Source organism: Notothenia rossii (genome assembly GCF_949606895.1).
Source record: "Notothenia rossii genome assembly, chromosome: 4".
In the NCBI taxonomy this organism is placed as follows: domain Eukaryota; kingdom Metazoa; phylum Chordata; class Actinopteri; order Perciformes; family Nototheniidae; genus Notothenia; species Notothenia rossii.
In genome coordinates, this window is record NC_136902.1 from 63,347,142 (window position 1) to 63,419,230 (window position 72,089).

A 72,089-nucleotide genomic window follows, 5' to 3' on the forward strand; every position below is an offset into this window, starting at 1 on the left:
TGCAGTCCCGCACAGTGCGGGACACCTGGTCACCCTACACACACAGTTCTGCCCCTCACACACACACGCTTCAAATCAAGTTGCATAAATGCTTGAGCTACGTTTTTATTATAATCACTGTGAAATCTGCCTATTATGTTTTCGTCATTATTAAAACAAACACACACTTGCAACTGATAACACTGGCAATGATTTTAGATGTATTAGACTATTAAAAAAATAAATCATGCTTCAAATAAGTGGGGGTACGGCGTACCCCCGCGTCCAAAGCCCACTACACCACTAACTGCAACTACAAAAAGCTAAGGTTTGTTTTCTCATCAGGAAATGCAGACCGGCTCAAACAAAAGATTTTTAAATCATCATCCTCACGATCATTTAATGTATCATATGTTCGCCGAATTGACATGAAAGCACTAATAAATGTAGTTTCATCCACTTGAGTTTACAACTACAAAAATAATCGATTTGTTTTTATATCACATCCGACGGGAGGAAATTCAGCAGCTCTCACTACCGATTTTTAATCCTAATTTAATTATCATCTTCACCACGATCATTTATGTTTATGTTACCCGAATTGACATGAAAGCACTGACAAATATGAATATACTGTAGTCAACTTCATTAAAACGTTATTAACGTGCCTAAACTCAGTAATTCACCATTTCTACGCATGACAACACACTTTGTCCGTGTTTGGCTCTCTCGCCGCACAGTGAAGCGTTCCCGCATTGACGTCACTTCCGGCTTTTCCCCCAAAACCTCAAAATGAGTCGAAGGAATTTTCCCGCGATGTTCGAAATTATTGATATTTATCGGAACGGTATCGCTTTTTTTTTTTTAAACTAACGGTTCGAGATTACTAGTAGCCCACTATTTCATTGCACAATAGTTGTTGGGTTCGTGTCACAGGCTCTTTAAATCTTACTTGCAGCTTCAGAGGGAGCGCACGGCACCAGAGTATGAGTTTTAAAAGACAGGCGCCACCAGCTCCTAATGGTCCTCCATTCACCAGATGACCTGACATTTAGAGATGTTATTTAAAGGAGAAACATATCTGCCATAAGTGAAAATTCCTGAATTGAACTGCAAACCATTAATGAAATGACTTCCGTTTTTAAAATCGTTAAAGGAGGGAGTAATTATCACATGCTTGGGCACCCAAGGTTCCACACACTGTTAAAGGGGTTAACATAGTTTTTTAAGTAGACCATAATTGAAAATAAATTAGTATAATGCATTATTGATATTCCACCGGTTCTCACACCATTTCAGGGACTTTATCACTGCATTAGAACAGACCACCCAAAGGTACTTAGTAGGAACTTTTAAGTGATGAAATTCTACAACTGTTGTAACTGACCAAAATCTTCTCCCAGAAATGACTTTCTAGAATGCCGTACCCCAGAGTAGAACGTACCGATTGATCACGACGGCCCCTTCTAGAGAACATATTACTTTCATACCTTAAATGGTATGAAAGGAGGGAGGGTACATTTCTCATGAGACAGTTACAAATGCAAGCAGAACAAGACGAGCCACCCCCGTATACAGATGTTGATGAAAATGATGAGTTAGTTTGAATGATGTAGATGTTCGGAGATGAGATTGATCAATGAATGTCCAGCAGATGTGATTCTTTAAATGATGAAATCATGTGAAGAAGTGAGCAAAATAAAATGCTAAAATGGAGTGAATCCATTTAAATTTACTTTTCCAAGATAGTTTATTTGTATTTTTCTATTTACTTTGCCAATCCAAGATATTTTATTTTATTCTTTATTACTTTATACTATTCTAATATGGTGGATCTCATGTTTTATAAATCATTGCTATTCTAAAAGGGTTTGTTTCTTTTCACTTTGTAAAAAACAAGTGCCTTAACACTGGTATGGGAACGGTTTCTGTGAAAGGAGGGAGGAAGAAATGAAATGTTCTAGTACCAAGCCATTGCTGCAATATTTGAAGAATGTAAACACTAGAAGTTATGCTTTTATGTTTGAGCAGTCAAATTATTTTTTTTGTATTTTTGTAAAGTTAAGGCTATTGAACCATTCCATTTTGATTGTATGTTTGTAATATGAGTTATGTACTATGCAAAATTCAGATGAAGAACTCATTGATTTCAGTATTAGATACACACCTTTTAGGTGTGTAAGGAGGGACTGTTAGAAATTAAAATCAATGTTTTGATGGTATAATGTAGCTTAAACATACCGTCAGTTTAAATGCTGTTTTATACTTAAAAAAACAGAAATTCTCGTGCACAACCAGTTGTTAAGCTTTTATTTTGAAAATCCTTCATCTCCGGTTAGCATTTAGCTAATATACTATTTTCTAAAGAGGTGAATTTAGTAGCGAAATTAAATGGAGTGATGCACACCAAAACCTACTGATTTAACACTACAACTATAGATGTCGAGATACTACCATGCTGAATATTAAATGAAGGTACAGTTTATTTGAATACATTATTGTCTACAGACGTGGGTAGCATGTGACAACATCCGGAACTCCACCGGAAACCAAAATGCCGTGAAGTATTTCCAGTATTTTTAAAGTATGAATTACAGCGTTTAGAATGTGTTAAATGAAAAGTGATGAAAGAGAATATGAGGAGAAAAGGCATGTGGAAGTAAGCAATTAATGTAAAATGTCGGAATCCTCCGTATAACGCAATATCGGACTCAGAAGAACGAGGGGGGAGTCCCCTACGTCACTACAGCTCCCAGAGAGGAGGAGCGAACAGCCAGCAAGCGGGAAGAACGAAGACTTGTGTGCTCTCTTCTTCACGGCCGTCATTGCGAGAGGGAGCTGCAGCTTTTCTCTCCTCACCTGAACAATATTCTGCTTGTAACACTACCGCGCCTTTTTTAATTAAAGTATCCCATTTGAATCTTCTCAGAGACTCCATTTAGTCTCATTTTTTAAAGCTTCTCTCCTGGACGCGAGAAGAACGAACATAGTTAACAACAGTCACCCAATCTCCCTTCTGCTCGGGAGTTACCAGGGGACGGCTAAGAGGAGCTACCTTTTGCCGGTCCGCACCAGCTAACATGGGCTTTACTGTAGCTGAGTTACTTTCTAAGATGCGGAGCCGGGCTTCTATGGCTATGATTCCCGCCTCCAACCTAACAACTATACTCCATTTAACACATGTATCGGTACCAGTAAAGGAGGTAGGGAAGTAACCAAAAATGAGACAGTTAGAGCAGGAAATAGCACCCGAGGGTGGGGAAAGAGCCATGGCTAGCTATCAAGCTAAAGTAGCTACCGTTAGCAAACCCGAAAAGAGTGTAGGCAACTGTGGAGTTACAGTCGCTAAGAGAAGGAGAGTTGTGAGTGCTTAAGCTGTAGTAACGTGGGATTACAACGTCAGGCAGTTGCCGTGATCAAGAGTTTTAAAACGATCGATTAAGTTTAAGATAATAAGCTATCAGCAACAGAACAGGCACACGGGATACGCGGAGATGACAACAACAACCAAAAGTTACAACATGCTTACCGCAATAGTGGTCTGTGTAGAAACGGCAGTAACTCACCTTTCCCAGAGGTATAGACGGAGGAGATCAACTACCTCAACTCCAGCAGTCTTCAACAGGAAGGAGTAACCCTTCACTGAAAACGAAAAGCCTTTTGTGAATATCCCGGCCTGTATACGTGCATTGCAGGTGTTATTTGCTTGTGTGGACCGCAGTGGTTACCCACCAGAAGAGATGGTGATGTAATAGCTGTGATAAAGTGGTCGATCAGCCAGTAGCACGATTTTGGGGGGTGGTGGAGGAGGGGTTGACATTGTAGGTTAGACAAGCACAGCCACACAGAGGGTTGCATGCTGTTCAGTAGATAATGAACTTGTACTTGTCTCTTGCTTGTATTAAACTCCAGTGCAGGGGAAAATGCAGGGAGACAGAAAAAAGGTGGGAGAAAACAGCGGGAGTACAGATGACAGAGGGAGAAAAGGTGAGAAAGGAAGTGAAGAGGAAAAGAGGGATACTAGAGTGTGAGGTAAAGTGGGAGAGAGGCAGAGAGCTGTGTGTTTCTGTTGTGTAGGAGCTGTCACTGTGAATACTTTTAACTGATGGGATCCCAGATCTGAGGCTCACCAATCATTATCCCTTGTCACAACTGGAAAGCGTAAGCGCAGACATACGGGGGCAAAGAGATAGAGAGACAAGGCTCTCCTCAGATGATATACTGTGTGTTGGTCACTGGGAACATTATCACCCTGCAGACGCATATCAGCAGCTATTTATCATCTTTTCATCTCAGATGCTGTTGGACGAATAAAGAAATACATAGTGTTTTCATCCGAGAGGATCTCTGGTGAGATCTCTCTTTTAGTATGTGGCATAACAGATGGCAGAGAGGGTTAACTTTTAAAAGGAACTGTGGACTTGAATGGTGAATACAGTTTATGTATTCATGTACTGATACTGTTCATGCCCGGCACCGTGGGAGGGCCAGGCCCTCCCATTTGACATTCCTGCCCTCCCCCAATAAACACGTTTTTTATTATTTATAACGTTTAAAAATAAAAATAAATGTTTTAATTATAAATAAAAGGTGAACTTTTATGCTACGATGTATGTGATGTCAGATAGTAACTAAAAAGAAATCGCAAATAACGTATCTTTAGATGCAGATTTTGTTAAACTAATACGTTGGCGCTGTGGACCAACACTATACATTGAGGGGGAAGGGGGTAGCAATAAAGATAACACCATTAAACAGTTACACAACATAACAGAAATAATATCGATAGCAGCATCCCTAGCAACCACCTTAGTAACAATGAAAACGTTCTATGGACGCAATTTCCTGAAGTAATCTTCGTAATAACTAGCAAACTAAAGATCATGTACATCCACTTCACACATAATCTGAAATAACAACTCATATTTCTCGCATCAAATGACATGAAAACGCATTTTAATGGCCAAACTAACTAACTAACTAAAAATAGGCATTTTCCACCGAGAATAAAACGAAGTTCGGCCATGTTTTTTTTTTCTGCAGGGAGAAATGTGAAGATCACGTGACATAGACGCCAGCCATTGGAATGAATGGTGAACAAAAACGGGGTTTGTCAAACAGAGCACAAGGTGTAGTCCTAAACGATAGCTGGGGATTCTGGGTAGTGTAGTCTTCTGCCATCCTTTACTCCGAAAAAATATTTGTTTCTCCGAATCGAAGGGGGAAAATACAAAAGCATTGCACACAATTTAAACCAATCAATGTTGTGTAATTAACAAGGATAATCTGGTGTTTTTTAGTCGATGAGTAGTGCAGATATCACTGTACAATCAATCGACAGTAAGGGGAATACTTACTTCCGGGTGTACAATTCTCCGTTATCCAATGGGAATGGACGCTCACATTGCCTTTAAGGGCAGCCGACACAAACGAATGCCGTGCTTCCATGAGCGTCAAATCCCGCCGCAGATGGGAATACATTGCAATATTTTGAAAGCTATTTGCGTTCCTTTATGAAGCTGAAGGAGCCTAGGAGCATCACAACTGCACGCCACGGGACCCTGACCAGACGTCGCTCCTGGACGATTATGGAGTGAGAGTATGTTGGTCGTTGATATTACAGCTTTTTTAGCTGTCAACCAACTCCCTCTCAGAGGTGACCACGATTCACTCCACAGCATGTCCGAGTCAGGCAGTGGGCTCTTCCTATTGCTGTTAGAGTATACGCTGCACAAAGATGCAGAGTTGGACAAAATAATGTTTTCAGTTAGCTCGCCTCATACTTGCCAACCTTGAGACCTCAGAAATAGGGAGCATTTCAAAATGCAAAATGGGGGGGGGCGGGGTGCTAGTTTATCGCCGGAGCTGTTAGATTAACATTAAAGGTGACATGTCATGCTTTTCCGGTTATTACCCCTCCCCTTGTGTGTTATGAAGGTTTTTCTGCATGTAAACGGTGTGCAGAGTCAAAACCCTCAAAGTACACCCTGTAGCGAGTAAAACTCTAAAACAGAAAATACCTCCCCAAAACGGCTCGTTGTTGAAACGTCATCATGACGTCATCATCCATTTGATTCTTCCGGGTACGTGCTTACGAAAGCGCGTACCCGGAACTAAATGGGCCAATCCGTGGAGCCGTTACGTTACGTCCGCCGAGCCGTTACGTTAAGCCCCCGCTGATTGGTCCAAATTGACCAATCCACACACACACTCAGTGCAGGCAGCCCTGCTGATTTCTGCTCGTGCTGCAGGCTGATAACAGACAGTTGGGATCGCGCGAAATTCTCTCTGCAGACCCATTCTCACAGCGTTTATCAATCTATAAACCTTTTTCTTACTCAATATCAAGCCACACTTATTGTTTTTATTTCGGCTGTGACTTTGTGTGTGTTCAGGTTGAGTTTGGCTGTGTGAGCAGAGAGTAGAGTAGTTGTCGATTCTTGCTCTGTTTTCTGTGACTATCTGCCTCACCCTGTCAGACTTTCAGTTGCGCGCGCTACTAAAGAGACGCGTTACCATGGAAACCAAACAATGGTGTAGCTGTATTAAAGTCCGAGTGGAAACAGTCCTGAGCTATCTGATTTTGTCAGAAATCGGGAGAAATATGACCCCGGGAGGAAACCGGGAGAGGGCAATGAAATCGGCAGTCACCCGCGAAAATCGGGAGGGTTGACAAGTATGGGCTCGGCTGAGCGAAAGGATGCGCCTGCAGTGCATAGAAATAAACCTTGCCCAAGGAGGGCTAAAAAGTTCATCGTCTCCGTCTCTACTATTTCTCTCCGAGTGCAACGATGAGGAAGCTGCCATCCTTACCCAGTGTGTGCCTTGCTCGTGATTTACCAGTGTTTGTGTTGCCACGCAAACAATGTTTCAAAAGTGGTTTCTATGTTGCCCTTTATTTGTGTATGTATTTGCGATAAGTGTGTGTCTTTACGCAATGCTGTTGGCCTTGCTGTTCTGTTTGATATATATTGTGCCGCAGGCCCGGAGCACGTGACGGTTTTGTGTGCCCTCCCATGAAAATCATATGCCCTCCCTTTAGATTCGTTCTGGCGCCGGGTCACAGTACCTGCACTTCAAAGTGAACTTTATTGAAACCCTAACCCTTACCCAGGGTTAGCAGACTGCTGATTTGTTTACTTCTCTTTATATCTTTGAGAGGATATATTATGCTCATTTTCAGGTTCATATTTGTATTTTGTGACAAATGAGCTGGCTTGAACACACATACTGTAAATACTATGTCATATTTTCTACAAAAAAAACATCAAAATTATTTGAAATATTCCATCATAGCATAATATTTGTACACATCTTTACTTACTGTTTTGAGTGTTTTCCCGCCAGTTTGATTGCTCTGCCCCGATTGGTTTACCTGTCCTTTCATCCTCCTCATCCCTACTGTGTGTGTGTGTGTGTGTGTGTGTGTGTGTGTGTGTGTGTGTGTGTGTGTGTGTGTGTGTGTGTGTGTGTGTGTGTGTGTGTGTGTGTGTGTGTGTGTGTGTGTGTGTGTGTGTGTGTGTGTGTGTGTGTGTGTGTGTGTGTGTGTGTGTGTGTGTGTGTGTGTGTGTGTGTGTGTGTGTGTGTGAGTTGATGGTGCAGGCAGACAGGCGGGTCTCAGTAGCTTAAGGTAGTCTGTGACGTAAATGGTCAAAAATTGTACATTCTCCATGAGCTTACGATCTCCATGTTCAAGCAATCGACTATTCCTTCGCAATGTAGCATCACAAGTGGATATGCGCTTAAGATGCCCTAGATTGGAATTTTTCCGATCATTCCCCTAGGAGCAGTTCGCCAGAATGTGCTTAAAATGGCTGAAAAACGCACACATGTGTGTGTATTTTCTTCACTCCGTGCAACCTCCTCCTTTCACAGTGTCAAAGAGCTCCCGCCTTTTTACCTAAGACATCATCAAATGTCTCCTGCTGCCTCCCTTATCTGCATTTGGGACCTTTTCCCGCTCCGTACACTTCAAACTGTTACAATTTATATATCGATATATTTTATAGTAAAACCAACACATTTATAATGCAGCATTCTCTGTATAGTTGTTCAACATTTTAAATGTATTTTGTGTGGGTGAACAAGTTCATGCTCAGGAATGTTCTATATATTAGTTTACATTCACTGCATAATATTCGTATTCTTACTATAGACCGTCTTTGAATTGTTGACTGGTAAAAGGAGGTTAGCATTAAAAATATAATATTTAACAATTCAAATCTTCACACACAACTTATTTTACACTATAGTATCACATCCTCCTCGATCTATGTTTTTTTCTCAAATTACACATTTTATTATTTGTCTTACTTCTCTGGTTTACAACCCCTTCACCCATGCCCACGTTCACTGCCCCTCTCTTCACCCCCAACACTGTTCAGATTCCTATTCTCCACCATATTCCCCAACATGATTGTGTTGCTAATCCTGACTGGTATCGCTCCGGTACACCCGCTATCACTTCAGGTAACAGAATGGAGACGATCAGCCTGAAATCTGCTCTCTGTGGTGCAGGATTTAGTGTGTGTTTGAGAGAGTGTGTGTGTGTGTGTGTGTGTGTGTGTGTGTGTGTGTGTGTGTGTGTGTGTGTGTGTGTGTGTGTGTGTGTGTGTGTGTGTGTGTGTGTGTGTGTGTGTGTGTGTGTGTGTGTGTGTGTGTGTGTGTGTGTGTGTGTGTGTGTGTGTGTGTGTGTGTGTGTGTGTGTGTGTGTGTGTGGTAGGCGGGGGTGTATGGGAGCATGTGTTAACAAGCCTATTTGCCCATCCGACTGTTAATGTGTGAGAGTGGGACAGGGTGGATGCTACCTGCTCTCTGTAGAGACTCTGTGCCGGAGCACAGGTGGCGCTCAGCGTGCGTCCGCACCCCCACCTCCCTGTGTTTGTCAGAGATCAGACTGTGTGTGGCTATCTGTGCCTGAGTGTGTGTGTTAGCCTCAACTTTGTGACAAAGACGACCCCCCTCCCTTGTTTTGTTTTTTCAATTCTGTGTCATGCAGATATTTGCCCTATATTAAAGGAATCAATCGTCTTTTTTTGTAGCATTTTCTCAAGCGATTATTGTGAAATGTGTTACTCGCATTTAAGAACCAATTTAGAATTTGTTAAGCTTTTAAGCCCATTGTGGTGCATTCGGACAACTTGGAATTGGAACATTTCCAAGATTTCTACAGAAAAGGTGCAATTAAACGTAAATTTGGGGCCTGACATGAAGAAGCGGTCTGACATCACAAAACAATGGAAGTGTATTGTAAACCATAAACCATCAACCAAAATCCGACGTATTATTGACTGTATTTATTTAATGCTAGTTTATACCACATAGTTAAACTTGTTGTAAACTTGAAAAACTAAAGCTTAGCCCTGGCAAAGTGACTGCATGCTACATGCTTCAGACGGAGCCACATTTTCCCAGAGAAATGGATGGGGTTAGGTTAGGGAAGAGCGTAGGGCTCCGGAGGGTGTTTAAAAAAAACATTAAAAAAACTAAATAACAAAAGCCCAACTAAGACCATGTAAAAACCCTTTAAAAGCATTGTAAAAGCTCTGTTAAAACAAGACTGTGGTAAAAGACTGGTTAACCAATTGAGCCCCTAGCCTGTTTTTCAGGCCTCAGGCTCGAAAATGACTTTCCCAGAACAATTGACTATATCTTCACTTCTAAAAGGGTAAATTAATCATCTTTTTTCTCAAAGTAATGATAAACCTGTGAGTTGGATGTAGAAAACTCAGAATCAATAAATAATTTTTTTATTTTAAAGTAAATTCCGATTGAACATAGTAAAACAATTTAAATTAAAACTGCGGTCAAAGACGTGCACGCAGTTGTGGGCGAGCCTTCGCGTCCGTGCGCCTGTCAGGGAGGTTTGCCGGTCGTCCCTGTGTCAAGCAGAGTTGCGAGAGTCCTCCGAAATGAGCCGTTTGACATTTCTATGATTTTCGCGTCCCAGACTCCCAGGTCCTCCGGCAGCGACCCGGAGACGGATGTTGGCGCGCCGTCTCGAAGGATAACAAATTTCTCTAAAGGCTCGTCGAGGATCGATTATCGAGGAGGCTGTCTGGAGGAGCCGTAACCGAGGATACACTGATTTAGAGGAGAGAGGAGTCTCTCTGGAGGAGCTATAACCGACGGTACACTGATGTAGAGGAGAGAGGAGAGAGGAGTCTCTCTGGAGGAGCTATAACCGAGGGATGTATCCTCCGGAGTCGATTTCCGGCAACAGTGATGTTTAAAAGAGGCGTGACGCATGGCTGGACTTATGTCAACGAAGCACAGCTCTGCAAACTGTTCCCGTTGTGATTATAAGTTGTTTAAGATGATCAAATGTGCATCAGACTTTCTGCCCTTTACTGTTTGTTTACTCACTAATCACATCTCCCCTGGATGTTAGGCTACTTTTTTTTTTAATACAACTGCTTTCATTCAGATGCGATGTTTACAGTGACAACAGCAATAATATACTGTAAGTAACAAGCCTACATTACACACTTTATTTGTATGCTTTAGTAGATATATAAAAGTAAACAGTAGAGATTTTTCATGAAACCATATAATGCTTCACATAATAAAATATACAAGGACTGTAGCCTTATATTTATTATATGTTTTAGGAGCTGTATGTGTGTGTTGTACAGTGAGTAGGTGTGTGTTGTGGAGTGTATATGTGTATGTTATAATTGAATTTGCCGCCAGCAGAGGCGGTGTGTGCGTGTGTGTGTGTGCGAGAGAGTTGATGTGCCAGGCAGACAGGCAGGTATCAGTAGCTTATCTGACATATAAATGGTCAACATTTTTACTTTTTAGCCTACGAGCTCCCCGTTCGAGCGACTATTCCTTTGCAAAGTAGCATCACATTGGATATGCGCTGAAGTTGTCCTGGATTGGAATTTTTTTTCATTTTCGTTTGAGGAAATAGCAAAGATGTGCTTAATATGCATGAAAAAACGTAGGCCACTACCACATTCGTCATTTGTTGCGACACTTTACCTATACGTTCATACTCACCCCCAGAGTATGTCTAAAAAAATAAAATTAATTTCGTCCATCCTTTCTTGAGTTATACATTTGTCGTGTTTTTGGCGCCCCCTATAGTCCAAAAGGAAAATACCTTTGTGTGCCTATTCCCCCATACAGATTGAACCTATCCACCAGAATGTGTGTTATTTGGATATATGTGACCTGCTCTATCATTTTCAGTCACATTGACCCTGAAACACATTTTGAGTTTGATACACTGTTGGAAAGATGAGATTCTTAGCTTTCTAATGATATCAATATTGTTTTTGTCCTCCAAATATTAAGCAAAATACGTCACTTTACATAATGAATGTCATCGAACCATGATTTTGAGAAAAAGGCCTTCAAAGTTTGCAGTACTTTCTTAGGTATTTATTCAAATGAACCATACCATAAAACGAATTCATCTAGAGCTGTTTGCACAAAACACACACACACACACACACACACACACACACACACACACACACACACACACACACACACACACACACACACACACACACACACACACACACACACACACACAATATACTGTTCTCTTGTTGTCACTTTCATACATCAATACATGGAACAAAGGCACTCACATACACATGCACGCCGTACCAACGTGCACTCCCGTACACTCCCGAACTCACGTGCACGTTCATCAATTTATGTATGTATTTTGGTCATGTTTGAGCACATGCTTATGCGCACACATCTATTCCCATGTACATGGCCATGTGCACACCCAGACCACATGCACACCCGTACTCACGTGCACGCCCGTACTCACGTGCACACCCATACCCACGTGCAGAATCATCAATATACAATTTTTATGAAAAACACTATGAATAAATACTTAAATGAACTGATTGCATGTTAACCTCTAACAACATTAGAATCATTTGGCACAAAAGCTAATTTAGAGAAAGAAGCAAGCAACAGAACAGATAAATATACTACACAATATAAAAATAGCAAACAATCAACAGAGTAGCTAACAGTACTTAAAACCAATTTGAAATATATATTTACAGCATTTATAGAAGAATTACATAGTGTTGATGTATTATGCACTCTCACTCATTAAGGATGAGGTGTTAAGGGTTTGGGGCAGGTGATGTCTTTGGTTTCCTCAGTGCAGAACTCTCTGATCTTCTCAAAAAGATACCACTGCCGTTTTTCATCAAGCCCAGGGGGAGTCAGTTCAGTGGGACGTGCCTCCTGGTCAGTAAAGCACCCTGTGCGTAGCAGCATGAAGGATTCTTCTTCTTTACCTTCAAACTCCTTGGCGTAGACCACTCCAGGCTCGGCACTGGTGAAGCGTAGGTGATGGTACCTCTTGATACCTGGAAGCGGTCTGAAGCTGGGGGCAAGGAAGTTGTGCCAGTCGTCTGTTTTGACGAAGGTCTCCCCTGACTCATTGCCAACCAGCTGGGGGATGTTGACTCCAGTGACGGTACTGGACCTGACAGCCTGGCTGATGTCCTTCAGGCAGGACACTGGTGTGCGGCGGAACTGCTGCTTAAACAGGCCAAAGCACCAGTCAGGTGCAAATTTGGTGTGGCCAGCAATAAGAAAGTTGAGGGAGATATCTTCATGGAGTCCCACCATGCACCGCCAAGCAAGGTACCAGAGGAGGTATCTGTTTTTGTTCTGACCAGAGCAGTTGTCACAGTGCAGGTGAACATGTTTCTCCCCAAGCCCATACTGAGAGAAGAAGTGGTGGAGGTAGGCAATGACAGCATTGGAACCCTTGCTGCTGCAATGAGCCTCATCTATGAGGTAGTTTACCTGCTGAGGAACACCTTCACAGCAGACACCAAACAGTCCACACTTCCTGGGAACCATAAAGTAAATGGGCCCGGGCTGGAGAGGGTCACTGGGGTAGTGAACCTGTAACACCAGACCAACAGATGAATTAACTAATGAGTGATCTATACTCTAATTCTAAAAATGTGTGAATATTCATATTGTTACATTCCAAACATTCTGGATTATCACAGCATTCATCACATTCACACACCTCACCTGCTGTGCATAGTCAAAGCTGTAGTGGATGGTGATGTCTCTGCTACAGGGTTGGTTGGGTCCTAATTTGACACCCAGCTCTCTAGCTGTTTCTTTACAGCTGGCGACCATCTCCTGGTAAGCCTGACGCTCCACCCCCACGGTGCGGAGGTGTTCTTCCTGCTTCCTGAGCTTCGCTGACTTGACACAGTCGGGAAAGTTGGAGCTGCGGTAGATGGCAATGTTGTTTTTCTGACAGAACCAACATAGGTCTGTCATCGGCCTCCCAATAATGACACTGGGAGTCAGCTCCTTCCACAGCTTCCTAAATGTGCTGTTGCCAGCAGCACGGTGACCTGGAAAGGTGATTAAAGACAAAGATAGCATTGTTAGATTACTCATCATTAGTTTTCCATTGAGGTTTCCTCGTGTAAAAAAACCCCAAAAAAACAAGATTAAAATATAAGAAAATACCCACCCTTCTCCTGCATCTGAACCTTGTATTTCCGCCACACAGAGGACTTGGTCTCAGTTGTTGGTAGAACACTGATGTCCGTCCTCTTAAACCCTGGAATCCGTCCAGGAAGTGGCATGGCAAAGACATCTGCAAAGTTGGTAATGAACCGTACAATTCGCTGGATGTCTTCAAAGGACAACACCCTTTTGGTCACCACACGACCACCACGTCTTATCCTTGGGGCCAAGCCATGTTCCTTGTAGAACTTGATGATGCCTGTCAGCTTGTCTTGAGAAATTCTGGAATGGTTTAAAACATCAGTCTTTGATTGTTTTTTATGGCTTTATTTAATGTATGCATTGTAGTATATACATTGTCGTTGTATTTTTTCATTATGTAAAAGCATGTATATATATATATATTTATTTATTTATGTATTACTATTGCTGTAAATTCTGCTTCTATTCAGTTATTGTCAAACTCAGTTCAACTCATGCATGGCTTATTACCACTTCATTTGAAAATAGTAACACTACCAAAAGTGAAGTAGCCTTTTCAAAATCAAACTCACCCATGTAGAAACTTGAAAGTCTCCCGGCAGATTTTGTGCCCATCTAAGAAATAGGACGTTCTCTGCTGTTTCCGCTCCTTTTGGTGTCCTCTCTTTGCACAAGCGGTCTCTTTGGAGAGGTTTATGTTGGAGCTTATCTTTCCAAGTAGCACCAAATGCTTTTCACCTGGAAAATCATATAACATTACATAATGTGTTGTGTCAATCACTCATCACACACAACTTAAATCTTTAACGTGTAACAGAACACACAGGCCCACCCCCCACACATTGCCTATAGTATTATGTTAAACACACTCCCATACACACATATTATATCTATTATAAAGGGTAATAATAAGTACAGGCTAGTCTGGCAGTGACTCCAGAGTAAACTGCTCTCACATGAGATAATACATTTGTAGCTGCCTATCTCTGCACATCTTTAGATAATTAGGCTGGGGCCACATGTGATTTAAGGGGTAGCCAAAAAAATATGTCTCCCCATGTGGATAAAATGTAGGGTTGAAACATTTATGAAAATGTTCACCACAATAATTTTTCAATGAGTATTAGCCAACTTTAAGTTGTAGGTGGTCATGTGAGCATTATTTTAATTGTTGTTATGTTTTTAACACTAACCCATACTCACACACACATCGTTACCACAGTCAAAGGTATTTAAATAATATAACGTTATAACGTTACTTACCATTAGTCATTTCATTCATTTGGTCTCGTCTCTTGACCATCTCCTCAGGGGTGTAACGGGTGTAACAGGGAACTCCATCATTAAATGTACAGCTACACCTGTAGTCATGGGCCCTCTCAATCTCTTGAGCGCTGTCCTCGCTCACATAATGCCGTACGGACTGAAGTGTCTCAGCCACCGGGTCGTTCAGCAGTGGTTGTTCCTCTGTGGTGTCCTCATCCTCTTCAGCATCCGTGGTCTGAGGGCTGCTGTCAGTGTCAGGGCTGTCTGACTCTAAATCGGAGCCGGATAACGGGGAAACTTCAACCGGTGCCGTCAAAAAGTAATCAGTGATCAGCTGAACCCATTGCTCATCAGAGGCTGTCCCTCTCACAATGTTGGAGTTCAACAGTCTTGCGATTTGATCTTCTCTGGAATCCATCGATCTGATTAGCGGCTAATAAATTGTCAAAGTACGGAGGAAAAATATTTTCGTTTTACTGGGTGAAGGTCGCGAGGAATAATGTTGGTTTATATAGTGTGTGTGTGTGTGTGTTTGTGTATTTTGCGTTTGTGTGTATTGTGTTGGTTTCCCGGGGAAAACCCTCACAAGAAACACCGGCTGTTGTTATGCCAGCTGTGACGTTACGTTACTCCGTTCTCCGCTCGTAATGATGCCTTTACAAGCTTCAAAGTTGTATTTATCATCTGAATTTGGCAAAACAAGTTTAATATTCTGAAAGCCAAGACTTTGTTTATTTCAAATCAGATGAAAATAAACTATCACGGACTCTGCCGTGTTATTTATGATTACTATACGCTTTTCATTCATAATGTCAGCCGGAGGGAGGGGGGGCAGCGCTGCGGAAGAGCAGCGTGAGAGCTGTCATCTTCCCATTACAAGCTTCAAACATGTATTTATCGTTTGATTTTGGAAATAAAAGTTTCAGATTCTGAAAGCCAAGACGTTGTTTATTTGAAATCAAACAAAACACCAAAACCCCGAAAAACTAGTTTTTTACTCAAATCCACGTTTATTTTGAAATGAGCCGTTGCGACTTCCGACTGATTTCGATAGAGCGGGTCACATATTGTTGATGAGTTATGAGCATTTCTTTCTAAGCTCCGCCTTTTTGCAAACACGTTTAGAATAATGACGGCCATATTTATCAATTGAACATGGCCATTTCCTTCGGTAATGTGTTTGACACTCCACCGATGCTGTATACTAAGTTTGGAGTTGAAACACAACAATTTTTAATTTAAGTTAATATTTCACGTTTTTATATTATGCTAATTACAAATAAATCAAGTAGGCGACGCCTCTGGGTTCAAGGACATAATATGTAGAGTAGGTTCACCCGAGTAAGTGTGCAAAATGTCAGGTCATTCAGAGTTACGGTGCGACTTTGTAAATGTTTTCCAAAATGGAAATGAAGTAGTTTGGATTAATTTGTGACATGTAAATCGTCAAAAATTGTACTTTCTCTGTTAGCTAACGAGCTCCCCGTTTGAGCTAGCAACTATTTTCTTCGCAATTTAGCATCATATTGCATAGGGGCTGAACTTGTTCTGGATTGGAATTTTTCCGATCATGTCCCTAGGAGGAGTAGGCAAAGATGTGCTTAAAATGCATGAAAAACGCACATTTGTGAAGACGGCCGACTTTCTGGGGGGCCGGGCCAATCAAAGGCAATTTGAAATATGTCCAGATTCCTAAGAGCAATGTGTATACAGCGTTTCGTGAATATCGGAGAAACTGTATGCGAGTAGTTTGGATTAATTTGTGACATGTAAATCGTCAAAAACTGGGTATTCGCTGTAAGCTTACGACCGCCACAATTGAGCTATCAAAAATGTGCTTCTCAATTAAGCATCATATTGGATCGGGGCTGAACTTGTCCTGGATTGGAATTGTTCCGATCATTCCCCTAGGAGGAGTACGGAAATATGTCCTTAAAATGCATGAAAAACGCACATTTTTCAAAATGGCCGACTTTGTCGGGGGCGGGGCTAATGGAAGCAAATTCAAAATATGTCCGCTATTCCATCACGATTGTCTGTGCCAAAATTCGCGAAGATCTGAGAAACTATATGTGACTACCACACAATAGGGAGCACTAGTGAGCAGTTTTTTTTTTAAATTACGTTTTTCTTTTATATTCGTGAAAAAGTTGTGCGCTTTGACGTGTGTCCAAAGTTTTGCGTCCGAAGCTCATTTTATGCTATCGCAATGTAAAAAAAAAGTATAGGCCACGCCCACATTCTGCATTTGTTTCAACACTTTAAATCTCAGTTCATAGTCACCCTCAGAGTATGTCTAAAAAAAGTTTGTTTTATTTCGGCCATCCGTTCTTGATTTATAAATTGGTGGTGTTTTTGGCATTCCCTATAGTCCAAAATGAAAATGCTTTGGTGTGCTTATTCCCCAACACAAATTTAAAGTATCCACCAAAATCTGTGGTGAATGGATACATTTTTGATGAGTTATGAGCATTTCTTTCTAAGTCACACCTTTTTGCTAATAAGTTTTGATTAATGGCGGCCATATTTATTACCTGAACATGCTAATTTCATATGTTAATGTGTGTGACCCTCCACCGATGCTGTATACTAAGATTGGTGTTGATAAAACCGAAATTGAAATTTAGGATAATATTTCACTGTTTTTAACATTATGCTAATTTAAAAAAAATCAAAGGAGGCGGAGCTTAGGGGTTCAAGAGGACTTTATGTAGAGCAGGTCCACCCGGATAAGTGTGCAAAATTTCAGGTCCATCCGACTAACGGTGCGACTTTGTACATTTTTCAAAAATGTTTTACATATAGGTGGCGCTAGCGAGCATGTTGGAATTTTTTAACCCATCGACTCCAAAATGTCGAATTTTTCACTGGTCCTGCCGTCCGTGCAAAATTTCGCTGCATGAATGGCGTCGTAAAGCCCTCAAATTCAGGATTTACCAGCAGAGGAATAATAATTAAAACTGCGGTCGCACTTGTGCGCGCAGTGATTAGCGGGCCCTCGCGTCCGTGCGCCTGACGGGGAGGGCGGCTGGTCGTACCGGCGTCAAGCAGACGCGCACGAGTCCTCGGAAATGAGCCGTTTGTCATTTCTCTAATTTCGCGTCCCAGACTCCCAGGTCCTCCGGCAGCAACCCGGAAACGGATGTCAGCGCGCGGTCTGGAAGGAAAACTAATTTCTCTGAAGGCTCGTCGAGGATCGACTATCGAGAGGCTGTCTTGAGGAGCCGTGACCGAGGATACACTTATTTAGAGGAGAGAGGAGTGTCTCTGGAGGAGCTATAACCGAGGGTACACTGAAGTATTCTCCGGAGACGATTTCAGCCAACAGTGATGTTTAAAAGAGGCGTGACGCATGGCTGGATGTCAACGAAGCACAGCTCTGCAAACTGTTCCCGTTCTGATAAGTTATTCAAGATGATCAAATGTGCATCAAACTTTCTGCCCTTTACCGTTTGTTTGTTTGTTTACTCACTAATCACATCTCCCCTGGATGTTAGGTTATGCTTTCATTGTGAGGCGATGTTTACAGTGAGAACAGCTGCTGAGGTCAGTGCAGAAAGCAGAACAGTGTGTATAATATATATCGCTCAATAATATATGTAACAGGCCTACATTTCACACTTTATTTGTAGGCTTTAGGAGATATCTACAAATAAACAGTAGATATTTTTCATGAAACCATATAGTGCTTCACATAATAAAATATACAAAGGCTGTAGCCTGATATTTAGTTATGCTTTAGGAGCTGTGTTTGTTGTACAATGTGTGTGTGTGTGTGTGTGTGTGTGTGTGTGTGTGTGTGTGTGTGTGTGTGTGTGTGTGTGTGTGTGTGTGTGTGTGTGTGTGTGTGTGTGTGTGTGTGTGTGTGTGTGTGTGTGTGTGTGTGTGTGTGTGTGTGTGTGTGTGTGTGTGTGTGTGTGTGTGTGTGTGTGTGTGTGTGTTGATTGTGCAGGCAGACAGGCGGGTCTCAGTAGCTTAAGGTAGTCTGTGACGTAAATGGTCAAAAATGGTACATTCTCCATTAGCTTACGAGCTCCATGTTCAAGCAATCGACTATTCCTTCGCAATGTAGCATCACAAGTGGATATGCGCTTAAGTTGCCCTAGATTGGAATTTTTCCGATCATTCCCCTAGGAGCAGTTTGCAAGAATGTGCTTAAAATGGCTGAAAAACGCACATTTTTCCAAATGGCCGACTTCCTGGGGGGCAGGGCTTATGGAAGGCAATTTGAAATATGTGTGCAATCATAATAGTAATGTGTATACAGTGTTTCGTGAATATCGGAAAAACTATATGCGAGCAGTTTGGAGCAATTTGCGCCATGTAAATCGTCAAAAATGGTGTATTCGCTGTTAGCTTACGACCTCCACGAGTGATTTTTCAAAAATGTGCTCCACAATTAAGTATCATATTGGATAGGGGCTGAACTTGTCCAGCATTGGATTTTTTCCAATCATTCCCCTAGGAGGAGTTCGCAAGAATGTGCTGAAAATGGCTGAAAAACGCACATTTTTCAAAATGGCCGACTTTCAGTGAGGCGGGGCTAATAAAAGCCAATTTGAAATATGTCCACAATCATAAGAGCAATGTGTATACAGTGTTTCGTGAATATCGGAATAACTATATCCGAGTAGTTTGGAGTAGTTTGGAGTCATTTGCTACATGTAAATCGTCAAAAATGGTGTATTCGCTGTTAGCTTACGACCTCCACGATTGAGCTTTCAAAAATATTCTTCTCAATTTAGCATGATATTGGATAGATGCTGAACGTGTCCTGGATTGGAATTTTTCCGATCATTCCCCTAGGGAGGAGTTTGCAAGAATGTGCTTAAAATGCATGAGAAACGCACATCTTTCAAAATGGCTGACTTCCTGGGGGGCGGGGCTAATGGAATCTATTTACAAATATGTCCTCAATTCCATGAGGAATGTCTGTGCCAAAATTCGTGAAGTTCTGAGAAACTATATGTGACTACCACACAATAGGGAGCACTAGTGAGCAGTCTTTTTGAAAAATTACATATTTTTTTTTACATTCTCGAAAAGGTCGTGGACTCTGACGTGTGTCCCAAGTTTTGCGTTCGAAGCTCATTTTTTGCTATTGCAATAAAAAAAAAAAGTTTAGGCCACGCCCACATTCGGAATTTGTTGCGACACTTTAAATCTGAGTTCGTAGTCACCCCGAGAGTGTGTGTAAAAAGATATATATATTAGTCCATCCGCTCTTGAGTTATAAATTGGTGGTGTTTTTGGTGCCCCCTATAGTCCAAAATGAAAATGCTTTGGTGTGCCTATTCCCCAAGACAGTTTGAACCTATCTACCAAAATCTGTGATGTTTGGATACATATTTGATGAGTTACGAGCATTTATTTCTAAGCCCCGCCTTTTTGCGAGAACGTTTTGATTGACGGCGGCAATATTTATCGTCCTAACATGCTCATTTTCTACGGTAATGTGTCTGACCCTCCACCGATGCTGTATACGAAGTTTGGTGTTGAAAAACTGAAAATTAAAATGTAAGTGAATATTTAACTGTTTTGAACATTATGCTAATTTAGAAGAAACAAAATGTAGGCGGAGCTTAGGGTTCCAAGACGATTATTTGTAGAGCAGGTCCACCCGGATATGTGTGCAAAATTTCAGGTCATTTGGAGTTACGGTGCGACTTTGTAAATTTATTCCGAAATGGGATTTTGATAGGTGGCGCTAATGAGCAGGTTGGAATATTTAACCCATTGACTCCAGAATATTGCATTTTTTACCTGTCCTGGCGTCCGTGCAAAATTATACAACTTTTTAAGCATCCTAAAGACCTCAAAAAGAGGAAACGCCAGCACGATAATAATAATACCACCAATAAAAATAGGTTCCTCGCACTTCGTGCTAGGACGCCGTTGGGTCCTAGCGCTCCGTGCTCGGGCCCTAATAATAATTCCACCAATAACAATAGGTTTCCTCGCACTTCGTGCTAGGACGCCGTCGGGTCCTACCACATCGTGCTCGGGCCCTATTAATAAAAATACTTTAAGCTCTACTTGTTGTGGATTCATCAAGTTAAGAGTTAGTTATTGCTATTCAACAGGTTTTAGATGTGTTTAGAAGGAATATATTTCAGCAGATTTGTATCACCCAGATTCCACCTTTTCTGTAGACTGAATATATGAGACTACAAAGGTCTTTTATTTTGAAACTTTACATCAGATTGTCCAGATTCTCTCTGAGTGACTAGATAGGGTGTCCTGCTATCACCCTGAAGTGAAATAAGTATTTGATACTGGAGAGTTTTTGTTTCATTCTTATCTAAAAACAGAGGAATGATAGCTCATATAGGAGACTTCAAAGGTCTTTTATTTTGAAACTCTACATCAGATTGTCCGGATTTTCGCTGATTGACTAGATAGGGTCTCCTGCTATCACCCTGAAGTGAAATAAGTATTTGATTGACTTTGAATGACTATTTGATTATGGACGGTTCCATTAAATAATAATCAAAATATAGATGGACAATAAATCTAATTTGAGATTTTAAACAGCATACATTTTAAATTGTGCTTCAGAAAGTAATGTTATTTTAGGAGTGTTGTGAGATGGTGTCAACATCAATTGAAATTAGTCACCCAGTGGAAATGTCAGATATGTCTTCATAACTGTATATTACATTTTACATTCACTCAGTTATAATGTGGTAGTTATACGTAGTTTGTTTTAAATTATTATTGATCACATTTTATAGTACATATTTCTTAATTTAAGCTCCAGTATATATGAATATGTTTGGTGTCTTTTTTAGGTATATTTGTCATTGACCGAGTAAACGCTTTTATTTTGAAGGCAGTTTTTACAGGCCTATCTATCTATTCGCGCACCACAATACAACGTGCGGGCTGGCTTGACTGTGTTTTCTGAAGTGGGGGCTGCCTTGACCACAGTCTGTGTTTACCCAGTGTTTCCTGACATGAAATGTTTTATTTCACCTTGCTATGTGTTTTTAACGTATATAAAAAACGGGGACATTTCCGGGGACAGTTTCAACCGGGGACAGGCCAATACAAACGGGGACTGTCCCCGGTGTTAGAAATTAAAATCAATGTTGATATAGCGTAATTTGAATTAAATACACTATTTGATTTAAATCAGTTTTATTCTGAAAAACCGGAAGTTCTCACTATTAGCTTAACACTTTTATTCAGAAAATTCGTCACTTCCGGTTAGCATTTAGCATCTGGCGGAATCATACGATTTCAAACCTTGAACCAAGATGAAATGACATGTGATGTTGTACACTGAGCACACTGGGCTTAGCACTCATTTATTGACGCTGAATAATGTGTAGCAGGGAATGTTTAAATAACCACAGACGCCAGAATGATGCAATTTAGCTACAGAAAAAGGCAGGAATTGCATTGGACCCGCCCCCCGACAACGCCGGCCAATAGGAGAAGACCTCAGATGACAACAGGAAGAGCAAGCCAAGAATTGATCTCTTCGACCCCCTGACCTGAACTGACCGGTCGGATGTGGAGAGCGCCTCCACTCGCACATTTCATTTTGTACACCACCGCATATTTTGTGTAATTAAATGCTGTTAACTTTTATAAGCTTCCCTTGACTCTTTTCAGTCTCTCTTGCCTTCAGGGTTCTAGAATTGCTTTCAATTTGGCGTCCCTGGGTGGACCTGAAGCAGGATAGAGCTGAGTAGAGGGGAAGGCTGCAAGCTAACTAGCATCACACCAGGCTGCACAAAGGGACGACAGGCTACAGACTCACTGCTGGAGTTTTTGGCTGGGCCTAAACGAAAGGTGAGACAGTTACCTGTTCAATTCAAAAACTGTATAGTTAAATAACTTACATTAGGTGCAAGCGTTGGTAGTAGGGTGGCCATTTCCATAACACCAAAAAGGAGGACACTTTGGGATTATCTTTTAGTTTTTATCCTGGCTTCACTGAATCCTTCACACTCAAAACACAATAAGACTCTAGTGTACTAACCACAAGTTGAATGTCTATTTACGATACTTTTGCCTTTTCCTGGCTGCTTCCAAGAGTTTTTTGTTTGTAAGGAGTCTCTGGTAGGCCTACATGTCTGTGCACTCAAATGTGAAGTTGACACAAATTTGCAGCTCTGCCTTGACACTGTCCACATCCAGACGATTTCTCTCATTTCTCCATGCTGAGGTCATCATTGAGAACACACGTTCTGTATGTGCATTGCTACATGGGATGGAGAAGATGTAGGCGCTGATCTTCCTCAGATTCACAAGTGGGACTTCTGCTTTGGAAAACAGTTTCAGATACCGCTCCTCACTGTGGCATCCTTCCATTTCTGAAGAGCTGAGAATAGCTTCCACCATGCCATATTCCTCATAGACAAATCGTTCGCTCTGAATGATCTCTTCACATCTAAGGACTTGGACTTTCTGTTCATCACGGAGACGTGGCAGAAGACCGAGGAATTTGCTGCTCTCAACGAACTATGTCCCCCGGACTGCTCTTACTCCTGTGTCCCGCGAACAACAGGCCGAGGCGGGGGCCTTGCCATAATAAACAGGGACGGCTTCTCTACACGTTCAGTGAGCTGCGGAACTTTCTCCACTTTTGAGGTCTCAGTCTCCAAAGTTGGTCGCGCCAACCCTTTCTACTGCATTTTGATCTATCGCCCTCCGGGCAGAAACGCAAATGTTATTACGGATTTCGGACATTTTTTAGCTTCCATCATCCGCTTTGATAGAGTTTTGATGGTTGGGGATTTTAACGTTCACGTCAACGATAGCTCGGACTCCTTTGCTGTAAACTTTTTGAATGTCACAGAATCATTTAACTTTACGCAACATGTTTCTGGTCCCACCCATGCAAAAGGTAATACGCTTGATCTTGTATTTACTACTGGTTTAAAGATTAATTCGATTTGCACTGAAGAGTTGACTGTCTCTGATCATTATTGTGTCCTGTTTAACACACTGTTTGATAATGACGTTGTTCTGGGGAAGCGAGTTAAATGCTCGCGCGTTATCAACAGCCTGACAGCGAATAAATTCGCCTCTAAATTTGACAGCAACATAGTAAACCCCTCACATGTTGACATAGATCTCATGGTTAACTCCTTTAACACCCACTGCTCTAGTATTCTAGACGAGGTCGCCCCCATGGTTACTAGAAAGCTGTTGGCAGTTAACCACTCCCCCTGGTTAAATGAAAACATCTACAATTTTAGACGAAAATGCCGTAAAGTAGAGCGTCTCTGGAAATCTACCCATCTCCAGGTGCACCGCCTTTACCTAAAGGACCTTATGTCTGAATACAACAACATGGTTAGAGATGCCAGGGCAGCCTACTTCTCTGATATCATTACATCCAGTAAGCACAATCCTAGCATCCTGTTTAAGACCATCAACAACATTGTTAGTTCTCCTCTCCCCCCCATCCCTGTTTTCTCAAATGAGGATTGTAATGACTTTCTCTTGTTCTTTGTAAACAAGGTTGCGGATGTGAGAGCCAGCATTTCCCCCTCCCTCTCCCCCCTCCCCACCTGCCCAGCCAGGCATTCAACTTTGAACTGTTTTGCCCCTATTTCCCTTCAAGATCTCATTGACTTAGTTAATTCCATGAAACGCTCTTCCAGTCCACTAGATGTCATCCCCACCTCCATCCTGAAAGAAGCAATCAACTCTGTTGGCCCCGGTTTGTTTTCCATCATTAACTTTTCTCTTGAATCTGGCTCTGTCCCTTCATATTTTAAGCAGGCGGTTGTCGAGCCCCTCCTTAAGAAACCTAACCTGGACCCCTCTCTCCCAAAAAACTATAGACCTATTTCTAAGCTGCCTTTCACCTCCAAAGTGCTTGAAAAGGTTGTTGCGAACCAGCTTAACGCTTTTCTGGCCAACACTAACACCCTAGATAAATTTCAATCTGGTTTCCGCACGAAGCATTCCACTGAGACTGCACTCCTCAGGGTCTCTAACGACATCCTGATGGCTGCAGACTCGGGTGAATGCGCTGTGCTGATCATGTTAGACCTCAGCGCAGCATTTGATACTGTGGACCACAGCATCATGCTGGATAGGCTTAGAGAGTGGGTGGGCATTTCAGGGAGAGCCCTAGATTGGTTTTCCTCATATCTCGGAGGAAGGTCATTCTCAGTGGCCGTTGGTCCGTTCACTTCTGACCCTGCTCCCCTACCCTGTGGGGTACCACAGGGTTCCATCTTGGCCCCGCTCCTCTGGGCCTTATATTTGCTCCCCCTTGGCTCTATCATCAGCAGCTTTAAGGGTGTGTCCTACCACTGCTACGCTGATGATATCCAGCTGTATGTGTCCTTCACTCCGCAAAACATGCAGAAAATTAACATCCTACTGGACTGTCTAGCTGCCATTGAGGGCTGGATGGGGAGAAATGTCCTCCAGCTAAATGCGGCGAAGACAGAGGTACTTATAATTGCCTCAGACTCCCTAGCAGCCAAGGTAAAAAACCTAATGGGGCCCCTCACCACCAACGTTCACCCCCACATCAGAAATCTTGGGGTGTTCTTCGACCAGGCTATGAACATGGACAAACATGTTTCCTCACTGACCCGCAACTGTTTTTTCCACATCCGCAACATCGCTAAACTCAGGTCCATTGTGTCTCATGCAGAGCTTGAAATGGCTGTCCACGCATTCATATCATCCCGGTTAGACTACTGTAATTCACTTTTCACCTGTCTCAGCAAAGCCTCTGTTCACCGTCTGCAGCTGGTTCAAAACGCTGCCGCCCGCTTAATCACCAGGTCTAAAAAATCCTGCCATATCACCCCCATTCTAGCCTCCCTGCACTGGCTACCAGTTCATTTCAGGATCCAGTACAAGATCCTGATTATCTCATACAAAGCTCTAAACGGCCAAGCCCCAGCCTACATCAGCGAGCTCATTCCACCACACCAAAACACTCGTTCGCTGAGGTCCTCTGACCAGGGGCTTCTGGCAGTGCCCAGGACCCGACTAAAGACCAGGGGGGACCGGGCGTTTGGGGCGGCCGCCCCTAGACTCTGGAACGCACTTACCCCGGTCCTGAGATCGGCTCCCTCCCTCAACCTGTTCAAGGGACACCTAAAGACGCACTTATTTAAGCAGGCGTTTGAGCAGTCTTAGGCCGTTCATCACGTCACTGTCCTGTCACTGTCGATCACTGGTCCTCTTGCACTTGGTTTCATGTTTGTATATTGTTTTTAAGTTTTTATTCTATTTTCCTGTCATGTTATGCTTTGTTATTATTATGCCTTAGTGCCATATTGGCCTAATTGTTTTGACTGCTATATTTTGTACAGCACTCTGTGCATTCGTGCTGGGAGGGGTGCTTTAGAAATAAACTTTTACTTACTTACTTACTTATAGAGTCCATCCATGTCAATGTCTTTCAGGCTGCAGGCTTGGACTGCATCACTGTATTCTCCATAGGACACAGCAGTTGTGAGGCCAAGCTTTGACACTTTACTATGAAAGCTGTTCTCAGAGAAGTCATACCTTTCACTCACGTATTTCTTGGCTCTTTCATAGAAAACAAGAAAATCAGCCTCACATTTCTTAGCCAGATCAGGGGTTAGATGCTTGAGTTTGTTGTTCACAGCAAAGCCAAAAAATGTGTCCTTTAACCTTCTCTCAAGTTTCCCTTTCAGTTCAGTCATTACCTTAAACACAGAGGTTATGCTGAATGATTTGGCCTCGAGTGCTTCAATGCAGTCTGAAAACACTTTCAGAATGTGACTGAGGAAGAGAAAATACATCTCAGATACTTCGTTACCATCCTCTCCAAAGCATTTCCACAAAATCTTGGAGCATTCCTCCTCACCTAGACTCTGAAAGTAGCTGGTCAGGGGTCTCCAACACTTCAGGATTCTGTCAATAGATGGCAGCAGAGACAACCATCGCGTGACAACGTGCCGCAGCAGATTGCATTCCTCCACTTCCACAAACTCGCAGAATTCCTTCAACTGCGCCGTTCTGCTAGCTGAGATGCTAAAATGGCTATACACCTTAAGCACAACATTTTCAATGTCAATATCCAAGTTGCTTGCTGCATATCTTGTTGCATTGTGCAGAATATGGGCTAAACAGTTTGCAGCGAGCACGTCTTTTTGAGCCTGTTTCAGTTTCTGATAAACACTGTTGTGTTTTCCATAGTTAACGCTGGCGTTGTCTGCTGCATATGCTGACATTTTTTTCACATCTAGTCCAGACATCTCCAGTTTAGATAGCAGCTGATTTGTTATAGCTTCCGACTTTTCGTTGCTATCACTGTAAAAATCCAACAGTGCATGTTGCACGCCCTCCTCAAAGTGAAAATATCTCAGTACAATGGGGAAACACTTGATCGTACCTTTGTTTGATGCATCACTTGCCACTGAATAATGCAGTTCATTTTCTTTTATGTAATCCAAATGCGTCTGGACAGAGTAGGGTGCTAGGATATTTTCGAACAAAGCTTTGGCTTTTGTTTTTCCACAGGTCATCCCTTTTGCTATTGATGAGTCGTTGTAGATTGTGCGATCAACTTTTATTCCACAGTCTACACTCCTGTATGACTGGTGATGCTTGACGGCATGATAAACTTTACAAAGTTCTGCTGCGGAGATTTTGTCATCTTGAGGCGATGAAGCTTCACGGAAAAACGATAAAAGTGAAGAGGCACCTGCGCTTTGATCGTTGCTTTTGTGCTTATCTGTGTTAGCATGTCTGTCGACAGCACCTTTTCCTTTGCTACTTACGTCCACATCGCAACGACACAACGTGCAAAAAGCATGGAAGTCGTCCTTTCGGCTTTTTGTGAGGAATCCATGCTCTTTCGACCATTCAGGATTAAATGAAGTCTTTCGTTTCGGCATTTCTGCGGTTTAACCTACCGCTAACTAGGCGGAGTTGGCTCATGAGCTAGTCTGCTAGCGCTAACGTCACTCTGTGCCACAGTGCCATGCTGTGAACGTGACGTCAAGAAGCACATGGCTAATTGTTTACGTTTATTAACCAATGAAATACAAGATATTTATTTGACATCACATTCAGCCAATAATTTGTAAGACCACAAGTCTTACAGGGATATATACTTACACATAACTTATTTTTTGTATTTCTTTGTATAATTGTCTATTTTTTTTTTATACCCTAAAAGTATAAAATGGGGATCACCTCAAAAGGAGGACAAATGAGCGTCCGGCTCAAGGCTGCGCCGGCAGACGGACACAGACATTGAAAACCGGACTGTCCGACCTAAAACCGGACGGATGGCCACCCTAGTTGGTAGTGATCTGTAGATTGATCTGTGGTGATAATGTGGTGATTGCGAGTGGTGTGGAGATTGTATATATTGTTTCTATGCATCTCTGTTGTATCCTCGGCGCCGCCCGATTAATGTGAATATTACATAGTATTAAGACCTTCTGGGGAGGTACCAGACTTGATCTGGTTTACACTGGACTGGGTCCATTCATGTTAGTCTATATGTTTGATGTGTTAAACCGGCATAGTCTGGTTTAATAAAGTATATTGTGTGGAGTTTTTAAGCCGAAAAGTATATTTTTGTGCAATGTTCTAAGCCGAAACGATTGTGTACAAGATTGGTATGAGATCAGCTTTTAAGGTCAGCATCGAAAGAATTTAGAGCTAAGATAAATGAAGATTGTGTTGTTTTGTATTGTCAAGCAGTGTGGTTTTAATCTGCACATGTTGAGTGTTCCCCTTCCCCCAGTCACATGAGGTTTATGCTATACTGCTAAGCTAGTTAGCTAGCCAGTTGGCATTACTAGATGATGAAGTAGTTTGAGTGAAGATACAACTGGTAATTACTGATTAAATACACAGGGCTGGTGTAGATGAACGTTGAGAGTAGATTGAGTTGTTTTGTTTTTCATGCTTTTCAAAGAAAGTCATTTGAACTTTATTATTTTGGGGAAATAAACAGGAAGTAGGTTTATGAACCGGAAGTACTAGTTGATACATTTGAGAGGAGTTCAAAAATAAAACAGCTCCCCTAGCGGACATAATAAGTATTACAGTTAATACATTCTTCACCACACAGATAAAGATTACAGGAGGTTTCTTTGAATTGAAGTATTGTAGTTGACTCATTTTATAACATGTGCATAATTTCATAAACTTGAGTATACACTGTACACGGTTTATTTGGATTTGCACCATATTCCTATTGTCATATTACTAAGTCAACTCCTGTTCATTTTTATTTCTTTATTCAGATTTTAAAATTTGCATAATTTCAAAATGTTAATTTAATTTGTCTAATTTTGATTTTGATTTTCCAACATTTTAATTTATTTGAAGAAAAAAAAAAAACAACAACCAGATTTTAAAGTTAAGTCCAGGTGACATAGGATATCTTTATAAAGAATACAAAGGTACTATTCAGAGGATTAGTTTTTCATCTTTGATAACTTAATAATATTATCCAAGTACTTAAACATGTCGCCAAAAGACACCAAGTTGAGACCAGTCGCAGAGCCAGGCTCAACTGCAGATATCAAGGAAAGGGTACAAATCAGATCAGATGCTTTAACAGTTTCAAGTAAAAGACAGAGGATATGGAACCAAATGGAGAAACTGTTAGAACAGTGGCAAACGAGAGGATTGATTCCAGCAGATGATCAGCCTGGACCAACGGAAGCCCATAGAAAAGCTGTAGTTGAACATGAGAATGCTGAATACCTACAACAGGAAAAAGCATGGATCAAAGCCGGACAACCCTCTTGGTATGGACCTGAAAACATTGCTCTGAACAGAGCTGAAAAAAGAAAAGCTATGGTTGCAAGTCTGGTATTCCATCTGGAAGATGCCAGCCAAGGATTGACAAACAGCTTACATGTGGTAGAACTCAGCAGAAGAATGGAAGAGGAGACCAACAGAAGAATGGAAGAACTCAGCAGAAGAATGGAAGCAGAACTCTGCAGAAGAGGGGAAGAATCCAACAGAAGAATGGAAGAACTCGGCAGAAGAATGGAAGCAAAACTCTGCAGAAGAGAGGAAGAATCCAACAGAAGAATGGAAGCAGAACTCTGCAGAAGAGAGGAAGAATCCAACAGAAGAATGGAAGCAGAACTCTGCAGAAGAGAGGAAGAGCAGCTCAACAGAGGAATGGAAGAGAGACGAAAAGCAGATGAAGCACATAATGACATTATTGAAGAGAGACGAAAGGCAGTTGAAGCCCATAATGACATTATTGCCGAAAAACAAAGGGAGGAAGATAAATACCAACAACTTCTGGTGGAAAGACGACAAGAAGATGTAAGATTTCAGGACATGAAGGCAGATAGACAACAGAGAGAAAGGAGAGAACAAGAAGAACGAAGAACTCAAAGAAAACGCAGAACAAACTACTCTCCTGACTATTCCGAAGGACAGGGAGGTGAAGATGACGACGGCGGTACACAGTCTGAAACCAGTAGACACTCCCCATACCATGAACAGTCACAGCAACAGCGGTTTTGCATCTCCTCCTGAGAATAATAGTAGCAACGAAAATGAGCAACATTACCCTGGGAAATGCCCCAAAACGAGAAGAACCAAGAAAACTAAAAGATCCAAGACCGGTGCACATACCTCCATGCCATTGATAGCGGCTGGAAAAGGAGGATTTCAATACCAACCATGGATTCACAGGGACATGGAAGCATTAGTGGCAAAACTACCTCCACTCACGAAAGGAGATCAGAAGTGGGTGACTGATCTGGAGAGATACACAGCCCAAGACCACCTGTGCTTGGGAGACATGAGGGCCCTGCTCGGACGGATTGAAGGACGACTGGAAGCAAGAGCAGTAGATTCCGAGGCCAATTGCACGCACGACCCAGATGACACTTCATTCAACTACATCAGGTCGAATTATTGGGCTGCTATTCGTCACATCTACCCGACAACACGCAGTTTACATGCCCTCACCGGCCTGAGGAAAGGCACGGAGGAAAACATGCATGCCTTCCTGAAGAGATGTGAAGGAGTGTGGGAGGACTGTACTGGAGAACGACATGACGTTTCGCCGGCTGTCACAATGCTGTGGAAGGACGCGGTCATTAAAGCCCTTCCCCAATCAGTGCAGGCACGCCTTAGAGATGTGGTGGGGTAAGAAGCTAAAATCCCAGAAGAATGGAGACTCAGTGTTTCCCCTATATGTTTTCAGCAGCGGCGCTGCGCCGCTGCTGAAATATGCGCGCCGCTGCTAGGGGGCGCAAGCCCCCAAGCAGATTAAAAAAAAAAAAAAAATTTTTTTTTTTTTTTATTAAAATAATTATAAGTGCTGCCCCCTAGCGCTCGCGGCAACTTCGAGCCACCGATACGCGGGAAAGCTGTCATTTTCAGAGCTGAAGGAAAACTGCCTGACAAGACAGACAACAGCAAGTTGAAGCAGACATAACTTTATTTGGACACAATCACCTCAAGAAGAAGGTCATAACGCCATAAATGTAAGTTATTATAATTTAAAATGTTGTTACATTTAGATTAAGTAAATTAATACTTTGATAAAAGCCTACAGTTAAGAATGAATTACATCTAGCTAACTTAGTTAGTTTGTAAGGGATAACGTGCAGCGACGCGGTCATTATGGGGAAAAGAACACCCGACAGGCTGATCAGGATCCCGACGCGAAGCGGAGGGATCTAGATCTGCATGAAGGGTGGCAGAACCCAAGATATTCAAGTCACTGGGGCAGTGGAACGAAGTGGAGACATTTGGCACATTCATTACTAGGTGCCATGCTCTTTTGACACCTGATATTAAACTAAAAAATTGCCTGATGAAAGTGATGTAAATGAACAACAAAAATAAAATAAGTTACATATGTGTTATTGGCTATGGTAGTTTATTGGTATGTTCAATTATTTGATTATTAAAATGTAAAACGATCTTTTTCATATGGGTGTTTAGAGTTAGATCTAGTCTCTAGTCATTGTGTGCTCAGAGTGCACCAGATTGAAGCATTTTATATTAAAATGTAAAAACAAATCTTCCCGGGGGGGCATACCCCCGGACCCCCCTAGAGGATGTGATGTCCAACCACCAATTATGTTCATACAATACTGAATACATTTGAAGCCTTTAATGATGTATGTGTCTTTCTTGTGCTGGCAGACAAATAGAAACATAATGGCGGGAAGCACTTCGCACGCGCACACACTTAAAATGTCCACGCGCGCCGCGCTCACATTTTGCTGGGCCCGCGTGCCTTAGCACCGCTGCTATGACTCCATCCTAGGGGAAACACTGGCCTACATCTCATTCACCATGACATCAAATGCCAGGAAATAACAAAGGAAGATGATGAAGAAACAAAGAAACTGGAAAAAATACTTTTGAAGATGCAGGTGGCTGAGAAAGATACTGAAGCTAATCAGATGGCCATACTAGCAGAGAAGGCAGGGTGGATACCTCCAACAGTTCAAACTCAGGAAGAACCAGAGAATCAAATGCAGAACCAACAAAGCGGAGGAGGAAGTGTATGTCCACAAAACCAAGTTCAGCAGATACCTGTGTATCTTCCTACGCAAGTACAGCCACAAGCACAGCAGTATCTTCAACAGCAGACACCTGTGTATCTTCCTACGCAAGTACAGCCACAAGCACCGCAGTATCTTCCCACACAATTCCAGCAACAGCAAATACCTGTGTATCTTCCTACACAAGTACAGCCGCCAGCTCAGGTATACACTCCCATACAGCATCAACAAAAGGGACAATGGAGAGGAAAGCAATGCTCAAGAGGAAGAAGAGGTGGTGGCTGCTTCATATGTGGTGATTGTAGACATTTGGCCAGAGATTGCCCCACTCAGCAATATCCACCACAAGGTATCACCTCACAATACAGAGGAGAACCAATGTTAGATATGAGAAAAATTGAGGCGGAAGCATATGCCAGGGCCATGACGAATATTTCTGTTGGACCAGGGGATTGGGTAAATGTAAAAATCCACAAGATGAAGCTGTTGCAACCTGTATGGAGTGGACCGTGGGAAGTTGTAGAACGCACTGCAGATGCACTCCGGATCAAAGTTAAAAAAGGAACATGTTGGCACCCACTTACACAGTGTGTAGCCGCACCGCTACATTTGCAGAAACGGCACGGCAGTTAGAACTGATTATGGAAAACTGGTTCAAAACAATAAGGAATCGAACATTTTTACAACAACAGCACCAGGAGATGAGTAAACTCAAGAATCCGTAGAGTGTAAATACATAGAGAAAAACACATTTTTATACTCGAACTGTTTGCACATCATAGACAAGGGATTTAGACAATATAAATAAATGTTCACTAAAAGTAATAAGTATAATGGAAAGTAGACATAGGCCTACACTTGAGTCAAATTTCATTACTGTAATCTGATTAGTGTGCTCTGCAGGGTTACTATTGTTCTAAGTAACAGTGGGATTTAAAATATTGGAGAAAATATGGAGATGTTCTTTCTTAGTGTGTGAAATATGTGATGCTTGAAACCGGTGTTTCAATTTATAGGAGAAAATGGTTCTCTTTTCAGTCTCTCTTGCCTTCAGGGTTCTAGAATTGCTTTCACCGGAAAACGGGGACGTCTGGTCACCTTAGTTTATATTGTGTTTTGAACGGTGCAAACAACCATTATTCAAACATATAGACCGAATTCTGTCGACATTACTTAATGTAACACGGTATAATGCCGTGTCTATATTGACGATAGTGTTAGCTACGAGTGTGCTCCGTTAGCATGCTAGGGACTCAAAGTAATAAATACCATAAAGAAGATCAATAAATATGTTGGGGTGCACTTCCACAACCTATTAAACAGATATAAATATGCTAAAATGAAATGACATTATTGGCAAAGTATGAAGCTGAAGCCACATATTGTTTCACTTCCCCACGGCCTGAGCCCAGACAGCCCCGGCTCACACACACACACACACGCACATAGCATAGTTAGCATGTACTCACAGAACACACGTGTTGCAATACAAAACTTGAGTGTGTGTGTATATTGTGTTTTGAACGGTGCAAACAAACATATTCAAACATATAGACCGTATTCTGTCGACATTACTTTATGTAACACTGTATAACGCCGTGTCTATATTGACGATAGTGTTAACGTACGAGTTTGCTCCGTTAGCATGGCACATGGACTCTGTTTGCAGAGCGGAGCTAGCAAACCCACACACTACAATACAATGCCTATAGAGAGTGACTCACGTTTTTTCACAGCAAATTCAGTCCAGAGCACGAATCCGGTGGTCCCTGGTGGTCTCTGGTGGTCGTCGTTGTTGTTTTTTGTGGAATATAATATGTAAGCTTTTAAGTCGGTTCTCAGTGCGGCAAAAGCATGCAAGAGAATTAGTTATAGTCATACGTGTCACCCGTCTTGCACGTTGGCTGCGTGAGAGAGGGAGAGAGAGGTAAGGAGCAGGCCCATTGACTATCGTTCCATGTATATTACATGGTGTGTTATAGATCTGATCTCATCCACCATCTTTGTTTGTGACGTAAAGGGTGACAGAGTCCGAACATTCTGGATGCAGTCAGCGACTTTTAGTCTGATTCAGATATACTCTATATATGGCGCTGATTCAGAGGGTTCCCTGTCAGTAATTTCCTATCTCTATCTTATTATTATTTATAATGATTATTATTATGATGTACAGTGGCGGCCGGTGTTCCGGATTAACTTGTTTCCCGATCAACTTGTTTCCCGATCAACTCGTTTCAGTGGGGTACGTGGCTTTTGACTGAAATACAGATTTTGATCGCTTTCTTCTGTCGTTTACATACATCTTTTGGTATATTTGGCTTCTTAGGAACACGTTGATGCACATCCAGTACCAGTGTGTGAGGTTGTGATTACGATGGCAATATCCGGACGCGAACAGCGAGGACTACAACAAGACAAACGAATTGCTCGAATAAATCATTTAAACCAGCTATTGTTACCAGACTTATGACGGAATATCGTAGTTAATGTCCAATTCCATCTGTGTATACCTTCAGACAGCCTCCAAGTGAAGCACACGGTGTTTACTCACAGTTTGAAAGCAGCGTGGAGAAGTCTTCATCTGTGTTAAACTGTGATCCTCCCAGGGAACTGGGACCCGCCCACGTTAAAATGTGACCCGCCCAGGTTAAATTGTGTTACGATTTCTGTGGCTATCTACCAGCGATCATGTTTAATGTGAAAGACTAACCACACATGTATCCCTTATAAATCTCGATCTAGCAGGAATGTGAATCTGATCTGCGGCGGCACCAGGTCTTTACTGGACCTGCTGTGAGGGGAAAGGTCAGAAGGTCATTGAGGTGACATCCACATTTACAGAAGTCAGATTGGAAGTCCAAGACTTCTCGGCCCAAGTCTTCAAGGGGCCCTATTCTGCTCATTTTCAGGTTCATATTTGTATTGTGTGTCTCTACTGTGACATTGTGTGTCTCCCTCGCTACTGTGCGGGGGGAGGCCTGGTCTGGAGATACCACGGAGAAACCGGAGTGTTGCCACTCTGCTGCTTGCCTATTTCCTTGCTGCTGTCCTGTCGTGGTTTTGCTTCGGGAACATCGTGGATGCTGTTGAGCTGGACTGGGAAAATGGCAAATGTCGTGTTTCTGCTGTGCCTTTTTTTGACTGTGCTGGACAAGGAGAAGTTCGCTAGTCATCCTGAAAATTCTGCTGGATTCGGGTCCGTTCTGCCGCCCGCAGTGGACATCCCCTGTACAGGTTCGGATGGGTTGCACAAACAATTGCTAGTTGCACTGTCGCGGACATTCATTTCGTCAAATGTCACTGCCACAATGGTCCTTCAGAATTGTTTTTTGAACTCTAATCTCACTTTTGCGAAGTTTGCTGGTGACTCTAGAACAGCTGAAAATGTATGTGTGTTGATTAAGAGGAAAAGGTGCTTGTTATTTTTATTGTTGTTACTATCAGGAAATGTACAGCCAAATCCGGGTCCACCTGGTAGTTTTAGTCAAATAGCTACTCCTGCTGATTTTATTTCTAGATCGGGGTTAGGTTTAATTCATTTAAATGTGCGCAGTCTGTTACCTAAATTAGATTTTGTCCGTATTTGGGCGAGTTCAACTGATGCTGATGTCATTGTCTTATCAGAAACATGGCTAGACAAATCGATCTTGGCCTCTGACATTTACATAAATGGTTACAATGTATATCGCACTGACCGTCCTAAAAAAGGTGGTGGCGTTGCCATTTATGTGAAAAATAAGTTTTGTGTAACAAAAATGGTTTCCAAATCTGTTAGTAAACAACTAGAATTTTTAGCTGTGAATGTCGAAGTAACAAAGGGTCAACAGGTCATGGTGGTGGGTTGCTACAGGGCCCCCTCGGCTGTCAAGGACTCCTTATCTTCATTGGCAAAACTGTTATCTCAACTTTCCTACAAGGAAATAGTGCTGCTTGGTGATTTTAATTGGGACTGGTTAACTTCTGTGTCAGAGGATTTTAAAAACCTGTGTACCTCTTTGAACATTACTCAGATTATAGACAGTCCTACTCGCCCAAATATTAAGTCCCCAAATAAATCCTCCTTAATTGATCTCATTTTAACAAATGTTCCATATAAATACTCATCTGTGGGAGTATTTGCTAATGATGTGAGTGACCACTGTGTTGTAGCCACAATTAGGGACACTAAGGTCCAAAAAGTTAAACCACGCATCATCACAAAGAGAGATAAAAAACACTTAGTGGAGCAGGGTTTTTTACATGATCTGTTTGATTTTGATTGGGGAAAAATCGATCTGTGTGCTGATGTAGAAACTGCATGGTCTTATTTTTATCTTGGTTTTATAAAAATTATAGATAAAGATGCACCTCTGTGTAAATTTAGAGTGAAGGGACGAAACAATCCCTGGTTTTCTGCTGAACTGTCCAGTCTCCTTCATGAGAGAAACAATGCCTGGGCAAAGGCTAGGAAATCAGGCTCAGAGGTAGAATGGCTACGCTTTAGGCAGCTAAGGAATAGCTTTACTTCACATGTCAAAAGTGCTAAGTCAAAGTACTATTTGTCAGTTACCACAGAAAACCTGAATAATCCTAGGAAATTTTGGAAAGCCATAAAATCGATTTCCACTGGTGATATCCCAAATGAGCTACCTCCGTACCTCACCACAGCATCTGGCATTATATCAGACAGGGCCACCATGCTAAATTGCTTTAATAAGCATTTTGTCTCTTGTGGCTCTCTGTTTGATTCTGTCACTGACTGTGCTTCTGCTTCTGTGAACGCTCCAGTCCTTGACTCTGAACAATGTGGTCTGGAAAACCCTTTCAGTTTTACTCCTTTAACTGTTGGTATTGTCCATGAAGCTTTATCCAAGTTAGATCCTAGGAAACCGGCTGGCCCGGACAACGTAGAACCTTTCTTTTTAAAGATAGCTGCAGATTTTATTGCTCCACCTCTTACTTCTCTTTTTAACCTCTCCCTCAGCACAAATACAATTCCTAAAGTATGGAAGTCTGCTTATGTCCTGCCTCTACTGAAAGGAGGGGAGGCAACTATTTTAAATAACTATAGGCCAATCTCTAAATTGTTAGTTTTGGCTAAGGTGCTCGAACGACTTGTGAGTGAACAAGTAAAGGAGTTTTTATGTATAAATGATATCCTGTCTAAACATCAGTCAGGCTTCAGGAAGAAACATAGCACCATCACTGCAACAATGAAAGTGGTAAATGATATTACTAGTATGCTAGATAATAAACAGAGTTGTGCAGCTCTGTTTATTGACCTTTCCAAAGCGTTTGACACCGTTGATCATCGCGTCTTAAAACAGAGGCTACTCAGTACTGGCATATCCAGCCATGCAGTGGGGTGGTTTGTGAACTACCTCTCTGAAAGGTCCCAATTTGTTCACTTTGATGGGCTATCTTCTGAGTGGTTAAACATTGCTAATGGTGTTCCTCAAGGTTCTGTTTAGTTTAGGTGAAAATGTGGATGAAGCTACTTTACATTTTTATGCGGACGATACCGTGATGTATTGTGCAGGTCCCTCCATTCAGGAGGCGGTTGTTAAATTACAGGCTGTTTTTAACATTATTCAGACTCAGCTCTCTGAACTAAAGCTTCTTTTAAATGTGGATAAAACCAAGATAATGCTCTTTTCAAAAGCTAAAAAGACACCAGAGCCTGTTTTAGATATTGTATCAACGCAAGGAACAAAACTTGAAGTTGTTGCCTGTTACAAATACCTTGGTATCTTGCTTGATGACTGTCTCTCTTTTAAACTTCATGTCAATAACCTGCTTAAAAAACTGAGGGTTAGGCTAGGTTTCTTTTTCAGGAATAAGTCCTGTTTCTCACTTGAGGCCAGGAAAAGGCTAGTCACTGTGACCTTTTTACCTGTGCTGGACTATGGTGATCTGCTGTATATGAATGCACCTGCCAACTACCTGAGCAAACTAGATGCTGCGTATCATAGTGCTCTGAGATTTGTCACAAACTGTAAAGCACTTACTCATCACTGTACATTGTATACCAAGGCAGGTTTACCATCACTCACTGTACGGAGACTCAGTCACTGGTACACTTTTATCTATAAAGCTATGTTGGGCAAACTCCCGTATTATATCTGTTCATTGATAAAGCAGAAAGTTGCAAGCAGCTATTGTCTGCGATCACATGATATAGTCTTGTTAGATGTGCCAAGAGTAAGGACTGTCTTAGGTAAGACAGCTTTTATGTGCGCAGCTCCACTTGCTTGGAACAGTCTACAGGCAAAATTGAAATTGAGCATTTTTATTTCTCTGAATGTATTTAAGGCATGTCTAAATGAAATGCTTTCTGACACTCTGGGTATTTGTAAATGTTGAATATGTAAATATGATATCCTCTGTTGTTTGTATGTTGTTTTTATGTTTCATGTGGAACTAAATGATGCAGGTCTCCCTTGTAAATGAGATCGATGATCTCAAGGGACCAATCTGTCTAAATAAAGGTTTGAAATGAAATAAAAACGGTATTGTGCAGCACTCATCCAGATAACATGTGACTGTTACCTGGATTTGCAAAGATAGCAGCAGAAATGTCATTGGTGATATTTAGACTTTAAAATGCTGCTTGGTCATGAGAGTTGGTGTCGGCAAACAATATTACGAATCCTCTATTCAAACATAATATTCAATCTGCATCGATATGAAAATAACAAAAAAGTTCATGCTGGACTCAAACCCGAGTCCCAACAGTAAAAATCAATCATGCCCTGCACGTTATGAGTGCACCACGAATCATCACATCTTAATAAATCACCACAGCTCATTTTCTTACATTAACATTGTCAACAAGTTCTAGAAAAATGCAACCCGACATCATATTGATAATAATATATGATACAAATGTAAGACTGACAACAATAATAGTTAGTAAAGGATTTATTGATGTGAATGTTTTGAACAGTGAACACTTAACACAGAAATCGTAACAGTTTAACATGGGCGGGTCACAGTTTAATCTAGGCGGGTCACATTTTAACCTGGGCGGGTCCCAGTTCCCTGGGAGGATCGGTTTAACACAGATGAAGACTTCTCCATTCAACACGTCCTAACAGATCACCAGAGAACAATAAATCAAGTCGCTGTGTTGATGCCTGTTACATCACATTACATTACATTGCATTTAGCTGACGCTTTTATCCAAAGCGATTTACAATAAGTATTCACTGTTCAAAACATTCACATCAATAAATCCTTCACGAACTATTATTGTTGTCAGTCTTACATTTGTATCATATATTATTATCAATATGATGTCGGGTTGCATTTTTCTAGGACTTGTTGACAATGTTAATGTAACAAAATGAGCTGTGGTGATTTATTAAGATGTGATGATTCGTGGTGCACTCATAACGTGCAGGGCATGATTGATTTTTACTGTTGGGACTTGGGTTTGAGTCCAGCATGAACTTTTTTGTTATTTTCATATCGATGCACATTGAATATTATGTTTGAATAGAGGATTCGTAATATTGTTTGCCGAGACCAACATTCATGACCAAGCAGCATTTTAAAGTCTAAATATCACCAATGACATTTCTGCTGCTATCTTTGCAAATCCAGGTAACAGTCACATGTTATCTGGATGAGTGCTGCACAATACCGTTTTTATAAGGGATACATGTGTGGTTAGTCTTTCACATTAAACATGATCGCTGGTAGATAGCCACAGAAATCGTAACACAATTTAACCTGGGCGGGTCACATTTTAATGTGGCGGGTCCCAGTTCCCTGGGAGGATCACAGTTTAACACAGATGAAGACTTCTCCACGCTGCTTTCAAACTGTGAGTAAACACCGTGTGCTTCACTTGGAGGCTGTCTGAAGGTATACACAGATGGACTTGAACATTATCTACGATATTCCGTCATAAGTCTGGCAACAATAGCTGGTTTAAATGATTTATTCGAGCAACTCGTTTGTCTTGTTGTAGTCCTCGCTGTTCGCGTCCGGATATCGCCATCGTAATCACAACATCACACACTGGTGCTGGATGTGCATCAACGTGTTCCTAAGAAGCCAAATATACCAAAAGATGTATTTAAACGACAGAAGAAAGCGATCGAAATGTGTATTTCAGTCGAAAGCCACGTACCCCACTGAAACGAGTTGATCGGGAAACAAGTTTATCGGGAAACAAGTTAATCCGGAACACCGGCCCCCCTCTTCCCACATGTTTGATTGTCATTAAAAGTTTAAAAAAAATAAAAAAATATATTAAAAAGAAATATATTTTTTTTGTAATGAACAATGTAAATATTATATAGTTGGTATCAGTCAAATGTAGAATCTAAAATAAAATCTTGTTTAAAATTATGTTACGATGTCTAAAGTTACTGATAAGGACCAAGCATAGGTGTGTGTTGTTCCGTGTGTGTAGGTGTGTGTAACAAATTAATGTCTAAAACTCTTCCAAATTGACCCAGTTAATACATTAGAAAGCACAATATAATACTAGAATAGAAACACATTTTTATTAACATTTATAAAATTCAAATTATGAACAAAAAAAAATAATTAACAGTAACACAGTGTCTGTGTGGCTGTGTATGTGTGTGTGTGTGTGTTTGTCTGTCTATCTGTCTGGCTGTTTGTCTCTCTCTCTCTCTCTCTGTCTGTCTGTCTGTCTGTCTGTCTGGCTGTTTGCCTCTCTCTCTCTCTGTCTGTCTGTCTGTCTGGCTGTTTTGTTCTCCCTCTCTCTCTCCCTCTCCCTGTCTGTCTGTCTGTTTGTCTCTCTCTCTCCCACTCTCTCTCTGTCTGTCTGTCTGTCTGTCTGTCTGTCTGTCCATCTGTGAGAAAGACATTCCTTTGGCATTTTTGTAAACATTACGAATGCTTACAAAAATGCCAAAGAATTGCATTCTTATCCACATTGGATATGGGCATAATTTGCCCACTTTCTGGAGTACGGGGCTAATAAAAGCTCATTTGAGATATGTCCGCAATCATAATAGCAATGTGCAAACAGCGTTTCGTGAATATCGGAAAAACTATATGCGAGTAGTTTGGAGTCATTTGGAGTCATTTGTGACATGTAAATGGTCAAAACTGGTGTATTCGTTGTTAGCTTACGACCTCCACGATCAATTTATCAACAATTTTCTTTGCAATTTAGCATCATATTAGATAGGGGATGAACTGGTCCTGCATTGGAATTTTTCTGATCATTCCCCTAGGAGGAGTTCACAAGAATGTGCGGAAAATGCATGAAAAACGCACATTTTTCAAAATGGCCGACTTCCTGGTGGGCGGGGCTAATGGAAGGCAATTTGAAATATGTGTGCAATCATAATAGCAATATGTATACAGTGTTTCGTGAATATCTGAATAACTATATCCGAGTAGTTTGGAGTAATTTGAGACATGTAAATGGTCAAAAATGGTGTATTCGCTGTTAGCTTACGACCTCCACGATTGAGCTATCAAAAATGTTCTTCTCTATTTAGCATCATAATGGATAGGGGCTGAACGTGTCCTGGATTGGAATTTTTCAGATCATTCCCCTAGGAGGAGTTTGCAAGAATGTGCTTAAAATGCATGAAAAAGGCACATTTTTCAAGATGGCCGATTTCCTGGGGGGCGGGGCTAATGGAATCTATTCACAAATATGTCCGCAATTCCATGAGGAATGTCCGTGCCAAAATTCGTGAAGTTCTGAGAAACTATATGTGACTACCACACAATAGGGGGCTAGTGAGCAGTTTCTTTGAAAAATTACTTTCTCGAAAAGGTCGTGTGCTCTGACTTGTGTCCCAAGTTTTGCGTCCGAAGCTCATTTTATGCTATCGCAATAAAAAAAAGATGCATAGGCCACGCCCACATTCTGGATTTGTTTCAACACTTTAAATCTGAGTTCGTAGTCACCCCGAGAGTATGTGTCAAAAAAATTAATAATAATTAGTCCATCCACTCTTGAGTTATACATTTGTGGTGTTTTTGGCGCCCCCTATTGTCCAAAATGAAAATGCTTTGGTTTGCCTATTCCCCAACACAGATTGAACCTATTTACCAAAATCTGTGATGTTTGGATACATTGTTGATGAGTTATGAGCATTTCTTTCTAAGCCCCGCCTTTTTGCGAGTACGTTTTGATTGACGGCGGCAATATTTATCGTCCTAACATGCTCATTTTCTACGGTAATGTGTCTGACCCTCCACCCATGCTGTATACGAAGTTGGGTGTTGAAAAACTGAAATTTGAAATGTAAGTGAATATTTAACTGTTTTGAACATTATGCTAATTACAATTTTTTTAAAAAGGAGTCGGAGCTTAGGGTTCCAAGAGGATTATTTGTAGAGCAGCTCCACCCGGATATGTGTGCGAAATTTCAGGTCATTCAGAGTTACGGTGCAACTTTGTAAATGTATTCTGAGATGGTATTTTGATAGGTGGCGCTAGCGAGCAAGTTGGAATATTTTAACCCGATGTTGCAATTTTTACGGGTCCTGGCGACCTTGCAAAATTATACAACTTTTGAAGCATCGTAAAGGCCTCAAAAACAGGAAAAATGATGACTAAAAATAATAATAATTAAAACTGCGGTCGCACTTGTGCGCGCAGTGATGAGCGGGTCCTCGCGTCTGTGCGCCTGTCGGGGAGGGAAGCCGGTCGTCCCGGCGTCAAGCAGACGCGCGTGAGTCCTCGGAAATTAGCCGTTTTGTCATTTCTCTAATTTCGCGTCCCAGACTCCCAGGTCCTCCGGCAGCAACCCGGAAACGGATGTCGGCGCGCCGTCTGGAAGGAAAACTAATTTCTCTAAAGGCTCGTCGAGGATCGATTATCGAGGAGGCTGTCTGGAGGAGCCGTGACCGAATACATACACTGATTTAGAGGAGAGAGGAGTGTCTCTGGAGGAGCTATAACAGAGGGTACAAAGATGTAGAGGAGAGAGGAGTCTCTCTGGAGGAGCTATAACCGAGGGTACACTGATGAGTTCTCGGGAGTCGATTTCAGCCAACAGTGATGTTTAAAAGAGGCGTGACGCATGGCCGGACTTTTGTCAACGAAGCACAGCTCTGCAAACTGTTCCCGTTGTGATTATAAGTTATTCAAGATGATCAAATGTGCATCAGACTTTCTGCCCTTTACCGTTTGTTTACTCACTAATCACATCTCCCCTGGATGTTAGGCTATGTTTTTTTTAATACAACCGCTTTCATTGTGACGCAATGTTTAGAGTGAGAACAGCAATAATATATGTAACAGGCCTACATTACACACTTTATTTGTATGCTTTAGTAGATATCTACAAGTAAACAGTAGATATTTTTCATGAAACCATATAGTGCTTCACATAATAAAATATACAAGGGCTGTAGCCTGATATACATTATATGTTTTAGGAGCTGTATGTGTGTGTTGTACAGTCAGTAGGTGTCTGTTGTGGAGTGTATAGGTGTCTGTTGTAATTGAATTTTCCGCCAGCAGAGCCGGTGTGTGTGTGTGTGGGTTAGGGTTAGGGAGTGTATAGGTGTCTGTTGTAATGAATAGGCCCCCAGCAAAGGGCGTTGTTGGACTAACAGTAGGTGTGTGTGTGTGTGTGTGTGTGTGTGTGTGTGTGTGTGTGTGTGTGTGTGTGTGTGTGTGTGTGTGTGTGTGTGTGTGTGTGTGTGTGTGTGTGTGTGTGTGTGTGTGTGTGTGTGTGTGTGTGTGTGTGTGTGTGTGTGTGTGTGTGTGTGTGTGTGTGTGTGTGTGTGTGTGTGTGTGTGTGTGTGTGTGTGTGTGTGTGTGTGTGTGTGTGTTGATGTTGCAGGCAGACAGGCAGGTGTCAGTAGGTTATCATAAATTGTAAAAAATTGTACATTCTCCGTTAGCTTACGAGCTCCCCATTTGAGCTAGCAACTATTTTCTTCGCAATTTAGCATCATATTGGATAGGGGTTGAATTTGTCCTGGATTGGAATTTTTCCGATCATACCCCTAGGAGGAGTTTGCAAAAATGTCCTTAAAATGGCTGAAAAACGCACATTTTTCCAAATGGCCGACTTTCTGGGGGGCGTGGCTAATGAAAAGCAATTTGAAATATGTGTGAAGTTATAATAGCAATGTGTATACAGCATTTCGTGAATATCGGAAAAACTATATGCGAGTTGTTTGGAGTAATTTGCGACATGTAAATCGTCAAAAATGGTGTATTCGCTGTTAGCTTACGACCTCCACGATTGAGCTATCAAAAATGTTCTTCTCAATTTAGCATCATATTGGATAGGGGCTGAAGGTGTCCTCGATTGAAATATTTCCGATCATTCCCCTAGGAGGAGTTGGCAAGAATGTGCTTAAAAAGTATGGGCCACGCTCACATTCTGAATTTGTTGCGACACTTTAAATCTGAGTTCATAGTCACCCCGAGAGTATGTGTAAAAAAAAGAAAAAAAGATTAGTCCATCCGCTCTTGTGTTATAAATTGGTGGTGTTTTTGGTGCCCTCTATAGTCCAAAATGAAAATGCTTTGGTGTGCCTATTTCCCAAGACAGACTAAACCTATTTACCAAAATCTATGATGTTTGGATACATGGTTGATGAGTTATGAGCATTTCTTTCTAAACCCGCCTTTTGCGAGTACGTTTTGATTGACGGCGACAATATTTATCATCCTAATATGCTCATTTTCTACGCTAATGTGTCTGACCCTCCACCGATGCTGTATACGAAGTTTGGTGTCGAAAAACTGAAAATTGAAATTTAAGTGAATATTTAACTGTTTTGAACATTATGCTAATTTACATTGAAAAAAATGTAGGCGGAACTTAGGGTTCCAAGAGGATTATTTGTAGAACAGGTCCACCCGGATATGTGTGCAAAATGTCAGGTCATTCGGCGTTACGGTGCGACTTTGTAAATTTATTCCGAAATGGGATTCTGATAGGTGGCGATAGCGAGTACGTTGTAATATTTTAACCCATTGACTCAAGAATGTTGCAATCTTTACCGGTCCTGGCGCCTGTGCAAAATTATACAACTTTCTCAGCATCGTAAAGCCCTCAAAAACAGGAAATATGATTTCTTATAATAATAATAATAATAATAATAATAATACCACGGAGAACAATAGGTTCCTCGCACTTCGTGCTAGGACGCCGTTAGGTCCTAGCGCTCCGTGCTGGGGCCCTAATAATTGAAACTGCGGTCGCACTTGTGCGCGCAGTGATGCGCGAGCCCTCGCGTCCGTGCGCCTGTCGGGGAGGGCAGCCGGTCGTCCCGGCGTCAAGCTGACGCGCGCGAGTCCTCGGAAATGAGTCGTTTGTCATTTCTCTAATTTTCGCGTCCCAGGTCCTCCGGCATCGACCCGGAAACGGATGATGACGTGCCGTCTCGAAGGAAAACAAATTTCTCTAAAGGCTCGTCGAGGATCGATATTCGAGGAGGCTGTCTGGAGGTGCCGTAACCGAGGATACACTGATTTAGAGGAGAGAGGAGTCTATCTGGAGGAGCTATAACCGAGGGTACAACGATGTAGAGGAGAGAGGAAAGAGGAGTCTCTCTGGAGGAGCTATAACCGAGGGATGTATCCTCCGGAGTCGATTTCAGCCAACAGTGATGTTTAAAAGAGGCGCGACGCATGGCTGGACTTATGTCAACGAAGCACAGCTCTGCAAACTGTTCCCGTTGTGATTATAAGTTATTTGAGATGATAAAATATGCATCAGACTTCCTGCCCTTTACCGTTTGTTTACTCACTAATTACATCTCCCCTGGATGTCAGGCTATTTCTTTTTTTAATACAACTGCTTTCATTGTGACGCGATATTTACAGTGAGAACAGCTGCTGAAGTCATTGCAGAAACAGAACAGTGTGTATAATATATATCGCTCAGTAATATATGTAACAGGCAGCCCACATTTCACACTTTATTTGTAGGCTTTAGGAGATATCTACAAATAAACAGTAGGGTTAGGGTTAGGGTTAGGGAGTGTATCGGTGTCTGTTGTAATGAATATGCCCCCAGCAAAGGGCGTTGTTGAACTAACAGTGTGTGTGTGTGTGTGTGCGTGTGCGTGTGCGTGTGTGTGTGTGTGTGTGTGTGTGTGTGTGTGTGTGTGTGTGTGTGTGAGAGAGTTGATTATGGCGGCAAATCTCTGTCATAAATCACGAGGGCATATGAGATCCACGCGAGCACAAGTCAAGCAGCCGCGGACATATATTATTTTCGCGAGCACTAAAACGGCACTCGCGCGAGAGTAATATTGAAGCCTGCAGGGGAGAAACATGCCTTGAGCATGTGCAGCATCTACATGAGCTCTCCTTGGTCTCCTGCGCTCTCGCGAGCAATTCCTGCTCTTCTGCTCGTGAAACTCTGGCCTGCTCTCGCGCGCGGAGAAATGTTAGGAATTGGGCGTACCGTGTCCCAGTAACACCAAATCTAATTGGTTACACCCCTCCTCTTTTATGATTGGCCTTTTTGAAATGAAGAGGGATATCGGAGCGGGAAAGCCCCGCAGAAGAAGAATGGCTGACGACAAGGAGGTACGTACAAAAACCGGTACTTTTAGCTATGCATATAGAAAACAATGGTTTAACATAACTATAATTGTATCTGCTTGATGGGCATTTAAGATATTGACATTGCATTAGTTACAAGCCACGGTATAAGAAGAAAGTGACACAGCTGTCTGCCCGCAATAATAAAAGTTAGCTAAAGTTAACTGTTAGCAGATCTGGATAAACAAGACGACATGTCTTTGCACTGTGATTGTGATAATCAATTTGACTATTTCTTGTTTTTGTCTGTTTTGGATAGATAGATAGATAGATAGATAGATAGATAGATACTTTATTTGTCATTGTAACAAGTACAGCGAAATTACATCGACTCAAAGTCAAAGTGCCAGTGCGCAACAACAAGACAATAATTTAAAAACAGCAAGACAGTATAGACAGTATAGTAAGACATGATCCATTTACACTTGAAGCGTTATTTGTCTAAAGTGTTCATTTATGTGCATTGTCCCTATTGAAATAAATGATTAAATGAAAAATGCTATCTATTTTAACAGATAGAGTTACAAAATGCTGCCAGGCGTGTCGTTGAGTTGCTGAGAAGTGCCTTGGCTGAACCAACTTCTCAAAATCGTAAGTGAAACTAGGGGGAGATCACTTGTCTTCACAGATTCATCTAATGGTCAGTCGTTTACAAAAAATTACAAGTGCAATCTTGGCCGGCGGAAGCACGCCAAGGTGTTTCAGTGACAGTTTTACCAACCTACTGTATATTAAAACCAGAGTGAAAAACTGAATTTCCCCATGGGGGATAATTAAAGGTTCATCTTCTTCTTGTTCTTCTATTTATTTTCAGGGCTTGTGACTATCTGGGTAATGTTTAATTAATGAAGCCTTTATATATTCTAACTACTTTACGTATTTAGTACTCAGTTTATTTAGATTCTAGGGAATCATAGACATCTTTAAATTGTGTTCACAGATGAAGTACAGGTTCAGGGAGAGCAGGTGGAGGTGGGCAACAGACAGCCTACTATACAGGGACAGCAGCAGTCTGCTCTTGGCAACAGGCAGCAGGCTGGGACAAGGCAGCGTCAGGCAGTCCAGGGGCAGAAGCAACAAAGGACCCCTGGCTTTCCTTCTACAGCAGGAAATACAGTGGACCAAAATATGGCCAGGTTTGGATCCATTAGGAAATAAAGATAGTTCTGAACTGAATTGCCATTGTAATAACTTGGCAAATGACTATAATTCAGGGTATTTTTTCATAGAAATTAACGCTCTTCAGATTGTTTAGAATGAATATATTGTATAACAGCTTCTTAAATGCCTCTCTTACACATTGTTTTCAACTCCTCAGGGCTTTCCCCGGCCTATTCAAATCGGGTAAAAGTTATACCCCATCTCCCAAAAGAAGGGCTGTTAGGTCAACCCCAATCCAGTTCTTTCTGCTCAATAAGTGCACAGAAAGAACACCAAAGTCATCGGATGAAATGGTCCTTCTCCAGGCTGGACTTGGCAGGAGGACTCTCAATATCCCCGAAAATGCTGACCACTCCCAGGTAAGATAGAACAAATAATAAGGGAAGGAGTCAAGATAATATAAGAAGCACTTTATTGATCCCAATTTGGGGACATTTTGTATGTATTACTGTAGTTTCCCAATCCACTGAAGTACTACTGGTCAGAAATCAGCTTCAACAGTGGTCACATGTGTGGAGGGTTATAGTTCTAACTGCACACTTGTTTTGCTCTTCCCACATAGATATCATTGTGGCAGCGGGGTGTGGTTTGGGCGCTGGCTGCTGGAGTGAAGGGAGTGGCTCGGCCGGAGGCCAGACAGCTGATCGGAATCAGGTACAAGTCTGGTCACCAAGGTCACCAAGTCTGCCTTCTATCACCTCAGGAACATCTCCCATCTAAGACCATCACTCTCCGATTCCGTGGCCGAGACCCTCATCCATGCATTCGTCTCCTCCCGGTTGGACTACTGCAACGGAGTCCTGTTCGGGGTTCCCAGTAAAGCCCTGGACAGGCTCCAGTATGTGCAGAACTCGGCTGCCAGGGTGCTCACTCACACCAAGCCCTGGCAGCACATCACCCCCACCCTCATCCACCTCTACTGGCTCCCAGTCAAGCACCGTATCACATATAAACTCCTTCTTCTGACCTACAAATGCCTCCATGCCCTCGCCCCCCAATACCTGTCTGACCTTCTCCGCCACCACACTCCATCCCGGAGGCTCCGATCATCTGGACAGGATCTCCTCTCTACCCCCCGCACCAGGTTGCGGACTTTCGGTGACAGAGCTTTCAGTGTAGCATCTCCCACCCTCTGGAACTCTCTCCCCCCCGAAATCCGCAGCGCCCCAACCTTGGACACTTTCAAAAAAGCCCTCAAAACGCACCTTTTCACCAAGGCTTTCCCCACTATATAGTTAGTTTGATAGGTTTATTTTTATTTTTCCGCTACTTGCTTGCCCCCCCCCTCCCTGACCTGTCTGCCTCTTTTCCCTTACTCCCCCCCCCTGCCTGACTTGTGAAGCGACCTTGGGTTTCGTGAAAGGCGCTATATAAATATTATGTATTATTATTATTATTATTATTAGGTAATCAGTGCAGGAAGAAAAGCATGTCGTAACCTGGTTCTGTTCTGTTATGCAGTAGGCGGGATCCTGGAAGCTCGCCAAAGGACCGGTGAAGTTTCCCACCCGGGCAACGTTTGAGACCCGCGCATATTATTGTTTGGAGTTAATAAACGCCTGTGTTTCACCAACCTGCTCTTTCCGTCCTGATTTGAACCCTGTGTGAGCGGAGAGGCTCACAGTGGCACCTGAACAGGGACCTGATGTCGGAAGGAGAAACCCCGCTGGGTCAGGCCCTCCAACGTCTCGCTCACATGCAGGAGACCACCACAGCATTACAGCGACAGCAGAGCGAGGCTCTGCTCGGGATCGCCTCGAGCCAGCGCGAGGACCGGGCTCTCCTACGGGAGCTGCTGCAGCGTCCGGCCGCTCGGGAGGGCGATCCCGCTACCAACCCGGCCCGACCGCCTTCAATTGCCCTCCAGAAATTGACGGCAGAGGATGATCCGGAGGCATACCTGGACATATTTGAGGGCACAGCGGCGGCGTGCGGGTGGCCGGAGGAGGAGTGGGCAGCGCGGCTATTGCCTCTGCTATCCGGGAGTGCGCAGCTAGCCGCCCACAGCCTGCCAGCAGCCTCTCGGCATGTGTACCGGCATCTGAGGAAGGCCATCCTGGACCGGCTTGGCAGCACGCCAGAGGGACATCGCCGCCGGTTCCGGGCCCTCCCCTTCGAGGACGATGACCGGCCCTTCTCCTACGCGTAGCGGCTCCTGGATGCAGCGAGCCGCTGGCTCCAGCCGGGGGTGCGCTCCGCTGAGGAAGTCGTCAGGCAGGTGGCGCTGGAGCAGTTAATCGCCGGCCTGCCATCTTCGACGGCGAATTGGGTCCAGTGCCATCGCCCCGCCAACCTGGAAGCAGCCGTCGTCCTTGCGGAGGACCACCTCTCGCTTCCCCGGCGGAGCATGAAAGAGGAGCCCCGACCACCAGCCGTCTCAGCGGGCAGACCCGTCCCAGCCCCGAGGAGGAGGTTTCCTGGAGCAGCTGCCCTTCCCTCCCCACCATCACACGGCCCCAACCCCGCAGCCCCGACACTTTCCCCCCTAGCTCTACCTTACCCTCCTGTCTTTATCTCTCCCCAGGGTCCGGCCTACGCTTCTGGTCGTCCGGCACCACGGGGGGCTCCTCAGACGTCAGGGCAGGATTGCTGGCGGTGCGGGCAGCCCGGCCACTTCCGACGGGAGTGTCCTCTCATGGAGGTCGGACAGCTGGTTCGGGTTGCAGGACCGCCAGTTGCCGCCCCCGATTTGGAAGGGACGTACCGTATACCGGCATGTATACAGGGGGGTACACACCAGGCTCTGATGGACACGGGCTGTAATCAGACGATGATCCATCAGCACCTGGTTCGGCCTGGGGCATTGATTGAAGCATCGTGGGTGAAGGTGAGGTTTGTGCATGGGGATATTCACCAGTACCCGGAGGTGACGCTGGAAATTTCTTATAAGGGGAAAAAGCATAGAGTCAGGGCTGGAGTTAGCACTCGCCTTACGCACCCTCTGATTTTGGGAACGAATTGGCCGGGGTTTGCTAAGCTAGCGGGGGCTATGGGGGTGCGTTCACGGACGGCAGGGAAATGTGAGTTGTGTGCTGTGTTTAGTGGAGAGTCGGAGGCGGCTGACGACATCGAGGGGGAAACGGACACGGAGGGGGCCGCGGAGGTCCCTCTGGACCCGCTGGTGTTTCCCGTGGAAGATTTCCCCCTCGAACAGTCGAGGGACGAGACCCTTCAGCACGCCGTCGGCCAGGTGGTGAGTATTGATGGCTCCCAGCTACACCCAAACGCAGCACTCACTCACCCACACTTTATGGTGGTTAGGGACAGGTTGTATCGTGTAAGACGTGACACACAGACAGGAGAGATAAATACCCAGTTGTTGGTGCCAAAAAGCCGTCGGGAAATGATTTTTCCAGGCGGCTCATTATAACCCCATGTCAGGTCACCTAGGGTACGACAAATCATTACACCGGATAATGGCCCGATTTTATTGGCCGGGCATTCTCGCAGATGGGAAGCGGTGGTGTGCATCTTGCCGTGAATGTCAGCTGGTTAACCCGCCGGCCATCCCCAGAGCGCCTTTGTGCCCGTTACCATTGATTGAGGTGCCTTTTGAGAGAGTTGGAATGGACCTCATCGGGCCATTAGACCGGAGTGCACGGGGATATCGCTTTGTACTAGTCCTAGTGGATTATGCAACGCGATATCCCGAGGCAGTGCCGCTGCGTAATATCTCTGCAAAGAGTGTCGCGCAGGCACTGTTTCACATTATCTCCCGAGTCGGGATCCCGAAAGAGATCCTGACTGACCAGGGCACACAGTTTATGTCACGCACACTACGCGAGCTGTATGAACTATTGGGCGTCCATTCAATACGGACTAGTGTTTACCATCCGCAGACCGACGGCCTGGTGGAACGGTTTAACAAAACACTAAAGAACATGGTTCGTAAGTTCGTTCACGAAGATAGCCGTAATTGGGATAAATGGCTAGATCCTCTGTTGTTTGCAGTGCGGGAGGTGCCCCAGTCCTCCATGGGATTTTCTCCCTTTGAGCTGTTATTTGGTAGGAAGCCCCGGGGTGTTTTGGACCTAGTTAAGGAAAACTGGGAGGAGGGTCCAAGCACCAGTAAGAACGAAATATAGTACGTTATGGACCTGCGAGCAAAACTCCAATCACTGGGGCAGATATCACGGGAGAATTTGCTCCAGGCTCAGGAACGTCAGCAGCGCCTGTACAACAGAGGGTCGAAACTGAGACAATTTTCACTGGGAGATAAAGTGCTTGTATTACTCCCATCCTCTAACTCTAAACTACTCGCCAAGTGGCAAGGACCCTTCGTGGTCACACGACGAGTGGGGGACGTAGATTATGAGGTGGTGCGTTCTGACAGGGGGGGAGCAACACAGATTTACCACCTTAACCTCCTGAAAGCATGGAGGGAGGGGGCGTCGGTTTCTCTGGCCACCACGGTGATTGAGAGAAATGAGTTGGGACCGGAGGTCATTAAAAGCAACAAAGTAGCCCCGGTCGGTTGTGGCGACAATCTCTCACCGGGCCAGAGAGCAGACGTTGCTTCGTTGCAAAGGCAGTTTGCCGACGTGTTCTCTACGCTGCCAGGGCGCACCTCTCTCATACACCACCGCATAGAAACGCCCCCGGGCGTGGCCATTCGTTCACGGCCCTATTGGCTGCCTGAACACAGGAGGAAAATTGTTCAGGCGGAGCTTCAGGCTATGCTAGAGATGGGAGTGATAGAAGTGTTCACCAGTGACTGGTGTTGCCCCGTCGTGCTGGTACGTAAGTCCGACGGGTCAATCCGGTTCTGTGTGGACTACCGCAGGGTGAACGAGGTGTCCAAATTTGATGCTTATCCAATGCCCCGGGTCGACGAACTCCTGCATCGGCTAGGCACTGCTCGCTTTTACACGACGCTGGATTTAACCAAAGGCTATTGGCAGATTCCCCTTTCTCCAGAGTCTAAGGAAAAAACGGCCTTCTCCACTCCGTATGGTTTATATACCAATTCATCACACTCCCTTTCGGGTTGTTCGGAGCTCCAGCCACCTTCCAGCGGCTCATGGACCGGGTGCTGCATCCCCACTCTGCATATGCTGCTGCTTACTTGGATGATGTCATCATTCACAGTGAGACATGGGAGCAGCATATGCAGCAGGTGGGGGCGGTGCTCGAGTCCCTGAGGCAGGCGGGGCTCACGGCCAACCCGAAGAAGTGTGCGGTTGGACGGAGGGAGGTACGGTATCTGGGGTACCACTTGGGCAGCGGGCAGGTGCGTCCACAGATAGAGAAAACAACCGCCATTTCAGCCTGTCTGGCGCCCAAGATGAAAAAAGAGGTCAGGAGGTTCATGGGGCTGGCCGGCTACTACAGGCGGTTCATCCCGTCCTTTTCGGAGCTGACCAGTCCCCTGACCGACCTGACCCGAAAGGGTGCTTCAGATCCGGTCAAGTGGACAGAGCGGTGTCAGCTGGCGTTTGAGAGGGTTAAAAAAGCCCTCTGTGTTAAGCCGCTTCTGTATTCTCCTGACTTCTCTCTCCCTTTTGTGTTGCAGACCGACGCCTCGAACAGTGGGGTGGGGGCCGTTTTGTCCCAGCACGTAGAGGGGGTCGACCGCCCCGTACTGTACATTAGCCGTAAGCTCGCCCAGAGGGAGGTGAACTACAGTACGGTGGAAAAGGAGTGCCTCGCCATACGGTGGGCGGTCGGCGCCCTGCGGTACTACCTCCTGGGGCGCCCTTTCACCCTCTGGTCGGACCATGCCCCACTCCAGTGGCTCCACCGCATGAAGGATGCCAACGCTCGGATCACTCGGTGGTATCTGGCGTTACAGCCTTTCAACGTCAAGGTGATCCACAGGCCGGGTAACCGGATGGTCGTGGCTGATTTCCTCTCTCGCTCGGCGGAGGGGGGGGGGGAGAGTCAGCTTGTGGCCGGCGGGATCCCGGCCTGAGTCGGGCGGTGGGGGTATGTGGCAGCGGGGTGTGGTTTGGGCGCTGGCTGCTGGAGTGAAGGGAGTGGCTCGGCCGGAGGCCAGACAGCTGATCGGAATCAGGTAATCAGTGCAGGAAGAAAAGCATGTCGTAACCTGGTTCTGTTCTGTTATGCAGTAGGCGGGATCCTGGAAGGTCGCCAAAGGACCGGTGAAGTTTCCCACCCGGGCAACATTTGAGACCCGCGCATATTATTGTTTGGAGTTAATAAACGCCTGTGTTTCACCAACCTGCTCTTTCCGTCCTGATTTGAACCCTGTGTGAGCGGAGAGGCTCACAATCATATATACTTATGGAATCATATTCCAAAATGGTACCATTGGAAGGAGCCTGGATGCTACATAAAGCTGCTGGTAAGATACAATCTCCCTTATTAAATTCAACTTTGGTCTAGTATTTCTGCAGTTAAATCCTATTTATACCCTCTATCTTCTCCTACAATAGCTGCTCTTATAATAGCTCATTAATGCCCTTGATGGTTAGCATATTTACCTACCCTCTTGTTTTTAGCAATCCATGAGAAAGCCTAACACTGCAAGTGTGCATCTTGTTAAAATCAACTGCCTCCCCTAGAACATTCTGTGCATTAAATAACATCAACTTGTTTTTATTCCCACATAGGAGGATCAGGTCAGCGGAAATGAAGTGTTTTGGCACCTGAGGCAGAGGGTTACACGGGGGCCTACCTTGCCAAAGCTTTAGGTGGAAAAGGCTGTCTCTATATAATGCCCATCCAGGACACTTTGGACACCTCCCCCTTGCCCTACTCATCGAAGGAGTTCGAAAATATGCCAAAAGCCAGATGTGCCACGTGTCATCTAAGCATGCCTGTCCAGCTGTTGGCTTTACATGCACAAGAGTGTGAACCAAGCAGCTGTTCTGACCACATGGATCTGGAACCGGTAATGTTATTCCACAAATAACTATGCAGGATCATTATCATCCTGAATCGACAGCTTTTTTAACTGGTTACGATTTTCAGGATCTGGACCCAGATTTAGATGAGTCTCCAGCTACAAGCAATCCTGGGAATGTAAGCTCACTAATATTGTAAGTGTTTGTTTCTAAACAATTTTCATTGTATGTGTCATTAATTGGCAGTCTTTCTACATTTTATTATAGGCTTCTCCAAGTGTGCTCCCGTGTAGGACCTCCTGTTCTAAAATCGATATTAAGGTAAAATCAGGGCATTATTTATCAATTACATTATTGCAGATGATGAAGGTTTCTGCGTCTCAGTAATTCACTTGAATATTTGCTCTGCTTTTCTGTATTTTTAAAGGTGGCCTGTCCATTGTGCTCAGAGTTATTTCCTGAGTATTTGGTTGAAATACATGCCAGCACTTGTAGAGAAAGGTTTTTTTTTCTCCTATTATGCACATTCTTTATATACTTTTTTCTTGCAGTGTTAGATATTGTAAACCATGATTAAGGCATGCCCCATTGAAATATTTTTTCCCTCATCAGTACATTGCAGTCGACACAAATTATCGATTTGGAAGAACATGCCAGTGAAGAACTGACAGGGTGAGAGAAAAGGTAATATGCTTAAAATGTACCTGTAATTGCTTATTTTAAACAAAAATGTCCTGCAGTTATTGTGTTCACTATTTGTGTTAATTGTACTGTTCATCAGTTGCCCTGCATTGTTATTGTTATGCCTTGAATATCATTTAAAAGACGCCACTTTACATCAGTCAGGGGTCGTCAGTTTACTCAATGATACAAAAGGGGTCTCTTAAGGGAAAACGTTTTGAATCCAGTTGTCTAATCAACTTCTAATTGTTTCCTTCAAGTCTTGCTGAAGCCATCGAAACACTTAGTGGACGAGTAGACACAACGACACTCTTTAATGTTAGTGTTACTAGGGAGGACATGTTTGAAAGGGGTTTAGGGCAGTGGAGACGTCTGAAGAGGTCTTCTCCCAAAAAAAAACTCAGAGTGTCTTTCATTGGAGAGTCTGGAATTGACCATGGGGCTCTCAGGAAAGAATTCTTAACAGGTATATGTTTACCTCCTTATAATAAATGAAAATATTCCTCAGTGTGTGGCGGTTCTCTGGTTGCATGCAATTTCTGTGCTTGCACAGGTTAAGGGCTTTGCATGACGCGTGCTGTACTTTAACATATACAGTGGTCTAATTGAGATTATCAATGTATTGATCCACTTTTCCTTTCAATTATAGAAATGATGGCAGGTGTTGAAAGGAAGTTTTTTCAGGGAGGGAGTACAGGGAAAACCCCCAAGTACTCAATTACTGACTACCACAAAGAGCATTTCAAGTATGTAGAATTGTGTTCTGCAATGTCTTTTCGATGTGTATTTCATTTATTAATAATGTCTATGCATTGATTAAACTTTGTTAATGCAGGACAGCTGGAGAGATTATGGCAGTCAGTATAGTACAAGGTGGTCCTCCACCTAACTTTTTCAAAGTGGTGCTATGAATACATATCCACTGGGGAGATTGATAGAGATTCCATTTCCAAGGAAGATGTGACTGATCCAGAGCTCAGCCAGCTTATGGAAGAGGTAATATTTGTCTTCTCCTCAGATACTCCTTCATATAACATGACGTTTATTTTAGTATGGTTGACACACACACCTCTTTGTAGTGTGAATATTTTCTAATTCTTAAAATAAGCTAAGGCTCCCATGACTTACTGTGTGATACTGTTTTTCTAATTGCAAAGGTTGAGATAGCTGAACCTGAAGCTATGTACGACCTTCTGGATCGGATAACAGCATGCGGGTACAGTGGTCCTGCAACGTGGGAGAGGAAGGAAGACATAATAAAGTATGTAGATATGCTAAGTGATTTAACCCATAACAACCCATGTTTAAAACCAATCAATTATTCCTTTACACTCATACTTCATATTGAGTGTGCAGTCACTCTTTCCCTTTTTTATGTATGATTTTATATTATTGCTGTTATCTGTTACTGAATTATAGGGCAATTATCTTGCACTCATCGGTCCGCACTCTACCAATGCTGCAGCAGATATGCTCAGGCATGAAGCTGTATGGCTTGTGTGAGATGATAGTACAACAACCACAGCATTTCAGGGATCTGTTCGTTGCTGGCCTTCATGAAAAGGTCAGTATTATGTCTCTAGCTGATTTTACCACTGAATTTCAAACCTTAACCCTTTAACAGCCAGCGCCACCATTTGGTAGAGCAAATTTTGTGTCTTGATATCCTGTTGACATTTTTTTTTTAAAGTTTAACTACCTGATTCAGCCATCTCTACCATTTGGTTGACATGTTATGCACAAAACAACCTCTAGATGTCACTGTGGTTAGAACAGAAAGCCATTCAGCTTTCCACTGAGAAAGTTGGCATGCTAAAAAATCACTGCTGAAGAAATCACTCTTTTTGGTCAACTTTTGTAAGGTGACCATATCATTTTTGACATATTTTAATGTCAGAGCACTGACTGAACATAATTAGATAACTTGATGCACAAAAAAAGTTTTAACAAACTAAACTAGCAATATAACTTTTTCAGAGTTTCAGAGATGTTTTCCAATACAATATGGTAAATAGATAGATTCATGGTAATATTACTACATCTTATATTACATTATTACTACATCTATACTGGCTTATGAGTCTCAGAGTGAAAGAGTGATAATAATTTATATAGCAGCTTTCATGCATGGCATACAGCCCAAAGTTGCACACAGATGAGCAAGTTAGGCAAACACAGGATATAGACATTTGCTGTTAGGCCAGTGGTTTCCTGTTAGGCCAATTCAGCATCTACAGTAAGATGAGCACGTTTTCTTTTTTTATTATGAAAAACACTTAACATTACTTTTTATATCAATATCAATATTGATACCTTTTTTTGTTTAAATGTGCTATGTGTGTCCCATTTGATAAAAAAATGCAAACAAATAATTTTTCCATAGTTTTTTTTCTTGTTCTGGCAATTAAAGGGTTAAGCTCATCCAACTTTGAGCATACATCATTTTGTTTTTTCCTCTCTACAAGCCGGATGCTGAATTCCTGATGGGAGCCATATCTCCAGTCTTCAGCGAGCTGGGCTCGCTGCGACGCCAGAGGGAATCGAAGATTGTTAACTTTTTACAAGACTTCATCCAACACATTGAAGAAGAAGGTGATACTACTGCCCTGACATTTTATAAACGTATTTGTTATTGAATTTTACCCCCGATTACGACAGGCAACTCAATGACAGCTTTGCATACCCTTTTTATTCATGTTTACATGTCTCAGTTTAAACACAACTTTGCATCATGATGGTTGCGATGAAACAATGATAACTAAAGCAGGACTGGCTAATGAGGTTTTCTTCTTCAAAATATCCACATAAAAAAACAATTTAAAAACAATAGCCATATTTATTGACATTGCTTAGGTGAATATATGCATTTCTTTGTATTCATTTTCAACTTGTTTTTAGAGGAAGAAAAGAGCTTCGTGGTTGAAGAGAGGGGGACCCCTGTGAAGATAACAGAGAGTGATGAAAGAGACTCAAGAGAGACAGAGTCTACAGGTGAGGCGGCAAAAGATGAAGAGGAGATGAAGGAAAAACCCAAGATCACTGTTGGTTGCTTCCTTCAATGGCTTATGGGGCAGGCACACGTCCCCATCACCTCAACAGAGAGAGAGATGTTTAAAATCTTAATTGAGTTCGACCATGATTGCAGCGTGCGCTATGGTACACACACGGTATGCTTTCCCGTAGTGAATGCATGCTCCAACTCCATTACCTTTCCGACAAGGCACCTCGGCTCATATCCAGAGTTCCTGAGCATCATAACACAGGCTGTTATGAGTAGCAGGGAGTTTAGCCACTCATAAGAGTCATAGAATTGATGTGTTCTGGGTTAGGGTTAGACAGTCTTTATTGCACTTTATTTGACATGGTTTTCATTTGTTTTCATTTGTTCAAGATGAGAATACAGTCAAACTTTCAAGTGACATACTGTTCTAGTCAAAATGTTTTGGAAACAAATGGTGAAGTTGGGGAACCATTATAGTTTTGAGCTGTATTTTGTGTCAATTGTTTCAATTTAATGGAATAAAAACCCAGTCACCAGTTGTGCCAAGTAACTTTACTCTTTCATGAAATCGGCATCATGACTTATTTTACTCTTGGTACTTAAGTAACACTTTGAACAAAGGAATTTTACTTTTACCTCATCTGTGTCATTCAAGGGAGCTGTATTTCTTAAGAGCCACATCTTTCAGCTACATACTCACGGCAGAGTAAGTACAGTTCCTTGACCGGAGTGTTTGGGTCAATTTGCTGAAATACTGATTGAAGTTCAGTTGTGTCTTCTGGACTCAAAGGGCAGTCGAATTCGGGGACCACAATCCCTGCATCCTCTTCTTCTCCATCGTGGTCAGCAGCAATTTCCCAGTCAACATCTGGCTCCTAATAACCATAACAGAGGTTTTGAACACTTTGGTGAAATAAATGTCTTATTAACAATGTGGAACAATGACATCAAGTAATAGTTTGTGTTATTTTTGCAGTTAAAATAACACAAACTGAATACAATGCCCAGAAAATGGTCATGCCAAGAGTAGGGAAAGAAAGTAATCTTTTGACAATGTATATTACACAAAGTAAATGGTAAGTAATTACTATCGTGGGATTGCCCACAGTACTGAGTATGTAAGTCGCTTTGGATAAAAGCGTCTAACAAGTGACATGTAATGTAATACTGAAACGAGATCAATACCTCTGGGCTCTCCGGCTGATCAATGTTTGTCTGCATCAGTCCAAGTTGCCATAACTGCTCTGGACATTGGTTCCGTTCAGTGCTGAGTGGATGATGGTTCCAGCCTTCTGTAAAAATCCCCAAGTCCATCTGAAGTCAGGGAAGAATGATGTAGTGCACACAGAAGAGGTCGTCTGTTGATGAGATGTCGAGCAGACCATCCTCTTCGAGGGAAAGTAGTATCGTAGAGTACTTGTTGATGACAATGACTCGTACATCACGCCAAAGACGCTCAATCCTATGGATGAAAATACATGGTTTAGGGAAAACCAGTTCAAGTGATATATTTTCATGCTGGCCTAGCATGGGTTAAGTGCAAGGTGCTTGGTCTACACATCAGATAAGTTCACCTCACTAATTGAGTTACTAAAGATGCTGCAATTTACCTCTGGTTATGAACACTTTTACCAGAGATGAAGCTTCCACGGTCGGTGCAGCGAACCGAAAACATGAATCTCGCGATCTGTACGTTTTCTACTCCTTGGTCTCCTCTGACCCTGAAATGTACACAGTTGACCAAAGGACTGTCAAAGAAAATACTCATCCAAAAGTGTCACAGTATTGATCTAGTTCTCCAAAGAGTGCTTTTTTCTGTGAATTCACCTTAAAGGCACTCCATGTCTTTGTGTTGCCTCTAAGAAGAAGCCATAGGCTATTGACGCACGGTTGTGGGTCGAAGCACCCAAGTACATTACCTGCAGAAAAGCAGAGAATATTTAAGAATAGGGCAATTACACACAATAACTAGGCAACATTCTGTTAAACTGTGTATTATAGGGGGAAAAAAGGCAGTGATTAAAGAATTCCTGTTGCAATAGAAATAAGCAAACAATACTGACATACAGTATACTGACTCATAATACTTGTGCAGCAAAAATAGGCAATGCACAAAATCTCCCTTATGTCTACTTTGACTTTGCTGCTTCCTTTTTAGTCCATACACTTTCTCCATTTGGAACAAATTCCTTAAGCACAGCCAGGACACAGCGTTGGGACCTCTTTTGTGGTTTTAAGTAGCTAGTCGTAAACTCGTACAAAAAATACATGTTTGTTTAATGTGTGTCTACTGAAGTGAAATGCAGTCTTACCTTTCTCGAATACCCGTCCACTCCACCAAATAAGACAATGTTATAACTGGTAAACCAAAGAACAAACTGTTATAGCACTCTGGAATTGAAACACTGATTCTCCAAAACTGGGACATTAAAAAGAGATTATTTCTTAATCACTTAGCGAAATATAAATACCACTACCGTATCAATTTGTGGTTGGTATCCACGTGCGCAAGCGACAGAGGCCCTCGCACTGAATATGTTCTCCTCACAACACAGCCCAGACTAGCCAGTCTGGAGAGGATGCCTATGGAATCCACTCGATGCATTGAGGCAGCCATTCTTGTCCATTGTACACGTAGACCAATGGATAACAACCGTCCTTTGACCATTCGGTATCCAGCAGTGGGCATGTCATTCTTGATGGATATGACCACGTTATCCAACTCCTCATCACTGATGGAGCTATACATTTCTGAAACAGATAAGCCAAACTCTCTCATCCTTCTAAAGACTGTGCTGGAAGAAACACCTAGCAGCTTAGCAATGCAAGGCCCCAACATCTCAACCAACTGCTGCCTCTCAATTTCAAACTTAGGACGTCCTCTTAGACCAATAACTGATCCCACTGCTGTATTTGGGGCTTCTGAATCTAAATATTGCCTAAGTAGTCCAAACAGCTCTTGAAGAGCTTGGATTATTCCTTGCGGTATGTCAACATGTCTCGAAAGTGCTTGCAGGAGGTACAGCTCCTGGCGACATGCAAACTCCAGGAAATCCAGGTCAAGTTGTGCTCGAATGAGTGCAAGCTCAAACTTCGACAGGAGTCTCTCCAGGATCTGCCGTTCCAGAATATGCTGTGAAGAAAAACAAAGTATTAAATAGTATTTAATTATATTTTTAAGAAATGTGGTAAATCTTTATTGAAACAATTATGTCAAATACAGAATAAGGCACATAAACAAACATCATCATAAACATTCCAAAAAATAAGCTGAGGGCATATGAACAGAAAAAAAAGAGGTCATTCAGAAATGAAAGTGCCAAGAAACTTGCAAAATTCTTGGGCTTTTTTACATTTGCATCATTTTATACTTTTCTTGTATAGTATTATTTATTTGAGAAAGGCAATAAAAACTGGGGACATTTTGAAAAAGCGACATTTGTGAATAAAATATTTTGCTAAAGTAATTAAAATTATTAATTCCAAATTCTGTTTTTGAAAGCTACATTTTATATTATCATATGTCAAGACCGAAAAGTTAATTGGTTCTTATCTTTATAATATAATTGTTTGAATACTTTTGAAAAATATGTATAAAAATGTATTATCTAAAAAACAAATATGACCTCAATCATAAGAGCAATGTGTATACAGTGTTTCGTGAATATCAGAAAAACTATATGCGAGTTGTTTGGAGTCATTTGCGACATGTAAATCATCAAAAATGGTGTATTCGCTGTTAGCTTACGACCTCCACGATTGAGCTATCAAAAATGTTCTTCTCAATTTAGCATCATATTGAATAGGGGCAGAAGGTGTCCTTGATTGAAATGTTTCCGATCATTCCCCTAGGAGGAGTTGGCAAGAATGTGCTTAAAATGCATGAAAAACGAACATCTTTGAAAATGGCCGACTTTGTCAGGGGCGGGGCTTATAAAAGCCAATTTGAAATATGTCCGCAATCATAAGATAAATGTGTATACAGCGTTTCGTGAATATTGGAAAAACTATACGAGAGTAGTTTGGAGTAATTTGGAGTAGTTTGTGACATGTAAATCGTCAAAAATTGAAAGTTCTCCGTTCGCTTACGAAGTCCTCGTTTGATCGATCAACTATTCCTTGGCAATTTAGCATCACATTGGATCTGGGTTGAACTTGTCCTGCATTGGAATTTTTCCGATCATTCCCCTAGGAGGAGTTTGCAAGAATGTGCTTAAAATGGCTGAAAAACGCACATTTTTCAAAATGGCCGGCTTTCTGGGGGGCGGGGCTAATGGAAGGCAATTCGAAATATGTGTGCAATCATAATAGAAATATGTATACAGCGTTTCGTGAATATCGGAATAACTATATCCGAGTAGTTTGGAGTAATTTGCAACATGTAAATCGTCAAAAATTGTGTATTCGCTGTTAGCTTACGACCTCCACGATTGAGCTATCAAAAATGTTCTTCTCAATTTAGCATCACATTGGATAGGGGCTGAAGGTATCGTGCACTGGAATTTTTCCGATCATTCCCCTAGGAGGAGTTAGCAAGAATGTGCTTAAAATGCATGAAAACCGCACATTTTTCAAAATGGCCGACTTCCTGAGGGGCGGAGCTAATGGAATCTGTTTAAAAATATCTCCGCAATTCCATGAGGAATGTCTATGCCAAGATTCGTGAAGTTCTGAGAAACTATATGTGACTACCACACAATAGGGGGCGCTAGCGAGCAGTTTTTTTGAAAAATTACGTTGTTTTTTTTACATTCTCGAAAAAGGTCTTGGGCTCTGACGTGTGTCCCAAGTTTTGCGTCCGAAGCTCATTTTATGCTATCGCAATTTTAAAAAATTGTATAGGCCACACCCACATTCTGAATTTGTTGCGGCACTTTAAATCTGAGTTCATAGTCACCCCGAGAGTATGTGTAAAAAAAAGAAAAAAAGTTTAGTCCATCCGCTCTTGAGTTATAAATTGGTGGCGCCCTCTATAGTCCAAAATGAAAATGCTTTGGTGTGCCTATTCCCCAACACAGATTAAACCTATTTACCAAAATCTATGATGTTTGGATACATGGTTGATGAGTTATGAGCATTTCTTTCTAAGTCCCGCCTTTTTGCGAGTACGTTTTGATTGACGGTGACAATATTTATCATCCTAACATGCTCATTTTCTACACTAATGTGTCTGACCCTCCATTGATGCTGTATACGAAGTTTGGTGTAGAAAAACTGAAAATTGAAATGTAAGTGAATATTTAACTGTTTTGAACATTATGCTAATTTAAATTAAAAAAAATGTAGGCGGAGCTTAGGGTTCCAAGAGGATTATTTGTAGAGCAGGTCCACCCGGATATGTTTGCAAAATGTCAGGTCATTCGGAGTTACGGTGCGACTTTGTAAATTTATTCCGAAATGGGATTTTGATAGGTGGCGCTAGCAAGCACGTTGGAATATTTTAACCCATTGACTCCAGAATTTTGCAATTTGTACCGGTCCTGGCGCCCGTGCAAAATTATACAACTTTCTCAGCATCCTAAAGCCCTCAAAAACAGGAAATATGATTCCTTATAATAATAATAATAATAATAATAATAATACCACGGAGAACAATATGATCCTCGCACTTCGTGCTAGGACGCCGTTGGGTCCTAGCGCTCCGTGCTCGGGCCCTAATAATTAAAACTGCGGTCGCACTTGTGCGCACAGTGATGAGCGGGCCCTCGCGTCCGTGCGCCTGTCGGGGAGGGCAGCCGATCGTCCCGGCGTCAAGCAGATGCGCGCGAGTCCTCGGAAATGAGTCGTTTGTCATTTCTCGAGGAGGCTGTCTGGAGGTGCCGTAACCGAGGACACACTGATTTAGAGGAGAAAGGAGTCTCTCTGGAGGAGCTATAACCGAGGGTACAACGATGTAGAGGAGAGAGGAAAGAGGAGTCTCTCTGGAGGAGCTATAACCGAGGGATCTATCCTCCGGAGTCGATTTCAGCCAACAGTGATGTTTAAAAGAGGCGTGACGCATGGCTGGACTTATGTCAACGAAGCACAGCTCTGCAAACTGTTCCCATTGTGATTATAAGTTATTTGAGATGATAAAATATGCATCAGACTTCCTGCCCTTTACCGTTTGTTTACTCACTAATTACATCTCCCCTGGATGTCAGGCTATTTCTTTTTTTAATACAACTGCTTTCATTGTGACGCGATATTTACAGTGAGAACAGCAGCTGAGGTCAGTGCAGAAACAGAACAGTGTGTATAATATATATCGCTCAATAATATATGTAACAGGCAGCCCACATTTCACACTTTATTTGTAGGCTTTAGGAGATATCTACAAATAAACAGTAGGGTTAGGGTTAGGGAGTGTATAGGTGTCTGTTGTAATGAATATGCCCCCAGCAAAGGGCGTTGTTGGACTAACAGTGTGTGTGTGTGTGTGTGTGTGTGTGTGTGTGTGTGTGTGTGTGTGTGTGTGTGTGTGTGTGTGTGTGTGTGTGTGTGTGTGTGTGTGTGTGTGTGTGTGTGTGTGTGTGTGTGTGTGTGTGTGTGTGTGTGTGTGTGTGTGTGTGTGTGTGTGTGTGTGTGTGTGTGTGTGTGTGTGTGTGTGTGTGTGTGTGTGTGTGTGTGTGTGTGTGAGTTGATGTTGCAGGCAGACAGGCAGGTGTCAGTAGGTTATCTGACATGTAAATTGTCAAAAATTGTACATTCTCCGTTAGCTTACAAGCTCCCCGTTTGAGCTAGCAACTATTTTCTTCGCAATTTAGCATCATATTGGATAGGGGTTGAATTTGTCCTTCATTGGAATTTTTCCTATCATACCCCTAGGAGGAGTTTGCAAAAATTTCCTTAAAATGGCTGAAAAACGCACATTTTTCCAAATGGCCGACTTTCTGGGGGGTGTGGCAAATGAAAAGAAATTTGAAATATGTGTGCAATTATAATAGCAATGTGTATACAGCGTTTCGTGATTATCGGAAAAAATATATGCGAGTAGTTTGTAGTAATTTGTGAAATGTAAATCGTCAAAAATTGAACATTCTCCGTTCGCTTACGAGCTCATCGTTTGAGCAATCAATTATTCCTTCGAAATTTAGCATCATATTGGAAATGGGCTGAACTTGTCCTGGATTGGAATTTTTCCGATCATTCCCCTAGGAGGAGTCCGCAGAAATGTCCTTAAAATGAATGAAAAACGCACATTTTTCAAAATGGCCGAATTTTTCGGGGGCGGGGCTAATGGAAAGTAATTTGAAATATGTCCGCAATCATAAGAGCAATGTGTATACATTGTTTCGTGAATATAAGAAAAACTATATGCGAGTTGTTTGGAGTAATTTGCGACATGTAAATCATAACAAATTGTGTATTCGCTGTTAGCTTACGACCTCCACGATTGAGCTATCAAAAATGTTCTTCTCAATTTAGCATCATATTGGATAGGGGCTGAAGGTGTCCTCGAGTGAAATTTTTCCGATCATTCTCCTAGGAGGAGTTGGCAAGAATGTGCTTAAAATGCATGAAAAACGAACATCTTTGAAAATGGCCGACTTTGTCAGGGTTATAAAAGCCAATTTGAAATATGTCCGCAATCATAAGAGAAATGTGTATACAGCGTTTCGTGAATATTGGAAAAACTATACGAGAGTAGTTTGGAGTAATTTGGAGTAATTTGTGACATGTAAATTGTAAAATTGAAAGTTCTCCGTTTGCTTACGAAGTCCTCGTTTGAGCTATCAACTATTCCTTCTCAATTTAGCATCATATTGGATAGGGGCTGAACTTGTCCTGGACTGGAATTTTTCCGATTATTCCCCTAGGAGGAGTTTGCAAGAATGTGCTTAAAATGCATGAAAAACCCACATCTTTCAAAATGGCCGACTTCCTGGGGGGCGGGGCTAATGGAATCTATTTACAAATATGTCCGCAATTCCATGAGGAATGTCTGCGCCAAAATTCGTGAAGTTCTGAGAAACTATATGTGACTACCACACAATAGGGGGCGCTAGTGAGCAGTTTTTTAGAAAGATTACGGGGTTTTTTACATTCTCGAAAAGGTCGTGGGCTCTGACGTGTGTCCCAAGTTTTGCGTCCGAAGCACATTTTATGCTATCGCAATTTTAAAAAAATTATAGGCCACGCCCACAATATGAATTTGTTGCGATACTTTAAATCTGAGTTCATAGTCACCCCGAGAGTATGTCTAAAAAAAAGAAAAAAAGATTAGTCCATCCGCTCTTGAGTTATAATTGGTGGTGTTTTTGGCGCCCCCTATAGTCCAAAATGAAAATGCTTTGGTGTGCCTATTCCCCAAGACAGACTAAACCTATTTACCAAAATCTATGATGTTTGGATACATGGTTGATGAGTTATGAGCATTTATTTCTAAGCCCCGCCTTTTTGCGAGTAAGTTTTGATTGACGGCAACAATATTTATCATCCTAACATGCTCATTTGCTACGCTAATGTGTCTGACCCTCCACCGATGCTGTATCCGAAATTTGGAGTAGAAAAACTGAAAATTGAAATTTAAGTGAATATTTAACTGTTTTGAACATTATGCTAATTTAAATTTAAAAAATGTAGGCGGAGCTTAGGGTTCCAAGAGGATTATTTGTAGGTCCACCCGGATATGTGTGCAAAATGTCAGGTCATTCGGAGTTATGGTGCGACTTGGGATTTTGATAGGTGGCGCTATTGAGCACGTTGTAATATTTTAACCCATTGACTCCAGAATATTGCAATTTTTACCGGTCTTGGCGCCTGTGCAAAATTATACAACTTTCTCGGCATCCTAAAGCTCTCAAAAAGAGGAAATAAGATTCCTTATAATAATAATACCACGGAGAACAATAGGTTCCTCGCACTTCGTGCTAGGACGCCGTTGGGTCCTAGCGCTCCGTGCTCGGGCCCTAATAATACCACCAATAACAATAGGTTCCTCACACTTCGTGCTAGGACGCCGTTTGGTGCTAGCGCTACGTGCTCGGGCCCTAATAATACCAAGGAGAACAATAGGTTTCCTCGCACTTCGTGCTAGGACGCTGTTGGGTCCTAGCGCTCTGTGCTCGGGCCCTAATAAGAATCGTGCGAATAACAATAGGTCTTCGCACGCTTCGTGCTCAGGCCCTAATTATAGTGTCCGTCCCAAAAAATTATAGTATTGTGACACAGAACGATTTAAGTGATTTTAGAATGTATTTTTTATTGGTAGTATGTTTGTGCCTGCACCAAATAATAACAAATTAGAAGGAAAAGAATATTTTAAAAAATACAGATTTCAGTATTCTGAGGCTCTTTGCCCCATTTATTTTCCTCGCGGATGGCAAAGAAACTCCGACATTATACGATTTAAAATGAAAACAATAATCATGGCTTGATATTGACTAAGAACATGTTTTATGAACCACAAAGCTTCCGGTCTTACAAGACCCGACCGGACAAAACGACGTGGTGCAGGCACGAAACGTACTACCAATAGAAATAGATGCTTTTTAAATCGTTCTGTGTCACACGAAAAAAAGGGGAAAATCGTGTTGGTGAACACGAATCAATAGATTAAATGTCATATAACACGAAATGCCGTGAGACTGGGTTGCAATACAAGTGTCACCTATTTTGCAACTTTAATCTAACAGTATCAGTGTCACCACAGAAACAAAGCGTTTGCGTGTGTGTGTTTGTCGCCCAGCCAAGCATTCTGTGGCTCCTCTCGATACCCACATGCCTTGCTCAGCACAGCCTCTCCTGGCCATCTGCCGTTGCGGGCCCCAGGCAGGGCTGCAGTCTGGGTGTCGGGCCCCCAGTGGTGCAGGGGTACAGAGAACAGTCGGAGCCGGAATCTCTTCCAGTACTCCCTGTTCAATTTTAAACGGATCTGCACAACAAGTCCTCCAACTCATACGACCAAATAGGTCGATTGTTCAGCAGCTTTTACAACCTATAGTCACGTTTGAAAGTTTAGCACCTCTAGTGGCCGTGTAAGAAACAACAATTTGCGGCAATTGCAAACTCTCCAGAGGGTCGTATATTCACAAATAACACTCTCTGGAAAATCCTAAATTGTAGAATAGTTTGGCCATTAAAATGCTATTGGATTAGACTTCGAGCGAGAAGCATATTGTACTTTTAGAATCCACGTTCAGTGGATGTGTAGGATCTATAGTTTGATAGATATTAGGAAGATTATTTGAGGTCTCGCCTGTGTATGTCTTTCTCCCTATGTAAAGTTAGCGTCAACCCTCACCGGGTGAAAACAGTATTTCCGGTCTCGAAGTGTTCATAATAAAACCGTATTCCCCTAACTGTCAAATGATTTTACAGTGATATCTGCCGTACTCATCCACTAAAACACACCAGTTTATCCTTGTTAATTACACAACATTAATTGGTTTAACTTATGTAGACTGCTTTTGTGTTTTTCCCATAGATTTTTCCCTTTTGATTCTGAGAGACACATTTATTTTTTCAGAGGTTTTGATAGCTACCAGCTACCGTTGAAGCTCGGTGATTTGGATGCTTTAGCAGTAATCAACGTTGGGAAATGGTGTTTATGCGATGTGAAATCCGAAAAAAATTTTTTTAAATAATACTTTATTCCGAGTGTGCTTGCTTTTCTCTTTGAAAGTCATCACATAACGGCATTGTAATACACGGTTCGGCTGCATTAAATATTACATATCTGCCGTAGTTCTATATTTATAGAGCCCTGATGAGAAGACTTCTAGACAAACAGGAAGAACTGCCGCCAACACTGAAAACGTGACGTGGATCATAAATATATCAGCAATTAAACAACATCTTACATTTTTTTTCACACAATACGTCTCTTTGCAGTATCAACACTAATTTGGCTGTCTTTTATATTTGATCCAATTGGTAGATAGGTCCTTACCCCAAGTGAAGGAGTTCAAGTATCTCGGGGTCTTGTTCTCGAGTGAGGGAACAATGGAGCGTGAGATGGGTCGGAGAATCGGAGCAGCGGGAGCGGTACTGCGGTCGCTTTACCACACCGTTGTGACGAAAAGGGAGCTGAGCCAGAAGGCAAAGCTCTCTGTCTACCGGGCCATTTTAGTTCCTACCCTCACCTATGGTCATGAAGGATGGGTCATGACCGAAAGAACGAGATCGCGGGTACAAGCGGCCGAGATGGGTTTTCTCCGCAGGGTGGCTGGTGTCTCCCTTAGGGATAAGGTGAGAAGTTCGGTCATCCGGGAGGGACTCGGTTTTGAACCGCTCCTCCTTCGCGTTGAAAGGAGCCAGTTGAGGTGGTTCGGGCACCTAGTTAGGATGCCACCTGGGCGCCTCCCTAGGGAGGTGTTCCAGGCACGTCCAGCTGGGAAGAGACCGAGGGGTAGACCTAGGACCAGGTGGAGGGATTATATCTCTTCACTGGCCTGGGAGCGCCTTGGGATCCCCCAGTCAGAGCTGGTTGATGTGGCCAGGGAAAAGAAAGTTTGGGGCTCTCTGCTGGAACTGTTACCTCCGCGACCCGACCGAGGATAAGCGGGAGAAGATGGATGGATGGATGGATGGATGGTAGATAGGCTGTATTTACACCATAACGGTGCACAGCTGATATAAAGGGAAACCTAGTGGTTAAAGCACGTTATTGAATTGTATTATTTGTATTATTAGATATTAATAGGATCCCTATAAAGTATATTCATTACTCGTTATTCTCTACTAATAGTTAATTAAAGACTGTATATAATGACTATTTTGCACATCCCTTTCAAGATTTCAAGATTTTCTAAGGTTTATTGACATATCATATGCACAACTATGTGTGTAGTTATGCAATGAATGAAACACTTGGGTCGCAGGTTCCTCAACAGTGTATTACAAGACATCTATCAATATGTGTGTATACCTCCAGCAATGTTAAAGCACTTATTTTAACTTGTATTATACTCTTATAAGATGTATGTAGATAGTATAAGAAATGTGCAGAAAGTTTAATGGTGAATTACCGATACCGATACTGCTTATCGATACCGGTATTTTCCGATACTCTTATCGATACTTTTCAATAATTTGGTGCTCAAAATTATAGACATGATTACAAGATGTGAAGATTAAACAACAGTCATTTTATCGTAATGTATTTGTATTGATTATTTATTGTAACTTTTTCAATGTCATACTAAGCAGTGTGTTTGACAGTGTTTCTCTGGAAGGGGGGCGGTAATTAGGGGCAGTTCATAAATCCATGTAAACATGACCATTATTCAGTTAAAACGAGACGCTGCGTGTGCACCTCCTAAACCGGAAGCCCCAGTTGGCTAACCATTATATTGCGTTTATTATTTATAATTGTAATGATGGATTATCAGTAATCATTTAAAAGTTACACAGAGACATTGGATTAACTTTTTGTATGCCCTTAAACACAACCTTTGATCACAAAACGGCAAAGGTAAGACATAACTATCATCATGGCTACGTAAAGTGAAGATGTTTTCTTGCTCTTTCCTGGCTGCTAGTTCAGTGATTTTTGGTCGTACAGTGATGAGACTTACACCAATGGAATCAGCTTTCATGTGATATGTTGCTGTGCAGATAAAATGACGTAGAAAATATCGCTTTTGCCAGTTATGTGCTAAAGTAGCAACTTTACATGGACGCTGCTGTCAATAGAAATGAATAGGGGAAAGACGTAGTATATACACATTCTCCTGGTTGGTTTCCAGCCTCCGCTTTTCTCTAACAACGAGGAAGAGGTGATGGTTCCATTGGCTCATGCCATGATCAGACGTTGTCGCCGAGTTTGGGCTGGTGCTCGCCAGTCTCTTCTCCGAAGTTCAGCTCGGATGAAGGCTGTTGCAGACGTCCATCGCAGGGTCGCTCCCTCCTACAGACCAGGCCAAAAGGTTTGGCTTTCCACTAAGGACTTACCACTCAAAAAACTGGCTCCGAGATTTGTGGGTCCTTTTCCGGTGTCCAGAGTCATCAACCCGGTGTCTGTACGCTTGCAACTCCCCAGGAATATGAGAGTGCATCCGACGTTTCACGTCAGTAAAATCAAGCCGGTGTGTGAGAGCATACTTGTTCCCACCTCCAAGCCCCCTCCACCGCCCCAGTCCTTTGAAGGGGGTGAGGTTTACAAGGTCCGTAAGCTACTGAAGGTCCGTAATAGGGGGAGGGGGAAGCAATTCCTGGTGGAGTGGAGGGGTTACGGTCCTGAGGTTAGGAGCTGGGTAGCTGCTTCATTTATCGTAGACAAGACTCTTATCCACGACTTTTACAATCAGCCTGGGCCATCAGGAGTCGGCGCTAGAGGGGGGGGGGGGGGGGGGGGGGGTACTGTTGTGCACCGACAGAAATGTTAGAGAGGTTCAGCTTCATGTTGTTTTATGTTTGTTTTCTCACTCACCATTTATCTCTCATTCCAGGCTTCCTGATTGTTTTCACATGGCATCCTTTCTGTGTCTCCTGTGCTCATCAGTGTCAGTCCCGCCCCTGATTGTTCCCACCTGTTTGTCATTATCATCAATCAATCAATGTTTATTTATATAGCCCAATATCACACCTCTAATGTGACATGTTTATGCCGTGTGTAAATTGAAAAGATAACACATTTGCAACATAGGTAGTCCAAATGTTTGGAAATGCATGTGTGTATAATAGGAAGATGAATCCACGAGGATATCCATCCAGGACTTATGATCCAGGACCACAGCCACGACTCAAGATCCAGGACTTGCGATCCATGACACAGGACCGCAGGATCATCCATGACTCCGGATCCCGGCGTATATAGACACCAAAAAGAAAGA

General features: G+C 42.6%; 2 protein-coding genes across 2 annotated transcripts; one reads left to right on the forward strand and one right to left on the reverse strand.

Moving 5' to 3' along the window:
- Positions 1–11,456: 11,456 nt before the first annotated feature.
- LOC307035309 (uncharacterized protein) lies at positions 11,457–14,322 on the reverse strand. The gene is made up of 4 exons (XM_079674449.1): positions 14,022–14,322; positions 13,472–13,749; positions 13,015–13,349; positions 11,457–12,879 (listed from the first exon to the last, which is right to left on the reverse strand). The coding sequence occupies exons 1-4, from the start codon at positions 14,204–14,206 to the stop codon at positions 12,070–12,072; spliced, it is 1,608 nt and encodes a 535-aa protein (XP_079530575.1). The 5' UTR covers positions 14,207–14,322; the 3' UTR covers positions 11,457–12,069.
- A 31,874-nt stretch (positions 14,323–46,196) lies between these two features.
- LOC307034777 (uncharacterized protein) lies at positions 46,197–58,870 on the forward strand. The gene is made up of 19 exons (XM_079673660.1): positions 46,197–46,668; positions 47,199–47,274; positions 47,624–47,819; positions 48,002–48,203; positions 48,407–48,498; positions 50,369–50,671; positions 53,913–54,148; positions 54,417–54,697; positions 54,778–54,828; positions 54,918–54,971; positions 55,078–55,151; positions 55,263–55,334; positions 55,592–55,797; positions 55,981–56,077; positions 56,167–56,327; positions 56,489–56,592; positions 56,751–56,895; positions 57,797–57,923; positions 58,230–58,870. Exons 1-6 carry the CDS (start codon positions 46,591–46,593, stop codon positions 50,589–50,591), a joined length of 867 nt encoding a protein of 288 aa, XP_079529786.1. The 5' UTR covers positions 46,197–46,590; the 3' UTR covers positions 50,592–50,671; positions 53,913–54,148; positions 54,417–54,697; positions 54,778–54,828; positions 54,918–54,971; positions 55,078–55,151; positions 55,263–55,334; positions 55,592–55,797; positions 55,981–56,077; positions 56,167–56,327; positions 56,489–56,592; positions 56,751–56,895; positions 57,797–57,923; positions 58,230–58,870.
- The last annotated feature ends 13,219 nt before the right edge of the window (positions 58,871–72,089 follow it).

Excerpts from the sequence above, each read along its gene's own strand:
- LOC307035309 (XM_079674449.1), bottom strand. The coding sequence starts at position 14,206 with ATGTTATATGATTTTCCAGGTGAAAAGCATTTGGTGCTACTTGGAAAG. Across the intron at positions 13,750-14,021 it reads ACTTTCAAGTTTCTACATGG|AATTTCTCAAGACAAGCTGA; the intron begins GTGAGTTTGATT and ends AAACCATTCCAG. Across the intron at positions 12,880-13,014 it reads GCTTTGACTATGCACAGCAG|GTTCACTACCCCAGTGACCC; the intron begins GTGAGGTGTGTG and ends CTGGTGTTACAG.
- LOC307034777 (XM_079673660.1), top strand. The coding sequence starts at position 46,591 with ATGATTGGCCTTTTTGAAATGAAGAGGGATATCGGAGCGGGAAAGCCC. Across the intron at positions 46,669-47,198 it reads GAATGGCTGACGACAAGGAG|ATAGAGTTACAAAATGCTGC; the intron begins GTACGTACAAAA and ends CTATTTTAACAG. Across the intron at positions 47,275-47,623 it reads TGAACCAACTTCTCAAAATC|ATGAAGTACAGGTTCAGGGA; the intron begins GTAAGTGAAACT and ends TTGTGTTCACAG.